The sequence below is a fragment of the Scardinius erythrophthalmus genome, assembly GCF_964197995.2.
Source record: "Scardinius erythrophthalmus genome assembly, chromosome: 25".
In the NCBI taxonomy this organism is placed as follows: Eukaryota; Metazoa; Chordata; class Actinopteri; order Cypriniformes; family Leuciscidae; genus Scardinius; species Scardinius erythrophthalmus.
Window position 1 is genome coordinate 5,197,860 of NC_138245.1, and position 71,884 is coordinate 5,269,743.

At 36.8% G+C, this 71,884-nt stretch overlaps 4 protein-coding genes across 12 annotated transcripts in view; 3 read left to right on the forward strand and 1 right to left on the reverse strand.

Moving 5' to 3' along the window:
• Window positions 1–10,953: 10,953 nt before the first annotated feature.
• On the forward strand, window positions 10,954–17,752 carry cnpy2 (canopy FGF signaling regulator 2). 4 transcript variants are annotated; one of them, XM_081357449.1, is made up of 6 exons: window positions 10,954–11,039; window positions 11,345–11,444; window positions 11,620–11,735; window positions 11,838–12,035; window positions 12,879–12,975; window positions 16,561–17,618. In XM_081357449.1, exons 2-6 carry the CDS (start codon window positions 11,351–11,353, stop codon window positions 16,602–16,604), a joined length of 549 nt encoding a protein of 182 aa, XP_081213575.1. In that variant the 5' UTR covers window positions 10,954–11,039; window positions 11,345–11,350; the 3' UTR covers window positions 16,605–17,618. The 4 variants fall into 4 exon arrangements, with proteins under 4 accessions (XP_081213575.1, XP_081213574.1, XP_081213576.1 ...); XM_081357448.1 differs by having other exon boundaries at window positions 11,034–11,124; window positions 16,561–17,752; XM_081357450.1 differs by lacking the exon at window positions 10,954–11,039 and adding an exon at window positions 11,142–11,226.
• A 545-nt stretch (window positions 17,753–18,297) lies between these two features.
• Window positions 18,298–53,336, forward strand: ankrd52b (ankyrin repeat domain 52b). 5 transcript variants are annotated; one of them, XM_081358620.1, is made up of 28 exons: window positions 18,298–18,518; window positions 19,051–19,134; window positions 19,324–19,402; window positions 20,137–20,207; window positions 20,283–20,483; window positions 28,366–28,453; window positions 28,543–28,685; window positions 30,141–30,353; window positions 30,433–30,511; window positions 31,214–31,328; window positions 32,525–32,607; window positions 32,793–32,856; window positions 32,961–33,029; window positions 33,425–33,565; window positions 34,968–35,030; window positions 35,122–35,233; window positions 37,145–37,216; window positions 38,395–38,596; window positions 39,618–39,705; window positions 42,654–42,771; window positions 44,464–44,683; window positions 45,116–45,203; window positions 47,857–47,940; window positions 49,227–49,372; window positions 49,495–49,577; window positions 49,993–50,075; window positions 50,163–50,254; window positions 52,327–53,336. In XM_081358620.1, the coding sequence occupies exons 1-28, from the start codon at window positions 18,492–18,494 to the stop codon at window positions 52,509–52,511; spliced, it is 3,093 nt and encodes a 1,030-aa protein (XP_081214746.1). In that variant the 5' UTR covers window positions 18,298–18,491; the 3' UTR covers window positions 52,512–53,336. The 5 variants fall into 5 exon arrangements, with proteins under 5 accessions (XP_081214746.1, XP_081214747.1, XP_081214750.1 ...); XM_081358621.1 differs by having other exon boundaries at window positions 34,971–35,030; XM_081358624.1 differs by having other exon boundaries at window positions 34,971–35,030; window positions 49,495–49,582; window positions 52,327–52,693.
• A 5,064-nt stretch (window positions 53,337–58,400) lies between these two features.
• Window positions 58,401–62,768, reverse strand: nabp2 (nucleic acid binding protein 2). 2 transcript variants are annotated; one of them, XM_081357222.1, is made up of 7 exons: window positions 62,376–62,768; window positions 62,066–62,177; window positions 61,130–61,268; window positions 60,841–60,912; window positions 60,543–60,618; window positions 59,520–59,568; window positions 58,401–59,111 (listed from the first exon to the last, which is right to left on the reverse strand). In XM_081357222.1, the coding sequence occupies exons 2-7, from the start codon at window positions 62,142–62,144 to the stop codon at window positions 58,936–58,938; spliced, it is 591 nt and encodes a 196-aa protein (XP_081213348.1). In that variant the 5' UTR covers window positions 62,145–62,177; window positions 62,376–62,768; the 3' UTR covers window positions 58,401–58,935. The 2 variants fall into 2 exon arrangements, with proteins under 2 accessions (XP_081213348.1, XP_081213349.1); XM_081357223.1 differs by lacking the exon at window positions 62,066–62,177 and having other exon boundaries at window positions 62,376–62,596.
• A 726-nt stretch (window positions 62,769–63,494) lies between these two features.
• Window positions 63,495–71,884, forward strand: part of dgkab (diacylglycerol kinase, alpha b) — a gene marked incomplete at both ends in the record, with an annotated part of 19,772 nt that continues 11,382 nt past the window's right edge. The window contains 11 exons of the mRNA XM_081357036.1: window positions 63,495–63,567; window positions 64,901–64,977; window positions 66,544–66,676; window positions 67,543–67,617; window positions 67,821–67,870; window positions 68,039–68,113; window positions 69,147–69,263; window positions 69,357–69,474; window positions 70,857–70,945; window positions 71,078–71,188; window positions 71,819–71,884. The exon at window positions 71,819–71,884 is cut by the window's right edge and continues 24 nt beyond it. Coding sequence (XP_081213162.1) covers window positions 63,495–63,567; window positions 64,901–64,977; window positions 66,544–66,676; window positions 67,543–67,617; window positions 67,821–67,870; window positions 68,039–68,113; window positions 69,147–69,263; window positions 69,357–69,474; window positions 70,857–70,945; window positions 71,078–71,188; window positions 71,819–71,884 — 984 coding nt within the window. The remainder of the gene's footprint in view (window positions 63,568–64,900; window positions 64,978–66,543; window positions 66,677–67,542; window positions 67,618–67,820; window positions 67,871–68,038; window positions 68,114–69,146; window positions 69,264–69,356; window positions 69,475–70,856; window positions 70,946–71,077; window positions 71,189–71,818) is intronic.

The window sequence follows — 71,884 nt, forward strand, 5'->3', positions numbered from 1 at the left end:
ATGTGTGTGTTGATTCATGTTTGGTATGTGTTAGTTTAGGGGAGCTATTCTGTCCCCATAGTGTGTATATTGTGTACGTGACCTCTGGAATGAGTTTTATCATTACAGATGGGTTAAGGCAAATGACAAATTTGAAAGAAGCAAAAATCTGATGAAAAGACAATAAAGAACACGGGGCAAGTTTTAAGTTGATTGGTCATCAACCTCTGTCTGGTAGTAATTACTTTAGTCATTTATGGTGTTGATTTGAATTACCTTCTAGATCAGGTTGAGTATTTATGTAAATGGGAATTGTGAAGTTGTAGATCGTCGTCCATCATGGGTTGATATAAACGAAAATGATTGAAAATGAATGAAGATTTGATGGAAAAAACAAAAGTGACACATTGGCTAAGTCAATATCAAATTATCCAGAGAGCCCCTCACATTTATGATTATTGTGAACAAAGGAGGAGAATGTTGTTTGACTGACACTGACGATTAAGTCTGTACACCACGACCTGACCTGATAGAAACACTTGATGACTTTGACACTGGAGGATGTTTGTAGATGACAGACTTAAGAGACTAAATAAAAGGCCTGAAAAACAGTGAGACTCAGGGCCAGTGCCCTTCAAATTATTAGATGATAAGATGAGATTGTTCCTTACGTAATGTTTTGTTTCAGAGGCAGAGAAAGGTGTCTGGGGGAAATTTGACTGAAGGACAACATTTGGGTTAGTGTTGAAAACTTTGTTTACCCAAACACCATTGTTAAATTGATGCATGAGTTGGATCATGCAATCAAAAGGGTGATTAGGCATGTCGTGAGCTTAGAATTATAAGGTATTATCTCCGTTTAGGGTAGTTCTGAGATATTGAGCATCAAAGTTTTTACATCCCAGCTGGCAAAACTGTTATGTAGTATAATCTACTATTATAGCTCAACAAGACCATCACCCTACAGGTACTTTGAGGAGAGAATATCAAAATCCTGGCACATTTGGAAATGGGATTTTTTAAGATGGCCCAAATGGAGATAGAACCTTATAATTCTGAGAGCTCTGATTCTGTTTGGAATTATAAGGTTCTATCTCCACTTTTACAAATAAAACACCACATTTCAAAGAATAAATGTATATAACTATTGATTTTAATCAATTTATATATTTATAATACAAGCACACAGCTTGTAGTATATAATATACTATATAATAGTATAGTATACATCAAAGCCAAGCAAGTTTGTAAGAAAAAACATTTATTTTTATTTTCAAAGAACATGGGCATGGAAAAATTACAGCTAAACAAAAAATGTTTTCTTCACATACTACACCCCACTCCTTTGTACTGTAAAAACATTTAGGAAGCATCTTGCATACATTAAAAACGGTTCATTTAGTAGATTAAAACATACAAAATATTATGTAACATCATGAAAGTTATGTTTTCATCCCTTTCCACCCCCACTCCCTCTGTGCTCTGAAACATTTTAAAAAATGAAAGATGGATTAGTTAGAAAGAAAGATAGATTAGTTAGAAAGATGGATTAGTTAGAAAGAAAGAAAGATGGATTAGTTAGAAAGAAAGATAGATTAGTTAGAAAGAAAGAAAGATGGATTAGTTAGAAAGAAAGAAAGATGGATTAGTTAGAAAGAAAGAAAGAAAAAAGAAAGAAAGAAAGAAAGATGGATTAGTTAGAAATAGATATATTAGAACGAAAGAAAGAAAGAAAGAAAGATTAGTTAGAAAGAAAGAAAGATGGATTAGTTAGAAAGAAAAAAAGAAATATGGATTAGTAAGAAAGAAAGAAAGAAAGAAAGATGGATTCGTTAGAAAGAAAGATGGATTAGTTAGAAGAAAGAAAGAAAGAAAGAAAGATGGATTAGTTAGAAGAAAGAAAAAAAGAAAGAAAGATGGATTAGTTAGAAAGAAAGAAAGAAAGATGGATGGATTAGTTAGAAAGAAAGATAGATTAGTTAGAAAGAAAGAAAGGAAGAAAGAAAGATGGATTAGTTAGAAATAAAGATATATTAGAAAGAAAGAAAGATAGATTAGTTAGAAAGATAGAAAGATGGATTAGTTAGAAAGAAAGATGGATTAGTTAGAAATAAAGATATATAAGAAAGAAAGATAGATAGATTAGTTAGAAAGAAAGAAATATGGATTAGTTTGAAAGAGATATATATTAGAAAGAAAGAAAGATAGATTAGTTAGAAAGAAAGATGGCTTAGTTTGAAAGAAAGATGGATTAGTTGGAAAGAAAGATGGATTACTTAGAAGAAAGAAAGAAGAAAGAAAGAAAGAAAGAAAGAAAGAAAGAAAGATGGATTAGTTAGAAAAAGAAAGAAAGAAAGATGGATTAGTTAGAAAGAAAGAAAGAAAGAAAGAAAGAAAGAAAGAAAGAGAAAGAAAGATGGATTAGTTAGAAAGAAAGATAGATTAGTTAGAAAGAAAGAAAGATGGATTAGTTAGAAAGAAAGAAAGAAAGAAAGATAGATTAGTTAGAAAGAAAGATATATTAGAAAGAAAGAAAGATAGATAGATTAGTTAGAAAGATAGAAAGATGGATTAGTTAGAAAGAAAGAAAGAAAGAAAGATGGATTAGTTAGAAATAAAGATATATAAGAAAGAAAGATAGATAGATTAGTTAGAAAGACAGAAAGATGGATTAGTTTGAAAGAAAGATATATTAGAAGGAAAGAAAGAAAGAAAGAAAGATAGATTAGTTAGAAAGAAAGAAAGATGGCTTAGTTTGAAAGAAAGATAGATTATTTAGAAAGAAAGAAATATTAGTTTGAAAGAAAGAAAGATGGATTAGTAAAAAAGAAAGAAAGATTAGATTGATTAGTTATTAAGGATAGATAGATAGATAGATAGATAGATAGATAGATAGATAGATAGATAGATAGATAGATAGATAGATAGATAGATAGGTTGGAAGATAGATAGATAGATAGATAGATAGATAGATAGATAGATAGATAGATAGATAGATAGATAGATAGATAGATAGGTAGATAGATAGATAGATAGATAGATAGATAGATAGATTAGTAAGAGAGAAAGAAAGAACGATTGATTCGTTATAAAAAAAAGATAGAAAGATGGAAATGCCACCTTTCGCCGGCTTCAAATGTCCAGGCTAATGTCCAGCCCTTAGCTGTGTCCAGGCTACAGAGCTAAGAGGTGGGTTTTGATTGGTCCGTCCGTGTTCATTCAGGGTTTTGATTGGATATTGAATCTACTGGAGATAGAACCTTATAATCCCAACTCGGTTTATGTTTTGTGAGATGGAACCTTTTTATTTTATTAATAACTACTAACAAAATATTTTTTTACAAAAATAACACCACACAGGCATTAATAAACACCTAATGGATCAGATTATGTCAAAAACTCAATTTCGACCAAAAGTGGAGATAGAACCTTATAATTCTAAGCTCACGATGTGCCGGTATCAAATTTTCATGCTGCGATTAATCGATTGAGCTTTTATCACGGTATACGGTATTATCACGATATTTTAATTGCTCTAGAGAAACGGATGGATTGGGAGGGGATGTAATAAAAAAAAATAAAAAAACTTGCATCACAATAGGTGTAATTGTGATTGTCAAAACATTTGGTAACTAAACAGAATTTTACACAATTTTCACGATTTCAATTCAATTCTTGGGATTTGATTTCAATCTTGATTCAATATTGACTCTTTGGATAAATATTAGGTAGGCTACAGTAGATAGCCTACATGTACATTTTTCTCAAGAAACAATATATCTCACATAATGCTGTAAACATACAGTGAGCCCTGTCAGCTGGTATTATAATAGGTTTTCATTATAATAACAATTATGACACAAGTAAAAATATAATACACATGTAATATAGTGCACATATTTAGCGAAATACTCCTCTCTATAGCTATTTTTTCTAGTCAACTAACGTGTTGGTCATTAAATGGCTTTCCTGAGGTAAATGTAACGTTCTGTGACATAATAGTTCACCTGCAGTCAGGGCCGGTTCTAGACATTTGGAGGCCCTAGGCAAAATTCATGTTGGAGGCCCCCCACCCCCAATAAAAAACACTTGAAACAAATATGATTCCTAACCTTTTTATTTATACAACATTTAATTTTAAATTTAGTATATTTTTACTTACACAGTACATAAGTTTGGACAAATTACTATTTTTAATGTTTTTGAAAGAAGTATCTTATGCTCATCAAGCCTGGATTTATTTGATCAAAAATACAGAAAAATAATATAGTGAAATATTATTACAATTTAAAATAATGGTTTTCTATTTTACTATACTTTAAAATATATTTCTGTGATGCAAAGCTGAATTTAGTGTCACATGATCCTTCAGAAAACTTTATAATATTCTGATTTATTATCAAATGTTAGAAATGGTGCTTAATATTTATTTTATAACGTGATACTTTTTTTCAGGATTTTTTGATTATTAAAAAGTTGTTTTAAAAAAGTCTTCACTATCACTTTTATATATTTAACACATCCTCGCTGAATATTCCTGTTTTATTCTGTATTTTTGATCAAATAAATGCAGGCTTGTAGAGCATAATAAGAAACTTCTTTCAAAAACATTAAAAATAGTAATGGGTCCAGACTTTTTACTGGTAGCCTACTACATCAAACTTTATCTAAGGTAATCTCTTTTTTGTTTAATGAAGATGTTATTGTTCTTGTTGTTATTTTGCTGTTTTATTCAGTTTATTCACAGTTCCAGAATACCACTTCAGTAGATGAACATGAACGTGCTTTTATAATTGTTTTAGCTGCGTTATGGGCAGTATTTTTCCCTCCCATTTAATCAATATTGACTGCAGATATTGTCATATTATTAATATCAGTAATATGATATTATGTATTGCATTGCTACCTTAAATATGCTATACACAAATCAAGTGGAAGAGAAAGATACGATCGCTACTGAGCAAGAAAAAAATTCTAAACTAATATTCGTATAGGCTATGATGTCAGGGTATCTAATCATCAGCATCAGAATATAGAAGATAGACCCATAGATATGAGATCCTTTATTTGAAACATTTAAAAATGTTGCAGTGTGTTGGTTTTTTAACTTTGAATACAAACGTCTTGTCTTTTACTTTTGTAGCTTTTTTACTAGTCAGCTCCCAACGCGATGTTATTCAGTGTACGCGCAAATTCAAAGCGTCGCGTCTGGGCACGTTAATGACGCTCGCGCTCTTTTAAACTCGTAGACTAACAAAGCGGTGAATGATTTTTCCAGAAATGACGCTGATCTACAGTAGCCCACAAGTTTATATTTAAAATACATTGCAATCACTCCAAAATCGATGACCTGCATTACGAGCTGTGCTTCTTTGCGTGCCTATTTAGGCTTTTGCTTCGCACTCGCTGCACCTGATGGATGCGTTCGTTGACCGCCTCTGACCGCCGCTGACGTCCCCTCGGACTTAACTGGCTGGCGCCTCTATACAGTCATGGGCTGGCGTTAATGTGACGTAATGTAACAGTCTATGGTTAAGATAAACATCGTCACTATTTTTAGTTAATTAATGCATTTTGAAATAAATTGTAGATTGGACATTTGCATTTTTTTTTTTTCCTCTGTCTGGGCCCCATCCCGCCAATCGGGCCCTAGGCACGTGCCTAGTTTGCCTTTGCGTTAATCCGGCTCTGCCTGCAGTTTTACTGACCTCTTTCCGTGGTTGAAAAACACTGATTGATCAATATTATGTATGAGGCATGAATACCTTTCTGTAAGTTGTACTGTATCTTTAAATAAAAAGTAACATGACCGGTTTGCTTGAACTGAGGCGCTACAGCGATCTGTCACGTCACATTTACAAGCGCCAAAACGGTATTTATTGTCTGAATTTCGTAATAAAATGGACAGAACCTGATAGCTGAGAATTTTTTTCATATCAGAAGTAGCCTGCTCTGCCTAGTCTGTCGGTGTCAGTGTCCTCTTTGCTCCATGATTTTGCTCTGCGTGAGAAAATGGATGTGTGGCGCGAGAGCGTGTGAGAAGTGTAAATTGCGTGAGTCTCACGCTGAATGCGTAGAGTTGGCAGCCCTGCTTTTAGAAGGGGGATAAATCCTTTATTTTACTGTCTATGGATAAATCGTCGGCAGTGTTCCTCCTTCCGCCATATTCTTCTCCTTGTGAGGATTGTTTACATTAGACTAGAGTGCGCACTGCGCCGCATGCACACAGTGCTTCATGTGGGGATTGTTTACATCAGAGTGCGCACGTGTTTCGCGCAGCATATACGCAGTGTTTGTTTAAGCGGATGATGGAAAATAAGCTAATGCGTGTTCTATAAATATAAATTCTGATCTATTGTTTTTCACGGTATTTTGAAGTGCCCGCGATAACAATATCGTACATATTCATTACCGCGATTTATCGCATTACCGAATACCGGCACATGTCTAAGGGGGATGGTAACAATTGCCATAACAAGAAGTTCAAATTTGATGAATGCAATCGCACAGGTGGGACAATACATTTTGGGAGGACACAGGGTTTAATTGGGGAAAAAGCCCTGCAAAAAGCCATTTTTCTACCTAACTACAGGGCAGATTCGGCAGCGAAGGACGCGGCAGCACAGCAGACAAAAGAAACTGTGTACTTAAATATCTGACAATAACCTCGACGTTTGTTTTTCTTTACAGAGGATGCAGACTTTTGATACAGGGCAGACTGTGCCCAGTTAAATAATGGCTATGGATGAACTTGGTTAGCTATCCTGGCCTGGGTTATTATTGTGGCAGAGAGGTGCCACACCTTGCACAGCGCATAACTTAAAACTTTCCTTTTGCAGAATGTCAGGATGGATTGTGTCGAACAGAACTGATTCTGTTCCAAATGTATAAATATTGTTTTGTTAACATGAGCAAAGTGGGTTGAGTGGGTTTTTTTTCAGGTTTTTCAGTGCCATTCAGTGAGCAAAATTATCTGGTGACAATATGTTTTAGGCTGTTGACTCCACAGGTCACACCAAAAGGGACGACCAGCTAGACAAGCGGTCAATAACAAAATAGCTAGGGTCTGCATTCACAGGTGACGGCGGGCAGGAAATGGTTCATTCCAGTGGAGGTGCGGTCGGGATCTAAGGGAAGATCTTGTAAGGATCGGAGAGTGTGACACCTGGGTCCACGCCTCTCACCTTAGACTACACCAACCAACCTCAGCAACGCACGCACCGACGCGGAGGGAAGTAGGGGATAAAGGGACGTGCTGGTAACGTACCCTCCCTTGCCGACGGGGAAAATCCTCTCTACGGCACGCAAAGTGTCATATTGGTGAAGACGGAATGTCCATGGGGCGAACGAGATGATCAATACACCTTGAGGAAGATGTGGACCAACTAATGGTTGAGTTTAGCAGAATAATTTGTTTTGTGATTATGTTGATGATTTTTTTTGATTAAATCAAACTGGGGCTTAGTATTGATATAGATCTAATGATTTGATTGGTGCAAATGTTTTTAGGAAAAGTATAAAATCTATTCAATGATGTGAAGTACGGTCATAAACAAAAAAAGACAGTCAGTCTGTAATGGAAAAGTAAGAGTTAAATTTTAGCAATCACATTGGATAAAATGGATAAAATCATAAAACTCTTCTGGTTAGATTTGATTAAATAGGGTATTAAATAGAGCTTACTAAGTAAAACCATTGCTCGATTGAATTAAAAGTAAACAAAATATGGTTAGGAAATATGTAGATGGGTGTGGATTAATGGAAAAGGCTGAATGTATAAGAGTTATGATTGTATGTGTTATTCTGATAATTGTGTTATTCATGGGTGAATACGAGTACTGGAATGTCTGTTCAATTGGCGAAAATGACAGCCTATGCCAAGGATGAACAAAATTAGGCAGACGGTGGAAGTAGCGGAAGCTACAGTAACGTGGTAAAATGGGGGGTGTTTTTCAATTTCTTATTTTCTTACTTTCTTATTCTTTCTTTGATACGATGATAAAGAGGGTTGTAAAGAGGGTTAAACGATGTAAAGAGGGTTAAAAGCAGCAGCGATCCGTGTCACGAGGTGGCGTACAAGGACAGGGTTTGAAATGAAAGATTTTATTTTACTTTTATCCTTTGAAGTGCTATAGCTTGTGTTTTGTTTTCCTACTAACTATAACCTACTCTATTTCTTGTTTAGACTGAGGGTCCGACCAATAGTGTTGGGGGTGCGATAACAGTGCTTATCCATCTAGCCCGGCTTCAGAATAAACCTTTACTTGCTTGCTATAAAATTAAGGACCTATCCTTAGAAAAAACAGCCTAAGCTTATTTCATTTTAATCTTTTCTTTTCCTACAAGTTTAAAGAAGGGATAGACTTTGTGTGATAAATGCACTTTTATGATGGATAGATGCACTTTTATGATGGATAGATGAACTCTTTAATGATGGACAGATGCACTTTTATGATGGACAGATGCACTTTTATGATGGACAGATGCACTTTTATGATGGATAGATGCACTTTTATGATGGACAGATGCACTTTTATGATGGACAGATGTACTTTTATGATGGATAGATGCACTTTTATGATGGACAGATGTACTTTTATGATGGATAGATACACTTTTATGATGGACAGATGCACTTTTATGATGGATAGATGCACTTTTATCATGGATAGATGCACTTTTATGATGGATAGATACACTTTTATAATGGACAGATGAACTTTTATGATGGATAAATGCACTTTTATGATGGATAAATGCACTTTTATCATGGATAGATGCACTTTTATGATGGATAAATGCACTTTTATGATGGATAGAGGCACTTTGAAGAAAAATATACCCATTGACGTCATTATAAAGCTTGGAAGAGCCAGGACACTTTTTAATATAACTCTGATTGTATTCTTCTGAAAGAAGAAAGTCATACACACCTATGATGACGTCAGGGTGAGTAAATGATGGGCTAATTTTCATTTTTGGGTGAACTATCCTTAGGACCATAGACATAAAATACAAATAGGACTACCAAATTGCCTGTCACAGTTTTTGGCAAGTAAATCACGTGATGTGACACATCCTATTGACCCTATTCACATTTCTGGGTTTCTCGGAAGTGGAAGGCATCATAGTTGGGTTAACTTCTATAGCAGTGAATGAAAGACTACATTAAATATTTTTTTTGTGTGTTCCAATTTGCTCAAATAGCAAAAGAAAAACGCCACAACAGCGTTTTCACAACTTTCAAAAAGAGTAAAAAAATAGATAATGGCAGTCGGAAGAGAGAAAGTTGTCAACTTTGTCACAGCCGCGCTATTAGAAACACCCTCACAGCAGCATTAACTACTTTTTGTGTAATACAAATATAGTGTTATATGCGTAATTATCTTTTATTATGACAGTATGTGGCAACATGTACGTTAAAAGCGCATCTTCTGCACTAAATGATGATATTGCAATATTCTAGACTTACATGTATCTAATGCCACACTTACACTACAGAAGAGAAGACTGTAAAAAAAAAATATTTTTGCATTTTCAAATTACAAATTACTTGTATTTTAATTAAATGCTTTTTTCACAGCAGTATTTTGTATTTTATTTAAATACATTTGATGAGCAAGTATTTCTAATTAAATACTTTTTGATGTATTTGTGCCCATTTCTGGTTAAAGGTTGTAGAAGAACTGCTCCATGCTACATAGGATGCCGTTGCCAGGGGTTGGCAACCAAATGTAGTAGGATACAGCATGCTGAAACACTAGAGAGCAGCGACAGCAGCAGTGACTCCGAAAACAGCTAAACAAATAATATAAACATTATTACAGAAATTAGTTATCACCCTGAATTGTAAAATCTGTTTGTCTGTTTCATTAATCGTTTTTTTTTTTTTTTTTTGGTACAACTTGCTACTTAATGTAACAGTTTTAATCAGTAAATACTTTTTAACCTACTCCACACATGACTCCTGTGTGTTTTAGTCTTTCAACATTTAGTTGTCAGTACCTTTGTCTCACACTCCAAACACCTGGATTGAACAGTAACCAGCCTAACCCAAAATCCTCAAATCCTTTTTTTTAATTTCGATAGAATAAGTAAAGCTATCCCACTTGTGAAAGAATATTAGAAATACTAGACATTGCAATACAAATAATAGATAATATGCAAACGATATACTGTACATACAGAAACAGAGCATACAATTAACATCATTAATGGTAAACTTCTTTCTTGGATCTTGTTTGAATTGACAGGCTATTATAGGCTTGAAATTGAATTCCCTCTAAATGTGTTATGGGCCATGAGGACTGTCTGGTTAGTGAAAATGATCAAAATATGATTTCATCTAGTAAAAGTTAACTTCACATGGTAATTTGTTTATTTGAACAACAACAAAGGGAAAAGAATGCTACCGATTACAAATGGAATGTTCCATATTTTGTTCTTTTTTTTGCCTACCTATGAATTAAGAGGCATTGTTAACTCTTACATTCTAATTACATGTACAACCAAGGCATCAGATGAAAGCTTATCTTCCACTCTTTTGAAAGGTGTGCTCAGTTTGTTTCTAGCATAAAGTATCAGGGAGATATGCCTCAGGATTCATGAATATAATTAAACCTTTTTAGCATGTTTGGGTGATTCCGGGGAGTTAAAGCAGAATTTGAGGTAGCATTGTTTTGACCCTAATTACAAGTTTCCAGCAGCTTGTTGACCGGGTTGTCCACCCAGGTTGTGATCCTCAGACATCATAGATTTCATTTTTATATGACAACCTTTTACATCAGCCCATGTCTGCTAAACCCCCTTTGCCCCCTGGGTAAAAACATCTTGATCATGAGTAAATAATGACTGAATTTTTCTAATTTTGACCACAAGTGTGTATTTGAAAAGCAAAATAATGATTGTTTTACTTTTTAATGTAATGTTAGGTAAGGCTTCGAAAGAAAAGCAAAGTTTGTATTTCGCTCCAGTTCGGTTGATGGCGGTAATGCGCCAAACAGCCACTGTCAACAGCCAATACCACTCAAGAAGAAAAACTAAACTGTGGCAGATCTCAGGTCAGCCGCTGAGCCACAATTATCCCTGTGTGCACGTCATCAGTTCACGTACGCGTGTGTGTGTGCGGTGCGTTTAAAGAAAACGGTATGAATGTTCTCGAAACGCTGTCAAATATACGTGTGATGCTGTGCGATTATTGTATACACACAATGTTGGATTTTATTGTTCGCTTGTGTTTTGTGAAAAGTAATTCTTGTGTACCTGGCATTCGGAGAGTTATCCCAACTATCCACGTTTGCAGTGAAATATAATTGTATGAAATTACCTGTATTTATTTGACATTTTTATTTATTTGTTTTCTTAGGTGGGGATGGAAAGTCATTTTCACGTGGTTATTTTCTGTGCATTGATCTCTTTGCACCTAATGTTGGTCCAAGGAGCCAGACAAGACATCAAATGTGGAGGTATTGCCACCTTTTTCAACCTTTGCATGAGCACATGAATATTTTCTTATACATGGACAGTCATTGTGGGTTGATTGCAATAAAACTTGCTCTGTTACATACCTTCATAATTGCATCTTTGAAATGTTTTAAGGATTATTTCTGAAACGCATCATGCTTATTATTTCCCCCCCAGCATGCAGGGCATTAGTTGATGAAATGGACTGGGCTATATCACAAGTAGATCCCAAGAAAATGATCCAGACTGGATCATTTAGGATTAATCCTGATGGCAGTCAGTCAGTAAGAGAGGTGACATATTTTTCTTTCATAATGACCCTGGCTCTGAGTTGTTGTTTTTTTTACACCAACTTTGAGATTTTCATCTTCATGTATTTGTTTTAATGTCCTCAGGTTCCCTTTTCTCGCTCTGAGGGTCATCTTCTTGAACTGATGGAAGAGGTTTGTGAGAAGATGAATGATTACGGCGAACATGTTGACCCTGTCACCAATCGAAAGACATACGTGAGACACGCGTCCCGCGACGGCACTGCCATGGACCTTTCAGATGTGGCCTTTGACTCCAGAGTCACCTCCAGTTTAAAGTTTGCTGTAAGCTCCATTCTTTCATTTATTCACGCATTCACTTTTAGGTTAAGACAAGACAAACCTTAAAGGGATAGTTCACCCAAAAATTGAAATTATCCCATAATGAACTCACCCTAAAGCCATAGGTGTTTATGACTTTCTTCTTTTAGCCAAACACAATATCTTGGCTCTTCCAAGCTTTATAATGGCAGTGATTGGTACCTTAGATTTTGAAGCCCAAAAAAGTGCATCCATCCATCATAAAAGTAATCCATACGACTCTTATTAAAGGCCTTCTGAAGCGAAGTGTTGCGTTTGTGTAAGAAAAATATCCAAATTTATAACTTTATAAACTATAATCACTGGCTTCCAGCAACGGCCGTACACGAGTCGGGTCAGAGGTCACTCTTCCGCCAGAACTAGACTTGCGTACGTTACCGGAAGCCAGTGATTATAGTTTATTAAGTTATTAATGTGGATATTTTTCTTACAAAAACGCATTGCTTCATTTCAGAAGGCCTTTAATAACCCCTGGAGCCATATGGATTACTTTTATGATGGGTGAATGCGCTTTTTTGGGCTTCAAAATCTAAGGTGCCATTCACTCTCATTATAAAGCTTAGAAGAGCCAGGATATTTTTTAATAGGCTATAACTCTGATTGTGTTTGGCTGAAAGAAGAAACTCATGTACTGTACATCTGGGGTGGCTTGAGGTTGAGTAAATGATGGGATAGTTCTCATTCTTGGGTGACCTATCCCTTGAAAACACAAATTATTTTGATATTTAGTGCAAATTGGATGCACTTTTCTGTTGACTGATGCATTTCCTTATCAGTTTTAGAAACATCTCTCATGTGTCTTCACAGTGTGAAACGATCGTTGAGCAGCATGAGGATGAACTTATTGAATTCTTTTCTCACGAGACAGACAATGTTAAAGACAAGCTCTGCAGTAAGAGGACAGGTAAGGCTGTAAATATGGAGACATGATTCAGTATTCTTTTATTTCAAACCATTATATAAAATTCACATATCTGTCTTAAGCTATTTTATTGCAACATGGTCACATAACTTATCCCCACCCCCCACATGCATCTCTTTTACCTGTTACATATATTTTCAAGCAAATTTAAAGGGATAGTTCACCCAAAAATGAAGATTCTGCCAGGAATGACTATTGGTCATCTTTTTAATGAAATTTGATTTCGTTTCGATTTCTGTCCGTTCACCTAAAGCTATAACGTTTCAAAACGTTCATAAAGAGATCATAAAATAAATCCATATGAATCAAGTGGTTTAATCCAAGTCTTCAGAAGAGACTTGATCACTTTATGTAAAGAACAGATTTGGGGTACATTTACATGATAACGATGTACTATAAATGGAAAGGTTTTTCCTTTTGTGTTTTTGAAAAGTTTCGCGTACAGACGACAACGTTGTCAAAACGATTCCCGTACACACGGATTCGCGAAAACCACTAAAAACGCTGTATTCTGCTGCCAGGCCAGTAGTTGGCGATGTGAATTTGAAACTATTCGTCTTTGTAGTTTACACGGAGATGATAATGATATTGTTTTCAAAAACTTGGACTTTGAAACCCGTTTTTTTAATACCTGAACCTGAAACCTGAAATTAGATATCCTTGATGACATACATACGCTGCCGACAAATGTGACCTCCGGAGGATACAGAGATTGATCAGCGAACATCAACAAAAGCTCAACCGCACTTGCTTGATGCCTGAGGTTCATTCTCATGTTACGCAGCACGTTTGAGCTTCTGTTCATGTTTGCTGATCAATGTTTATATGTGAATAAGAGCCTAAATTAAATCTGTTCATCATATTGAGTCTCTTCAGAAAACTTGAATTAAAACTGCTAGATTCATAGGGATTTATTATATGATCTCTTAATGAACGTTTTGAAGAGTCAGAGTTTTGGGTGAATATAGACTTTCAATGGAGGTGCAGATTTCATTCAAAATATCTTTATTTTGGGTTCCAAAGACGAATGGGTTTGGAGTGAAACGTATGGAAGTAAAATAATGTCAAATGTTTTTGAAATAAAAAGCCTGTTGAATTGCACTACTTGAAAAAAAATAGGCATTGCATTAACCATGCTTGCATTTTAATGCATTGTATTTTTAGGGCTTGCATTTTTATGGGCTGAAATTCAACATGGTTGAATATTTAAGCTGTGAATATTTCAATTAAAAACATTTCAAACACATTTTCATTATTAAAAATTCAATAATCCATATTCACCTTTCATATTTCACTTCCAAAATATTCAAACTGTTTAAAAATACAACCTATAATATTCAACAGGCGATTTTCGGTCCATTTTATTTCGCTTTGCAAAATTCGCTTCCACAAATTCAGTGGTTCAAATTCAACAGTAAATTCAACGGAACTGCAGGAAAAGCAATAGATTACCGAGATACTCTCCATCTGCTGTTAGTCAACCTCACCAGCAGGAGGTGCAAAAGCGCTTGTTGTTGACGAAGACCAGCAACAGTTAGAGCAAGCCATTCATTCATAAAATGAAAATGAGCTGTGTCAGTATATATGCGGAAAAGATGATAAAGACACAACAGCTGTGTTTATGTTTCATTCAATAACTTCATTGTTACTTTCCCTGTGTAGCCTACATGTCATCAGCTTTCTCTACATGAACAGGATTATAATCGGTTTCCCTCAATACCTCACACTCGAGCATTCCCCTTCTGTCGGGGCAAAACGCTTAATGTAGTTTATGGACTAATACAGTGATATAAAAGACCAAACTCGCACCTTATTGGGGATGTAGGCTACTATATAGGCTACAGGCAAGCAGATGGACTAAGAATATGAACGTAACGCGCAAAGTTTCATGCTGAGCGTTTCGTGATATAGGCTACTGGCATAAAATCAACACTTGATCAATACTAACACTTTCTCTTTTCTCTTCTCTTTTCTCTCTCTCTCTCTCTCTCTCTCTCTCTCTCTCTACAGTATATAAATAGTAGCCTATAGTATAGTAGGCTATGCCTACGTGTATTGCATTAGCTTAAACTGGGAAGAGTCATAGCACTTGCATATTGTTGTCCTCCTATTGTTAGTTTAACTGTAAATCGCTTTGGATAAAAGCGTCTGCTAAATAAATGACTAAATGTAGCCTAATAAATGTAAAATTGGCTTGACATTGGACATTCGCACATTTAGGGACCGTCTCAAAAGTTGCATACAACATTGGCATACACGTTTCTAACTTCAATAGCAAACTTTAATTTATTTGAATAAATATCAAAAATCCAAAGGATGCGCATTATGCCTGACACTACATGAACACTTTACAGTTGGTTTTATGACTGTAAGTCGTTCTATTCAAATGCTATTGAAGTTAGAAACATGTATACCAAAGTAGTATACACTTTAGAGACGGTCCCTAAATGTGCGAATGTCCAACGTCAATGCCAGTCTATCACTGGGGAAACGCTCAGCATTAAACTTTGTGCGTTATTCTGAGTCAATCTGCTTGCCTGCGAGTTTGGTCTTTTATATCACTGTAATTAGTCCATTAAGCTATACGTTAAGCGTTTTATATGTCCAGCTGGGGAATCCTTAAGTATTGAGGGAAACCCTAATAGCTTGCATGCAGCACATCGCCACAATATAAAGTTAAGGCAACTAAACAACCAAGAGAAATATATGTCAACCTCAAAAATGTAATATTGGATCTGTATATCCGCATCGGGGAATAACATTATAATCTTGTTCACGGTAGAGAAAGATGCTTGTAGGCTACACAGGGAAAGTAACCGTGAAGACACTGAATTTAACATAAAACCGCCGTCATAATAATCACAAATACACTTGCATTGCTGTTAAATGAGTTTTATGAATGAATGGCTTGCTCTAACTGTTGCTGGTCTTCGTCAACAACAAGCGCTTTTGCACCCCCTGCTGGTGAGGTTGACTAACAGCAGATGGAGAGTATCTCGGTAATCTATTGCTTTTCCTGCAGTTCCGTTGAATTTACTGTCGAATTTGAACCACTGAATTTGTGGAAGCGAATTTTGCAAAGCGAAATAAAATGGACCGAAAATCGCCTGTTGAATATTATAGGTTGTATTTTTAAACAGTTTGAATATTTTGGAAGTGAAATATGAAAGGTGAATATGGATTATTGAATTTTTAATAATGAAAATGTGTTTGAAATGTTTTTAATTGAAATATTCACAGCTTAAATATTCAACCATGTTGAATTTCAGCCCATAAAAATGCAAGCCCTAAAAATACAATGCATTAAAATGCAAGCATGGTTAATGCAATGCCTATTTTTTTTAAGTAGTGCAATTCAACAGGCTTTTTGTTTCAAAAACATTTGACATTTACTTCCATAGAAACGAGGGTTAGTAAATAATGACAGAATTTCCATGTTTAGTTAAATTTAATAAAATGTGTACAATATTGTGTAACATATTGAAAAGGACATCTTGATCATCCCGTATCATCAATACAGTTTGCATATTGCACTTATGTGATAGTTTTTTGTAACTCTTCCCACAGATCTTTGTGACCACGCTCTGAAGATACCACATGACGAGTTATGAGACGGGCAGCTTTACCAATGTGTTCACCCGATAACCTTCAGTAAACAGACTGATTCTCTTACTTGTTGAGGACACTGAACATGCTAAGATCTACATTATGTGATGTACTTGACCCTATGGGTTAACTGTTGACCTGTTCAACTGTATTAATGGCGTTACCATCAAAACTGTTCATTGTCATTTATTAAATCTGACTTTCTACAGCTAAAATGAGATCTCTTTATGAGTCTCTCCAATGGTATACTTTTATATTTAACACTATTTGAACGCACTTAGTTTTTAGTTTAGAAGATAATTTGCAGTATATTTATTATAAGCACAGATTGAGGGCTGCTGGAGTGGTGTTTCTTTCTTCAGGTCACGAATCTGAGCAGATTACTAGTTATTAAGTCTTAAACTATTAGGCTGCCATCACTTTATATGGAGAAATATATGCAGTTTACCATCTTTTGTGTTTTTATTTGTTTTCTACCCAAATATAATTTGATTGGTAGTTTCTTCTGTATTTTATCAACATTTGTTGTGTTTGTATCCAGTATCCATTCTGCTATATGGATACCACCATGTTATATATATTTTTTTTAATAATTCAGAAATCCATATGGTCACACACACGTGAATAATTAGAACAATCTTGTTTTTTTTAAGCTCACAATTTATTGTTACTCTAGTATGGAGCCATGGTGTTTTAATATTTAGCAGCACAAAGCGGTCTCAATTGTCCTAAACACATTTTCCTAAAGCTTCTGGAGGTTTTAATCACAATGTGTTTTGCAACTCTGGAACTTGAGCTGAATTTTGCTACGTTTTTAGGAGTGAAACTTCCAGCATTAAGATGTACGACACAAGAACGACAAAGAAATATACAACTGTACTTGCTACTAAATGTGGTCCTACCTCAGGAGGGTGAAAAATTAAAAATGTGTTTTACAATATCTTTTATAGTCATTTATTGGTGAGTGTCAAAATACTAATATCAATAAATCAAATCATTGCAGGAAAAATTGTGCTTTTAAATCAGCTGCCATGTTTTTTTTTTTTTTTTTTAAAGGACATGCACATTGATTAACATTTCTGTAAATGTGCCGATATTGGCAAATAGCCTTTTTTCCAACTGTAGTTCTTAATCCAGATGTTAAAAGGACCATAAAACATTAACATTTACGAACATAAATACAGAAAAAACTTTACAGACAAAAAGTAAAAAAAGAAAAGATGGGAAAGACCATCTGGCAGCGGGCATCATACATCAAATACACACATATATATATATATATATATATATATATATATATATATATATATATATATATATATACATATACATATATAAATATATATATATTTATTTATTTCACATTTCTGATCGTTCAAAAGCCTAGCCTTTAAACGGCGAGTAAAGATTTGTCTTTAAATTGAGGTTCTTTACTGAAAAAATTATAATAATTGCCATTTAGTTCAGCCATGTATCTTTTTTTAAACTGAACTTCATCAAAACAGAAATGGTCAAAGTAGCCTGCAGTAAGTTCTACAATAATATAAAAGAAAAGCATACAGCCAGAGGTATGCGAATCATAATGTACAGTTATCCATCCACGGTAATGTTGACAAAGTAAGGATAGGCTTTCTTTGTTTAGAAATTCATTAGGTTGTATCTTTTATCTTGAAAATGTGACATCAAGCGAACACACACGAGCCTTCTGGCGTGTAATACCCCTGTTCTACCGTAGATGGCGCTGTAAACCAGCAGCTTCATGTTACAGCGCAGTTGTTTAACTAGACGAGTGGATCCGCTCACTGGTCGCCGTTCAAAACAAACTTTATTTCATTTATACACGTATTATCAGATTCCTAATGAATAAACTCCGACCTGACTAATCTGAGGAGATGGGAATATTAAACATAGAAGAGCAGGTAAGAGTTTTTCGCTTTAGTTTTCTTCAGAAGCATGGTCAGGACAAGTTTAGTTTGTTCTGTGGCATTGTTTCAGTTGGACTTTTTAATATACTTACTCTGGTGATATAGACAGCTAGATAAAAACTGAGTGTCTCTGTTAAACTAGTTATATCAATCTGTTCTCTTAATAGTGGTCTTTTACGCTGTCGAGTGAAAACCCACATGTCGTCAACAGTATGAAGCCTCTTCTCTGTATTCATAGTTATAGTTCATATTCATACCTTTTTTTTTTTTTAAATAATACACAATTTTCTTAAAAATAAGTTGGATTTAAACCAATAATGATGTGCACAGATAAATCATTTATTTAAATACTCCAGCATTTCATAAATGATAGGATATGTCAATTTCATGTTGACTTTAAAAATGACAATAAACCTTACTTTGAATATGAAAAAGATGACTCTAAACCATTTGGACACTAACCCTGTATTCATAATAATTTCCTCTCCAAACTTCACTGATCCTTCTAATCCGTCTCTCTCTCTAGTCGCTCCTGGTTCAGGCAGTTTTCAGCCAGAATGCTGAAATGGTGGAATTTTTGTTGGAACAAATGGAAGAAGTGGATGAATTGGTATAGTTTTGTCTTATGATATTTGAAGAAACATCCTGATTCTGACAAATTATGTTACTCATTTTACATGTTTGTAAGAATGCATAATTGCACATATCTGATGACTAGAACGCTGAAATATTGCATTTTAAAATTATAGAGTGAGTGAGCACACATTTTTCTTGGTAATAAAACTATTTGTTGTTTCAGGACCAAGAGTGCCGCACCGCCCTTCATGCTGCAGCGTATGTGGGTGGAGTTCACATCATGGAGATCCTCATCAGTTCAGGTGCCATCAGTCTGCAAATCAGCATATTAAAATGATTTCTGAAGGATCACGTGACGCTGAAGACTGGAATAATGATCAAAGGAATAAATTAAACATTACAATATATTCACATAGAAAACTGTTCCCCTGTAAAGTCCCCCTGTAGTCAATAATTGTATCCCTTAAAACTAATCTTTGATCACCAAAATGACATAATTAAATGTTTTTTCTAAAAAAAAAAAAAAAATCTTCATGCCTTAAAATATCTTGAATGTAACTCGACACCTCATTTAGTATACGCGGTTCTATGAATATGCAAATGAGCCCCGCCTCCACTCAGCTCAGAGATCCACCCGTTGACGATCACACGTTGATCTGATTGGTTACAAGGTAGTTTGTGAGGTCAGAAACACCAGCGATTTCAAAGCGTGTTTTTGAGACTGTCTTTGGTTCACTGCAGTTTTAAGGAGAAAATACTCAGCAATGCTGTCGACTTATGAATTTACACATGGTTTGTCTTAAAGCACATTAAAAACACCACATAGACATATAAACAATATTAAAAGCTGGATTTTCCCCACAAGGGGACACATTGTAATAATATTTAAGAATATGACTGTAATTTGAAGGCTTGGTGAGGATAAGATACTTTTTGACCGGTGGTGTATACATTGTAGTTGAAGTTAATCTTAAACTAAATAGAACATGTTGTCTTTCTGTTTTTGTCTTTGATGGCCTGTGATCTTGTGTTTTAGGTGCTAATGTTAATGCTAAAGACCAGGAGTGGTTGACTCCTCTGCATCGGGCCGCTGCCTCTCAGAACGAAGTATGAGAGGACTTTAAAACATCATTTTGCTGTTCATTGTGTTTTCTTTTCTCATGTTGTGCTGTTGTGATGCAGGGCTCTGTTGTGCTTCTGCTGAGGAAGGGAGCAGAAGTGAACACACAGGACAGGTTCTGTCAGACGCCACTACATGTAGCTGCAGCCAACAGAGCCGTGAAGTGTGTGGATGTTCTGCTTCCCCACATGAGCTGTATGAATGTAGCCGATCGGTTTGGGAGAACGGCTTTACATCACGCCGTCCACAGTGGACATGCAGAGGTATGGCAAGAGCTGACACTGAATCTCGAGGACGATTCATTGAGGATTTATATGAAACTCTATGGCTACGTCTACATTAATCAGGATAAGTTTAAAAGTGGTATTTTCGTTTCAAAACGCTCTCCGTCCACACTTGCATTTTCCAAAAGTTTCTCGTTCACACTGAAAGTCACCATGAAATCAATTCTTTTTTTTAAATGCAGTATCGCAGTATTTATTCTAAATGATTTATCTGTGCACATCATTAGTTTTTTTTAATTCATGTGCCTCATAATCTTGAATCAGAATAACTTCCCCTTCCTCTTGAAGCATCTCTTCTTATCTGATGACGAGGGCGGGGCAACCTGTCACTCACATGAGATCCACCAATAGCAAACCACAACCATCCAATCAATTCCACACAGACAAAATCAAGCCCCGCCCTACATTTGATGTTGTTACAGAAGCCTTGGATATAAAATAGGGAAGAAAAGACTATTGCAACTTCCGTTTCATACCGACTTTAAACATCGAAAAACACTTAAACTAAGGAACATTTTTTACCTTAAAGGGGTCATATAATGGTACATGCACTTTTACAAGTTGATTGCACTGAAATGACTGTTGGCAGTGCCTGTACACAACCATCCTATCATGATAAAAATCCATCCAGTGGTTTTGTTTTAATCTCCTTATATGTTTGACCCTGTCTCAAATCAAGCCGTTCGATATTGTGACGTCATAATATCCAACGCCCCTCCCGCGATTGTTGAGTGACAGCAGTGTTTCAACACAAGACCCGCCCTGAGCGAGCTGTGACTGCTGTCGTCATAGTAGTCCGCTATTGTTGATATGCTGGAGCAGAATGGCGTCTAAGCGATTGTTGTGTTCTGTTCTTAGATGTAATAAGGAACACAGCAGTCATTTTACTGTTCCGAAATCCGACCCGCTGAAGACGCAGTGGCTGAGTTTTGTTTTTGAAGGAAATATTCCCAACGATCAATCTAAATGCCATTATGTTTGCGCTAACGTTAATCATTTCTCACCAGACTGCTTTTTAAACGAGTGTCAGTATAAAGCTGGGTTTGCTAAGAGGTTGCTACTGAAAAACGAATCTGTACCAACTATTCGTGTGCCTGCTGCAGTTCCAGAAGAAGTAAGTATAACGTTTTATTAACCTGTATATTAATCTTTGCAAATCGCTTGCACTTTATGATGAATGTGGCTAATGTTTACACTCATTACTGCATTGTAGGATACATTACGGCATGTTTTCTATGTAACGACGTTCTCAAAACAACTCATAATCCTATACTGTATAATAATGAACAACGCGTTATGGTTAATGTGTTATAAAAACTGTGTACAACAAATTATTAGGTATCTTTCAACTACTGCTAGAAACAGTCAACACAGAGATAACGTTACGCAATACGCATCATTGAGAAGCCATCATTTACAAAAATAGTTTTTCAGCATCAATCTGTCAACGAACTAACCTATACATAAGTAAAGCTAAACACATAGCGTTTGTATCTCACTATTCTACCGTGCCAGTACATACAAAAATAGATCAAAATGACATTACGTTAACCAACCATTCAGAAACGTCCTGTCCGAGCCGTAATGGTCGAACTTTTTCGGGGCCGTCATCTTGTTCAGAGTCCAAATCAGGTTCAAATTGGTATGGTTGCAAAGACGTATCCCCAGAAACTCCCGTTGCCATTATTGTTCCAAAATATAACCTCAAATGTTGTCAAGGCAACGGTCCACGTGCGTTGTTTCAGAACGCCTCACAGAACAGAGGGGCGGGGTGAGCAAAGCTCATTATCATTTAAAGACACATGCACTGAAACAGCGTGCTGAAAACAGCTGTTTTTGACCAGGTAAAATTAGTGTTTTCTTACAATACTAATGAGAATTTTTAATTAAAGTATATTACAAACTTTTTATTTAGACCCTAAAGAAACATATTAGCTTGTACTAAAATGGCATTATATGACCCCTTTAAAATAATGTTTCCAAAATCGTATCAGTGGTTCATCAAGTCGTAACAGGGTGAAAGGCACTTCTGCATTCGCTTTGCGGCCCTATATCAGCTATAACCACACTATGCAAGTTTGTCAATCCGGGTCGCGTTAATTACAAATTGACTTGCTTTATGTCAAGCTCTACAATAGTCATTATTTAGTTTTTCTTCGTTTCTGATGTTGCAATACATCATACTTTCATTAAATCATGCAACATACTCTACCCTGTCTGTGGACATCGTTCATTCCAAAGCCGGTGCTGGATAAACAGAGCGTGTGTGCGACAGTAGGCTGCGGGCGGCGAAATTATTTACGACAGCAGTAATGGACAATTCCGTTTTCAACCTGTAGGGGGGCCGCAGAGGAAAAGTTCCTTAGTGTTGCTTTAAATCTTGCTACGCTTGTGTAAATCGTAATCGGATGATACCGGGAGACCAGACATAATAAATTTCTCACTTAAGTTCTTCTTTTGGTACGATCACTTTATCAGCAAAATATCTCACCACTTACTGGTGGCCAAAACTGATGTCCAGAGAGGACGTTAGTGTTTAATGACCCTACGAGTTTGATTAAAACATCAAAATATGAGGAAAATATTTTATTTTTGTTACATATTTTAAATTTGAGGGAAGAACATAACACTAAACTTGGTTGAAGTATTTATCTGACAAAATTGTTTGGCAAAAACTACAGTTACCAAAAACGGCATAGAAAAAAAACAAAAAGCTCTCAAGAAAAAAACATACAGTACAATGACTATAATTGACATAATCAGTTATTACTATTTTGTTGGTTCTCTTTTGTTTTTTGCATTATTCATAATTTCTTTGTATGACAGCCTGGCCAAAAATGATTTGACGTTTCATTGCATTATTATCACAAATAAAACAATTGACACAAGCACAACTACGCAATATGCTTACAAAATCTTTAGCAACTTTTTTATAATATTTGAATAAAGGGTGAAGATATCAATTTTCCTAGGCTGGACATTACTTTTGGCCACCACTGTACTGTAAAAAACACAATTGCCCCAGGATGGCAATTGTGAGAAACATTTCTGTAATCTTTGCAGGAATGTATTATAAAGATTGTAGAAAGTAACATTTAGCAACACTGAATGTTAATAAGCAGGCTCAACAGTGCCAAAATAGCACAATTTGCATTATCATTTTCGAATACCACCATCCACACTACAATGCGAATCCACTTTAGAGAGCGTCTTCATAAAAAGATCAACACAAAAACAGCGTCTCACTGTGGACAGAAAGCGTATTTCACATATATCCATATTCATGCAGATGTAGCCTTCTATATCTCTTAAAGTCCCCCTGTGGTGGAAATCAAGCTTTTAAAGCTAGGGTAGGTAATCCTGTTCAGAAACACTTTTTTTATACTGGGTGAAATGGTCCTTCCATCCTGAGAGTAGTCAATACATTATGTGTTCAGAAAAAGGAATGAAAACAATCAGACCTCTGTAGCAGCTGCAGGACAGTAAAAACTCTGACCAATCACTGCCTCTCGGTCCGAGTGTAAAGAACCAATCAGATTCCTTCAGAGCCAGGAGGAGTGTCTTAGCAGTGTCAATCAAGTTCGCGTACGCGCTGATCGCCCCCTCTTGCACAGCGCGTACCGTCATTCAAAATCAAGATTGCCGGTGTGCCGAGCAGCTGTGCTAATGGATGACAAACAACCAAAACTACCAATTTCTGGAGTGGAACCTGCTCATACAACAAAGACAGGTAAACGGAAAAAGACCGATGACGATAAACAAGCCCGTCGGAGCCCATTGACTCAGTGTTAAAACTCTAGCCGCATAACATACAGATAAAATGTCACGCACTGTGCAAAGCAACAATTGAAACCTGCTAATTCACTGGCTTGTCATGTTGCTAAAATAATGTACTAGCAAACCTTATTTAGCATTACATATCGCTAGAATAATTATTTACATAGCCTACTGCAGCGTTAGTTACCGTTATATTATCTTACTAGCTATTTATAACTCATAGAAAGAGTGCAACATTATAAAGTTACATTACATGTATTGCATAATACGTAATGATTTGAGGACCAAGTTTGTAGTCAAAGTATGGGCAGGCCAGTCAATGTAAAGCATTTCGTCCCTACCAGTGAATGTGCCATAACTGTTTATCCGTCGTCATCGGTGACCCTGCATGTTTACTGCCCTGCGCGTTCACGGCAGGCTCCGCTGTGGGGGGAACTTTACATAACAAAATACATGTTTAACAGCTAGTAGGCCTAACATTATATGTTATGAATCTTACACGAAATTCATCTTCATCACAGTGCAACTAATGGAAATGGAAAAACGTGTATCAATGCAACCTGTTTTTAGCTTTGCCTTATAGTTATAACTAGCTCGTTAGCGAATCAAAAAATATATATTTTAAACTTTACCAATATCGATATGATAGCTTGATAGTGAGTAGGCTACTAAAATACATCTTATTTGTTTATATTCATAATGATAAAGTTAGATTTTTTTATTACATGTGATTCTGACATGATGCTACATGCACTGCGCTCCTTCCTCTCCGCTTGTCTCAGGTAAATAATGCGTCTTCCAGCTCAGCTGTCGGAGTCGCGCGTTCATGTGTTTTGGGGGCGTGGCTTTAGAAGGACCCCAGAATGGAGAGGGGGTGGACTGAATGGAAATAATGAGCTGTCTTTAAAACAGTCGTTAGAGGTCTACATACACTCGATTTTTATACTTTCTTTTTCAGAATACTTACATTTTAATTATGTATTGATATATACATAAAGTTTAAACAAATTTGAAAAATAAGTTTTTTAGACCATTCTTACCTACCCCAGCTTTAATGTTGTTTATATGTCTGTGTGGTGTTTTTAATACGCTTTAAAGGGCACCTATTATGACTCTTTTCACAAGATGTAAAATAAGTCTCTGATGTCCCCAGAGTATGTATGTGAAGTTTTAGCTCAAAATACCCAACAGATAATTTTTCACAGCATGTTTAAATTGTCATTTTTTGGGGCTCAGAAAAACATACTGTTTTAGTGTGTATCCCTTTAAATGCGAATGAACTGCTGCTGCTGACACAGGGGGCGGAGCCTCACGAGCTCGCGCTCAGAGCCAGGACAATCTCATCTGAAAATATCAGAACAGAAACTCTCAGTTGCGGTGTTCATTTCGACTCGGAGTCGGACAATAATGCCCACAGAGCCAGAGACTATATATGCTGTATGGAGATAGAACAGGTATAGTTTAGTTTAATTATGGTTATAACTTAATTGTCATCTGCTTTTATCCACTATTAATACAAGCCTGCTGTAGCAGACTCTGTCCAAAGGATGACCAAAATATACTGATATACTGAAATATACTAAGTTCAGTGAAGTTTATTGTACATCACACAAAAGATGCAGTGTTAGTTTTACTCCAGAGAATCACAGTAAGAGCTGAATAAACAGTATAAGAAGTGCGCATTAAAGTCTTATCCATAAACTCTCTCTCTCACCCTTTCATTATCAACAACATACACAGCGAAGTACACAAAAAACTCATTACAACTAACAGTAAACAAATTTATACACACCTTTTCAGTGGGCGCTTAATAAACTGGTAAACCTTATATCCGTAAAATGACTCGATGAGCTGTGATAAAAAGCACGCTCTCACTTTCATTTCTGCCATGGTCAGTAATGTTAGGCCTGTTGCTCCGGAGACCGTAAGCTGGATCACAAACAGTTGTACTGATCCATCCTCGAGTAACTACGAGAGTAAATGAAGACTGCTATGTTTATTCTTACATCCAACAACAAAACACCTCAATCGCTTAGGAGACATTCTTGTCTACAGCTGCTCAAGCGTCGAAACAATGGCGGACTCTGTGTCCAGCTCACTCAAGGTGGGTCTATGCTCAAACTGCAGTGTCAATCAACAGTCGTGGGCGGGGCCTGTGCAAAGCGACGTCACATTGCCCCGAATCTGAGAACAGCTCGTTCTGAGACGGTGCTTATGATTTATGGGGATTATAAAAAAAGCACTGGATGGATTTTTATCATTATAGGGTGGTTGTGTACACACACTGCCAACACACATTTATGTTCAAACACCATGTAAAAGTGAATTTTGCATAATAGGTGCCCTTTAATAGCCTGGCTAACGTCAGACCAAGTCTCATTTGAGACTTGATCTGGGAACCACATGTTCATTTTCTCGTATTTGAGGCGTGGTTTACGAATGCACAGAGCCGTTTATTGGGCGCTATGAATGTCTATCAAATGTGCCTGTACATAGCTCATAGCCAATCGCTTCAATTATACCAGATGACGTATGTAGAGTGACAGTAATTCGACGAGGAAAAAGACGATGGGTCAAAGATTTATTTGTACATGATGGCGTTTAGCGAATATTACCGTTTTTGCAAGATAAACATGAGGGTAGAAGGTAACGTCGAATCTGATGACATGTTGGATCCATAGATATAAACAAACTGCTTCGGTGTCGTCATCGTCTTGCTGCTCCCTCCCCGTTCTGTGATTGGTTCCCTTTTTCAGGGGAAAATTTGGTCCATGGTGTCCAGACTGCCTAGCAGCGTGAATAAAATCGCGCTGCAAGCAAGGCAGTATGGGGAAACCCAGGCTAGCCCTTTAAAGGATCACGCCGACTTTTTGGGACTTGAGCTTATTCACGTATCCCCCAGAGTTAGATAAGTCCATACATACCCTTCTCATCTCTGTGCGTGCCGGAACTCTGTCTGACGCACCCACCGCTAGCCTAGCTTAGCACAAAGACTGGAGGTAAACGGCTCCAGCTAGCATACTGCTCCCTATAAATGACAAAATAACGCCAACATTTTCCTATTTACATGTTGTGATTTGTATTCAAATAACAAGGTCACATGAGAGACAGCCATCTTCTAACCGTAGACGTACTAGGAACTATATTCTCAGAAGGCGAAGCACTGCTACTTCTGCGGAGTGATTTACTCCAACTCTGAGTGAACTCTCTGCTCCTCACCACGGGGTAAGTCCAAGGAGGCTTCCATGTCGTTCCGCCATTTTGAAAAACTATAATAGCAGAGAGGGACAGAAAGCACTAGCCTACCTCAACGTGTTACCACAACGCGTTTTCGTTCAGAGCCAGTGTCACGTGACACTGAAGCGGACAAGGAGATCAGTGAGAGGCGCTTGTCACTGTCCCGTTTAATCTGAAAGCCAGGCACTGCACGGTACTTCATAATGCAGGATCATACTTATGCCGAGCCACAGGAGAAGGAATCCTCGTCACCAAAAAAGCGAAACGTGACCGGCGAAACCTCATCACCCGAAATAAAACTCGATGAAGTGCTATTGGAAGACATGTTGTCATAGCTTCTTGGTACATAACGGCTACCGTAGTTGCAACACGCATTTGAAAAAGCGAGGCTCTAGAGAGCACTATTCGTTTGAATGCAAAATACAATTTCACCGCTAGATGGGAGAAATTGCTACACAGTGTACCTTTAAAACTGCAGTGAACCAAAGACAGTCTCAAAAACACGGTTTGAAATCGCTGGTGTTTCTGACGTCGCAAACTACGTCTACCTCGTAACCAATCAGATCAACGTGTGATCGTCAACGAGTGGATCTCTGAGCTGCTGTGAGTGAGTGGAGACGGGGCTCATTTGTATATTCATAGGAGGCAAGGGTGTAGAGTTACATTCAAGCTATTTTAAGGCATGACAAATTTTTTCAAGGATAAATCGTTTAAATATGGATTTTTGGTGATCAAAGATGAGTTTTAAGGGATACAATTATTGACTACAGGGGGACTTTAAACATTACTGATGAGGTCTTGATGTTATGTAACACTTTTCTTAAACACTAATCAATAATGTCCTTAGACAGTGGCCATGCTTCTAAACAAAGGGGCCAACCTGAGTGCCAGAGACATAAAGGACAGGCAGCCCATCCATCTGGCTGCTCATCAAGGTATCTGGTCCTCTGAAGAAGCATGTGTATTAATATAGTGCTCAGAATATTGTGTTATCTTACAGAGACTGATTGTATCTGCCGATCAGGGCATCTGGATGTGGTGGAGCTCTTAGTAGCGCACAGTGCTGATGTATCCTGCAGGGATAAGCAGGGATTTACACCTCTACATGCAGCGGCTCTTAGTGGACACGCTGAAGTGGTCAAACACCTCCTGAAACATGGAGCACAGGTGAGGAATCATATATAGACATTAGTCGGCATTTCTACATGTGACACCTACAAGTTTTGTCTGAAGGCATATTAAAAATATATAGATATTTTGAACTTCTACTCGTACTTTAGAACAATTGCTTCTCAATATATATTTTTTTATTATATTTTCTATTTAAAATTACATTCATATTTTCAATGCTTTTAACTTCCATACCATTTAGTATTTCATATTGATTTGATGGGGGTGGAACATGTTAGGTTATGATATTATTGGTTAATAATGTTTTCTGCCCATGTAGTTTTAAAGGGCCCCATTATGCTTTTTGTGATGTTACCTTTCATGAGGTGTTTAATATGCTGTAGCTGTTTATGACCTGCAAAGTTTCAAATATCAAAGTGCAGATAAATTGAGTTTTTATCTCCTAAAAGAAAGAAGTGAAGTCATCAGTATTTCCAGTCTCACTTCCTGCTGAATCTGCGTAGATTTGTAACAGATTTGCATAATGCCAGTCTATGTTCTTCATTGGCTGCCGTGAACAACGTCTACTTTGAGCCTCAAACTCTGTAGTTGTATGTGAGACTGGAAGAGTTTGGTTCGTGTTATTCGTGTGGAGAAGATGCTGTTTTCTGCTGACAAAGCAAATCCACTTTGATGAGATTGATACGGCAAAACCGACGCCATCGTTACTGTTCGTATCACTGAGTATCAAGAGCTGAGGAATATCCAGAGCTGAAATTCAGATATGCTAATAAGTGTTTTTTTTTCCTGACACGGTCGACCAATCACAACAGACTGGGCCGTCTGACCAATCAGAGCAGAGCAGCTCTCAGAAAGACGGGGTTTAGAGAGACCGAATCCTTGATCGAACCGTTTCAGACACTGAGAGAAAAGAGCTGATGCTGCAGTGGAGATTATGAGGAAATTAAAGAGTTTTTGATCTTGGATGCATGTAAACCTGTTGTAGGAGACTCCAAAACAAAATCAGTAATCTTTAAAGAAGCATAATAGAGGCATTTTAATTGCATCACTGGAGCAAGTTGTTTCAAAATGGCAGAGTAGGTTATTCTGTTGGGATTAAATATTATTCAAGGTGTCATATCATGAGAAATCTAAATTTAATTACAGGAATAGTTAACCAATTAAAAATAAATATTGTCTCATTATTTACTTACTCTAATCTTGTTCCAAACCCGTAAGTCTTTTTTTCCCACTAAACTGCAAAAGAAGATATTTTAAAGAATTAAAAAACAAAAAATTACTAAAGTAGGTGGGTTCTAATAATTAGTTTCACAGAAGAAATAAATCCATACAGGTTTGTAATTACATGAGTGCGTGTGAGTAAGTGATTTCATTACTATCATTCTTTTTTACAGTAAGCTGCAAAAATGGTTCTTAATTCTGAATTGTGCGCTAGATAAACTAAATAGAATAAAATTTGATTTCAGTTTTCTCTCTCATTTGGTGTGTTAGATTGATGAAGCAGATGGTTCTGGTAACAGTGCACTCCACATGGTTTGTTATGCTGGGGAAGAGGTTATAGCAAGTCAGCTGGTTAACTGTGGTGCCAATGTTAACCACTCGAACACCCGAGGCTGCACAGCGCTTCATCTGTCTGCCGTCTCCAGCGACGGAGCCCTGTGTCTGGAGCTGCTGGTGAATAACGGGGCGGACGTTAACATCACGGTCAGGACACATGAACCCAAAATCGGCAGATGGATATTACAGTTTTTTTTTTCTCTGATCTTTCTTGTTTTGATTTCAGAATAAAGATGGGAAGAGTCCTTTGCATATGGCCGCCGCTCAGGGACACTTCACTCGTTCCCAGATACTCATTCAGAATGGTAAAGCCAAGCTCAAACCATAAACTTTAAGACTGTAAAGTCAGCATGAAGTTGCGAATCAGTCTTTTCTTCCCTAATGTGACGTATATTCAAGTGAAACGCTTCTGTAACAAGAACAAATGTAGGGCGGGGCTTGATTTTGTCTGTGAGGAATTGATTGGATGGGTGTGGTTTGCTATTGGCTGATCTCATGTGAGTGACAGGTTGCCCCGCCCTCGTCATCAGAGAAGAGATGCTGCAAGAGGGAGGTGAAGTTATTCTGATTCAATATTATGAGGCACATTAATAAATAAAAAAAACTTTTATATGTACAACAAACTATTAATGTACATAATTATAGTCACAAAGAAAGCAAATTTACTCTGGTGCTTTTTGGTCCATGTTCGTTTGCTTTTAGACCATTTATATGCTTGTACAGATCAGCAGAGATGCATTTAAAATTCACAGTCATTCTCTTCTTGGAAAACAGACCAGAAATGTTGATCATGTGTCTTGCTTTCAGGGGAATATCAAAAAATGTGTCCAAAATGGGAATGTCCCACTTATACCACCTGCCTGCCAAAGTCTGTGCTGCTGAAAAGCAACAGAAAAACGACCATCATGCTTTCTGGCCTGTAGTTTATTTGTGACAAACTTAACATTGATCTTTGTAGGATGTAGAATGATCAATCTTGTAATATAATTCTTGTTTTTCTGTTGTAGGTGCTAAGGTGGAGTGTGTTGATAAATGTGGTAATACTCCTCTTCACGCTGCTGCTAAACATGGTCACGAGCAGCTCGTCGGTTTACTCTTGAATAACGGTGCAGATGTGGCCAGGTGTGTCTTCACACACCATATAAACACACAGACTACTCGAGTAGAACAGACACTTTAGAGTTCGTATCTCCCCGCCTGGGAATAACCAAACGCAGCTGGTGCGGTTCACAACTCAAAGACAGACCAAAATTTGATACATCACGGCTGGAGTAGATTTAAAACGTACCATTTTACAACATTCATTATCAGAGTGTTTTTCATAAAGGGGGTGGAGGGATTACGTTACAAGTCAATATATTAAAATTGATAGTATTTCTAATGCCTAATTGCCAACAACAGTATACGCCAACACCAGTGACTAAAATATGTCCCATGATTTCTTTAAATCAATGTAAAATCAACGTGAATTCCATTTAGCTGGCATGGATGTGTTGTGGATTCAAAAAGTTAACGGTTCGGTCAGTATTTTAAGTATTGTAAAATGTAAACGTTTCTATAGAATAATTTGGAATGAATTTAAAGGGGTCATATAATGCCATTTTTGTACAAGTTATTATGATTCTTTAGGGTCTAAATAAAAAGTTTGTAATACACTTTAATTAAAAATTCTCATTAGTATTGTAAGAAAACACTAATTTTACCTGGTCAAAAACAGCTCTGTTTTCAGCACGCCGTTTAAGTGCATGTGTCTTTAAATGATAATGAGCTTTGCTCACCCCGCCCCTCTGTTCTGTGCGTACACCGTTTGTAATAACACAATAACCATAACGCGTTGTTCATTATAAACTTGGGATTATGAATTATATTGAGAATGTTGTACATAGAAAACATGCCGTAATGTACCCTTAGTGTAAATAGCTGCATTCATCGTGAAGCGCAAAGATTAATATTAAGGTTAATAAAACGTTACACTCACTTCAGTTCTTCTGGAGGTGCAGCAGGAACACGAATAGTTGGTACCGATCCTTTTTTCAGGAGCAGCTTCTTAGTAAAACCAGCTTTATACTGACCCTCCTTTATAAAGCAGTCTGGTGAGAAATGATTTGCGCTAACATGAAAGCATTGACGTTGAAAACAAAACTCAGCCACTGCGTCTTCAGCGGTTCGGATTTAGGAACATCAAAATGACTGCTGTGTTCCTTATTGCACCCAAGAACACAACACCACAATCGCTTCACACCACAATCGGTTATCTTGAGAATATGTTTAAAAAGTATTTAAATGCTAATCTAATAACATTTACAATAACTGTACAGGCGAGGCATTGATGGGATGACTCCATTGCACTTGGCGGTGTTTTACGGATTTTCAGACTGTTGTCGAAAGTTACTCTCCTCAGGTAAAAGTCATACACATGCACAGTGTCTAGTAGGGGACATTTACATGATTAATTTTGCAGATGCTTGAATCCAAAATTATGTAAATGCATAATCATTATCCCATTGCTTTGATATTAAACCAGATGTACTGTATGTCAACTGTCTAGTATTGAATGTTTGTCTAACAAACATTTACTGTCAGCAGGGTTTGACATAAACACACTGGACAGCCTGGGAAGGACAAGTTTGCATATTGCTGCTTCAGGCGGGTACGCTATACGGTTACCATTTATGTGTTTTTCATAGTGTGTATGTCGTAATTTTTAATATAGTATTTTGGTATTCACCCCTTCTTCAATTTGTTCACTGACAGAAATGTTGAATGTCTTAAATTGCTGTTGAACAGTGGTGCTGATTTGAGTAAAAAGGACAACTTAGGAAGGTAAAATCTTTATTTGTAAATAATAATAATTATATTATACATTCACATTGTGAATCTTGTGTACATATTAGGCGATCTTGAGTGTCCAGAAAGGCGCCAAATAAATAAAATGTATTATTATTATTATTATTATTATTATTATTATATTCACAAGTATGAAACCACTAGTGAAAATGCTTCTGTTAATTATACCATTACAAATTATATTTTTGTAATGGCTACATGCACTAAAATTGGCATGTTCAAAACCTGTTGATTGGCATTATCCCAGCATGGTTTAAGTATATTTTAGAGTGATTATGTACTTAAATACAAACCAGGGAATATGATCTTTTTAAAATGGTCAATGTCATAAATTAGAAAGATTGCAGATTTTTTCATTTAATTCTTTGCAGGTCTCCATTGCACTACACATCAGTGAATGGCTCGTATCTGTGTACAGTGGCTCTGGTGAAAGCTGGAGCTGATGTTAATGAACTGGATGTGAATGGATGCAGTCCTCTGCACTACGCAGCTGCTGCCCAAACCTCACACAGGTTTAACACTTATAACTCTGCCAGACCCTTGCATTTTTTCACTTTTTGTTATGTTGCCTTGCAGTCTTATGCTAAAATGCTTAATTTTTTTGCATTGTCACCATTACGTTTAGTTATCACTTTAAAGGGTAACTCTCACCAAAATGCAACCTAGGCTCTTTTTGTTAATCTACCCGAGGCAAACTTTCATTTAAAAGCATAATTAGAATGGAAACGCCACTTTTAAGTTTGACCGTATTTTTGTTTTAGGTTAAATTGCCTTTTGAATGGGAGTGCTTGGGGCACTTCTATGATAGCATCAAAAATCGCTATTTTTAAAACACTAAGAAGGCTCGACACAACATGAAACTTTGCTGGAAGTATCACCAGGGGCTCTACTGATCAAGGTCAATATTGATTTTCACTAACGAGAAAACAACAAATTATCCATGAATTTATATTGAACTAATAAGCTCTGAACTAATTACTCTCCTCCCTGTTACGTTGCATTCGGAGATTGACTATTTTTGACTGTCAAAATGCCGGCGGACGGAAACACAGTGAGTTGTTCAAAATCTTTCTTTTCAGTAAACTCTGTGTACACAAACAATGTTGTCAATGCTGGAGTTCATGTGTAGAGCCTCTGGTGATACTTCCAGCCAAAAGTTTCATGTTGTGTCGAGCCTTCTTTGTGTTTTAAAAATAGCGATTTTTGATGCTATCATAGAAGAGCCCCAAGCACTGCCATTCAAAAGGCAATTTGACCGAAAATGAAAATACGGTCAAACTTAAAAGTTGCGTTTCCATTCTAATTATGCTTTTAAACGTTTTTTGAACGTCTTTTAAACGTTTTTAAACAAAAGTTTGCCTCGGGTAGATTAACAAAAAGACCCTAGGTTGCATTTTGGCGAGAGTTACCCTTTAAGTTTGCATTCACCAGTTTCTATCTCCCTTTGTTCATTTTCCCACCTCTCCTTGGTTGTCATGGTTTCTGTCATTATGAGTTTTTTTGTATCAGATGTGTATCATTAATTACCTTGTTCGAGGTCCTATTTAAGGGTATAGGACCTCGCGTAGGCGACACCATTGTCAAAACGATCCCCATTCACACGGATCCGGAAAAGGACTACAAACGCCATATTCTGCTGCCAGGCCATTAGATGGTGATGAAACACTATAGATTGAACATGTAATACACATGTGCAGGATGTCATCATTTTCAGAGATTTGCGTTTTTGTTGTTTACACGGAGACTGTTTTCAAAAACGTGCGCATTGAAACCCGTTTTCAAAAGTTTGCGTTTTCAGCCACCCAAAACGCTGTTGTTGTATAAATGAACGTGTGAGTTATATATATACCAATAGCAATTGATATTTATTTATTCGACTAATTTCAGAAATGACTTGCCTTTGTTTTCTCCCAGTAGATTTGAGCAGAACTGTCCTGACAAAGAACCCAGCAGTGATAGTGATGAGGAGGCTCTGTGGTAAAGCACCCATTTGGATTTGAAACTAAAATGACTGACTGTAAATAAGCCTAATACTACCTGACCCTTTATGTGTTGTGTGTTCGTACAGGTGTTTGGAGTTTCTTTTGCATAGCGGCGCTGATCCAACACTGCGTGACAGTAAAGGCTTCAGTCCAGTCCACTACGCAGCGGCCCGTGGCGACAAACACAACCTGAAATTGGTAAGTCACAAATGTTAAAGCAACAACATGGAACTTTTCCTCTGCGGTCGCCCTACAGGTTGGAAGCGGAATTGTCCATTACCGCTGTCGTAAAATGATTTACGGTTACTGTATATGAAGCATGCAGGTTTTTTTTTTTCATATGGGCAGTGATAATATTATTAATCTTCCCCCTTTCATAATTTATACATGTTTAGTAGACTAAACATTTTAACTCAAACATTTGCGATTTGCATGTCGATTGCAATGCTCAAATCTGAACGAGAATAATAGCGATAGCATCCTAACCCTCTAAAACTACCATGTTAGTGTTTACTAGCTACCAGATTGATAATTCGCTCATCTACTAGCTGATTCATGAAGATAAATAAATGGAGGACCAGATAGTTTCCATAACGTAGCCAGGCAGACAACAGATTAGAAAAACTAAAGATAGTATGCAAGCATTTTACAGTTACTTACTAGTTCAACAGCATGACGGCCAAGTCAGCATCGGTCTGGTAACTCTCCTCCTCCATAAGCTAACGCCAGCGAGCAAACGCTCGACCAATATTGATCCTCGTCCTGCCTTTCAGTTTATCACTCTCCCTTTTCCTCTTTCGACTCTACTCCGACAAAACCTTGGACTTCTTACGTTTCGCTGCTGCTTCAGCCATGACGAAAACAGACGTACGAAAACAAACGCGCTGGTTGGCCACATTTGAGGAAGTGGTGGGCAAAGTGACGTATGCCGTAAAGCAGTCGAATTTTGTAGTTCTTTTTGAGCGCTGGTTACTACCCGCACCCCGAAGTTACATAGTGCCAGTAAAAGCGATACAGACCCCGTCAGGCTCTGGCAGACGTCTCATTCAACCTATTATAAGTCGATGTACTATCACAAGGGTCTTGGAAATATATTATGAAGGTTGAAAAGTTACATGTTGTTGCTTTAAGACTCATATCGTGTCATATATATTATGGGACATGTGAGTAGAATCTGTATTTCAGTTGGATTAAGTTTGATGTTTTTACTCCTGCTAATTCTGTCTAGTGGAAAACAACTGAATTATATTACTCATATCAAAATATATATACTAACAACTGAATATAAACAACTGAATTATATTATTCATATCAAAATATATATACTAACAACTGAATATAAACAACTGAATTATATTCATATATATTCTGAGTAATATAATTCAGTTGTTTATATTCGTACACATAAGCCATTGAATGGCATTGCATTATATAACAAATAAACTAAACATGCATTTAGATAATAGATTTTAATATTCAGCGGCATTTATTTTAAATAAATATGGCGCAAACACATTTTCAGGCTAACCATTTCACAAAAAATTGAAATGATAAAAATAGATATGGTGTTAAAATGTTGAAAGTAAACAAGTATTGTTTCTTTAAACACAAAAAATATTGAGATGCATTGTTGTCAAACTTGAGGAGAACTGACTGGCTTGACTTGTTTGGAATTTTAAAGTTTGTTCTGAGAAAATCTCTTGCATCATTTGTTTGCTGATGTCACTTTATTTAGAATTTTGTTATATAATGCATTAACATTCACAAATAGTCAATTAAGCACCCAAAATACTTTTTGAGGAAATGTTGTGGTATCTTATACTGTATGTAGAATAGCGTTAAGTTAAACTTTATTTTAAGGTGTCATTGTTACAGTGTAATTATTTAAGTACTGTGGAATATTAATTTACAACATAGAGGGTTAGGGTTAGGATTAGGGTTTGTTTGAGGGTTAGTTGCATGTAATTATGCATAATTTATTGTTATTATTGCATAAAGTACATGTAACATTTGTAACAAGGACACTAGTGTTACCGAATAGCCCACTCTTTACTTTTATCTTGTATGGCACTTTGAGTGAACTAGCTTTGTATATATTTTTTTTATTAGCTAATAGAAATGTCTTTCAAATGTGTGGAAGATCTGGAGAGTTGCATTCCTGTGAGCCCTTTACACTTGGCGGTGAGTATTCTCTCTCTCTCTCTCTCTCTCTCTCTCTCTCTCTCTCTCTCTCTCTCTCTCTCTCTCTCTCTCTCTCTCTCTCTCTCTCTCTCTCTCTCTCTCTCTCTCTCTCTCTCTCTCTCTCTCTCTCTCTCTCTCTCTCTAATGAAGTCAGTATTACAATTTGAATGTGAAATTCATATAACTGCTACAAGTGTATTTGTTTTTTAAAGGGATAGTTCACTTTGAAATTAAATTTTGGTATGTTTTAGCTTACCTCAAGGGCATCCAATATGTAGATGTCTTTTTTTCCGCAGTTGTTTCAATTTTGATATTTTTAGGTCAAACCGTTCTTGTCTCAGTCATATAATGCAGGTCTATGGTCACTGTCTCAAAGAGCATGCACAGAGTCCAAATTAAAACAATTCCCCATCGTCCAAATTAAACAATTCCCCATCGTAAGTACACATTGATGGCCTAAGACACGAAACGAGTGGTTTGTGTGAGAAAACGAACAGTATTTATATCGTTTTTACCTCTTATACACAGCCACGTCCAAGTGATCTGAGGGCGCGCGCGCATCCTGGTGTGTGACGTGTACGCAGACTGGTGCATAGAAATATACACTAGATGTCGCCTTAAAGACATTCGTTCCAATGAACTGCCGTAGACAAGGCAACATCTAGTGTATATTTCTATGCACCAGTCTGCGCACACGTCACACACCAGGATGCGCGCGCGCCCTCAGATCACTTGGACGTGGCTGTGTATAAGAGGTAAAAACGATAGAAATACTGTTCGTTTTCTCACACAAACCGCTCGTTTCGTGTCTTAGGCCATCAATGTGTACTTACGATGGGGAATTGTTTAATTTGGACGATGGGGAATTGTTTTAATTTGGACTCTGTGCATGCTCTTTGAGACAGTGACCATAGACCTGCATTGTACAACTGAAAGACAAGAACGGTTTGACCTAAAAATATCAAAATTGAAACTACTGCGGAAAAAAAGACACCTACATCTTGGATGCCCTTGAGGTAAGCTAAAACATACCAAAATTTTATTTCAAAGTGAACTATCCCTTTAACTAGAAAAGGTAAGTTTGGCAAAACCTCCTTTGAAAGTTGCCAGTGTTTGAGAAAATGATCCCCATTGCCTGTTAAGTTATGAATGTTGCCCTGGTCATTTGTTTCTGTCAGGCGTATAACGGTCACACTGAAGCTCTTCAGGTGCTCTCGGAAACACTGGTGAATGTGGACTTGCAAGATTCGAGGGGTCATACGGCTGTGTATTTGGCGGCTCTGAGAGGTCACGACCCCTGTGTGGAGCTGCTGCTGCTTCAGGGCGCCTCATACGCCATCAGGGAGAACATCCACAGGTGGACACCCCTACATGCTTCAGGTGTGTACGCATATTAACATGAAGAATTCGTTCAATGCTTGGTTTAAGATGATTTAGGCCTAAGTAATTGATGTGGTGGGATAGGTTCAAACTATAAATTTGTACAAAAAAACATTAAGTAAGGAAGAATTGATGACGGGCCGTTAAATTATTAGAAAAATAATGCACACCTGAGGTGGTAATGTGGCAACGACGGAGAAACGGAGTTACACCTCGGGTGTGCATTATTTTTCGAATAATCCAACGGCCCGGAGTCAATTATTCTGCTTATACTTTGGTTACCTCACCTCAAGACATTGTTCAGATGATGTATTTCAAGACATTTGTCAGGTTTTTGTCCTAAAAATGATTTTGTGTGTGGGACTAATTTCTTACGCATCTCATCCCAAGCGTTCGTTGCAAATTCCAAAACATAATTTTAGAGCTTGTAAAGGAGGCTTGAGCCATTGATAGCAGACTAATGTAGTTATTAATGCAGTTATCAGAGAGAAAGAGAGAGAGAGAGAGAGAGAGAGAGAGAGAGAGCGTGTGTGAATTACCTGAGTCTGTGTGTCTCTCAACTGTGTTCGGCACCAGCGTCATGTAGTTTCTTAACTATTTTACTGATAAAATCGTCATAGCAGCGCTGGAAACACGTGAGTGTGCGTTTGAGTGTGAGAGAGAGAACATGTGCTTTTCCATAATAACTAATAAATGCATAATACGTAATACAGCGTAATTTTGTGGTAAAAAACTTGGAAATAATTTGTCGTTTTTATCCTATTGTTTACAATACTTATTTGCTCGGTCAGTGTCGTTGTGTGGTTTGGCTCTGTAGGCTGTAAAGACCTTTGAAATAACTGAAATCATTCTGCGAAGTGATATGAAACTCTAATGCGGTCCAGACCTGCCTGGAACTACTTCAGCCGTGCGTTTCCCTGAAAATATTTGCACACCTTAGAGCGTTCGTCAACCAATCAGATTCAAGCATTCAACAGCCCTGTAGTATAACTAGATTTAATCTATTGATTTATTTTCATAGCTGCCAATGGCCAAGCTGACTGCCTGCTCATGCTGTTGAAAAGAGCTGAAAAAACAGACATAATTGACGTCATGGACATACATGGACAGTAAGTGCCATTTCAACATTCATGTCAATGGTATAACATTATTATACAATGCATTTACATGTTTTAGAATTCAGCAGAGAGTCTGTCAAGGCTGTTCACAAGTTCAATAGAAAATTGCCTAAATAGTTCTGTATATCAGCGGCCTCTTTCTCACTATACCCCATTTAATGCAGCCATGTTTCGGCGAAAACAAAAAGCACAGCAGTCACTAAATTCACGCTGTTTCCCCATGTGAAGCCTGAGAAAGTCCACAACATCCAACTTGGACTGTGGCACCACCAGAAGGTCAACATTTTTACCTCAGCAGTTCATTTGCCACATATTTCTGCTGACACAGCTCAGAGTGTTAGTGGGTTGATTCATCTTCCTCAGCCATTGCTCCTCTTCCTCTTCAAGACCCACAGTTCAGTGTTATTTTCATAGACTCAGTCTTTATAGTGATGCGCTTGAAAGGCTTTTGCTGGTCTGTCTTGGGGAACTTGTCACACACAGTGTCAAACTCTGGCGTGTTCCTCTCAATAATAATGGGTTAGAGTTAGGTTTTAGGGTAAGGGTTGGGTTACAGTTACTGGTACAGTTAAAGGGTTAGTTCACCCAAAAATGAAAATTCTGTCAGTAATCACTCACCCTCATGTTGTTCCTACCCCGTAAGTCTTTCGTTCATCTTCAGAACACAAATTAAGATATTTTTGATGAAATCTGAGAGCTGGCTCACTCCTTCATAGGCTTCTAAGCATCGAAACTTGCCGGCCCAGAAAAGTTATTAAAGACATCGTTAAAATAGTCCAAGTGACTACAGTGGCTCAACCACAAGTTTATCAAGCGACTATAATACTTTTTGTGTGCAAAAAAAAAACAAAAATAGTGACTTTATTCAACTATTAATTTGCGCTGTTACACTATATGTGATTTTCGATCCCTTAGAAGCCTATGGAGAAGTGATCCAGCTCTCAGATTTCATCAAAAATATCTTAATTTGTGTTCCGAAGATGAACGAAAGTCTTACGGGGTTGGAACAACATGAGGGTGAGTAATTACTGACAGAATTTTCATTTTTGGGTGAACTAACCCTTTAACAGTGAAACTACAAATGTTAATTAAATGCAAGTACTTTAACCCTTTATGGTAACTTACCATATGGCAACAATTAATTTCTACTCATTTTCTTGTTATTCAGAAAAAAATAAAATATTTTGCACTATGGGAATTAAAAGGCATAAAATCAACTTTGTCTAACATAGTTTTACTGTAAATTGAGAAAATATACATGTTTCCATATGGCAATGCTGTACCACAGTGGAATTGCAGTAATGCATTTCCCCATTGGGATTGTTTATAGATAGTAGCATTGACAATATGATTGCAGTTATTTATTTGTTAAAGCTCCAATATGTAAAAATTTTGACCACAAGAGGGCGCAGTTTCCAACAATAACAAAGGCGAAGCTTTATGACGCTATGAAGGAGGTGACGATGGGAGATGTCGTTTTTAATGCGTTTTCACCATCTAGCGATGTATCTAAATGGAATTAATGAATCATGATCATGGATGAGGTAATTTATTCGTTTTTGTATTACCTGTATGTCTGATCGTATTATTTTATGTCATCATAATTAATGAACTGCAAGGAACGTGAAATGTTATGCTGTATTATCCCGTTACAACTTACAGCTATTTGTCATTAATTCATATCTATTAAAATCATCTTTACTGTAACTATTACTTTACTTGTACAATAAAAAAAAAAATTATTTGCTTACCTGTCTATCAATACACTCGCGAGAGCAGAGTCTCTGTCAAGTCCAAGATTGTTGTGCAGCTCTCTCCATCTCGAAAACGCCTGGCCGATATTTATCCGGGTTTTATTCCTCCGTTTGTCACACAGTCTGCGTGTATCCGAATATGGACGCTTTCGTTTTGTTGGCACTTCAATACTCGCCAAAGAGAAATCGTGAGCCATAACAGCTATAACCATACAGTCTATGGCAATAACGCTATAACCACCACTTCCGCATTTGACCATGTGATGTTCCGGTGTGGTGGAATATCACATGGTCCACACCGGAAAAAAAGGATAGTGCGGACATTGCATCACTGAGAAGCGACATTTCTTTTCCGGGACAGACAGTTATTTAAAATCGGAATTTCTCTGAAATAAAAAATCTTTGGAGACTTTTGAGATATTGTAAGTACACAACTGGAGGAAATATATCACACTGTGCAAGTTATTTTTGGAAATTTTATTACAAAATTGTTACATATTGGAGCTTTAAGTGTTTATTGGTTTATAGTATTATAGTTGTATTTATGTATAAATAACAAAATGATTTCTTCTTTTTAGGAAATTAATACAGCAATATTTTACAGAAAGAGCAATAGGAAGAGTGCAGAGTTAGCTCTTCCATGTGATGAGAGTAAGGACGAGTTAGCCAAATTATAGGCATCTATTTATTTTTGTTCTATCAATTTCTAAAAGAAATATGCATTTAAATAGAAAAGAAAATCATTATTGTATAGAAATTTTTTTTTCCATTGTGGTATAGCATTGCCATAAAGCAGCGTTTCCCTAAGTACCCCCCCAAAAAAACATATTTTTTTTAATTTGTTAAAAGCTATTTCATGTAATAAAATGCATAACATTGAGGGTTACATGTAATTACAATGCACCAGTATGTATGTACAAAATAAGTAAATTGTGTCATATGGTTAAGTACCCAAATGAAGTGACCCAAATTACAATTACAGTGCTGTAAATACTGCATTGCACATTTAAGCTCATTCTTCTCTATGATGACAAAGTTCGATAATGTGCCTGATCAGAATGTGGTGGGACTTTAGACGCATTAATATGTTATATTGTTTCCCTCCATCTTTCTCTTTCTCTCTGTTTCCTTTTTTGCATTGTTTAAAGTATTGCTATTGTAAGCATAGTTTGGTGGTATCTGTAGGACTCCACTGATGTTGGCTACACTGGGCGGTCACGTTGACTGTGTCCACATGCTGCTTGAGAGAGGAAGTAAACCAGACACTGGAGACAGAAGAAGCCGCACTGCTTTACATCGCGCAGTAAGTTTATCTAATGTGTGTATGTATGCATGCATGTGTTTGGTTTGTTTATCTGAATATTTCGCCCCTCCTTCTGAAAAGCACACTGTGCTCTGATTGGTCGGCTGGATCAGTGTGTTGTGATTGGTCAAGCGCTTTGACTGTGTTTGGGAAATGTCCCGCCCCTTACCATAACCGTCAGTTTCAACACACTACTAAATAACTCAACCAGGCCCCGCCCCTTTATTCTGCATATTCATTATTTAAATGAGAAAATGTATATTGTGACGTGTTCGTTCCCGGGAGAAAACTCAAGACTACAATGAAATTCAGAAACAGTGACACTGATATAGAGAATAACTCCCGCTGTAGGGACTTTGGAGCAACATTGCATTGTACAAAAGGATAATAGGTCCTTTTAAGGAGTGTTGGCAGAGCACCTGATTCTGCAAAAGGGAATCATATTTCTTGGTCTTTACACAGCCCTGCAAACCAATCATTGCAACTAACTAATCCTACGAGATACCCTTTCCATTTCAGAACTTCTGTTTCACATTTGGCAAACATACATTGCGGGTTGAAATCATCTCCGAAATTAGCTTAGCAAGACGCTTGGGCTTAAATAAATGTGGTGAAGATGCCAGCAGATCTAAGCTCTTTAGTGAGGATGGTTCAACACATGTGGCCTAATTATAGGAGTCATTGGCTGTGCAAAGGCTCCCTTTACACCTGTGTTTTCTGTGATCGGATTTACTATCGAATCTCACTTGAGATTCACACAGTAAGTGGCTGTGAACAGATCACTTAATGCCCATTCACAGGTGTTCTGGGATGGATTTAATGAAGGCATATTTGCAGAGCCTTTTCGTTATTCAGATTCAGCTGTGAATGAAATGAGGTTTTATTCTGCTCTCACAATGTGAAGGAGAACAGATGTGCTTCTGCAATTTACACACCTGCTTCAATCCACAATATCTGAATATCAATCAAATTATTTCACTTGGAATCTTGTTTCTCACATTTCTCTTTCCACACAGAGCAACTTTTTAAATTCATGAATATATGAGATTAAAAAAAAAACACAATCACTTTGTTCCACTAAAATGTGTTTTGCCTTGTTGCTTGAATTCACAGCAGAAGCAGTTATTTTAACTTTTTGCTTTTTGGACAGGATTTTGTAGGGCAGGACAAATGAGGAATTGATTGGATGGCTCTCTAACCCAGAAAGCATGTGGCTACTGAGTGGACAGCTGTCACTGAGTGTTACATTACATTTTGGTCCACACTTGGGGGTGAAAAAAAAACAATTCATGTCCTGGGACATATTTTATCTTCTCTATGTGTGTGTGTGTGTAAATGTAAAATTTTCGTTATCAAATTACATCAGCATTTTGTTGACCAAATGTTCATAATGGGTGAAATGCTCAATTTAAATGGCAGCTCAGATAACTTTTGCATTCATTATGGGCAAAATCTGGAGTTTCTTTTAGTGCTACACTGAAGAAAAAAAAAATGGTTGAAACAAATTTCACTCAGAAATGTTAGTTATTTAACAATTAAATGCTGTTTTCTTGTAAAACATACTTTTTTTTTAGTTTTGAATTTTTTTTATAGTGTAGTACAAAATGAAACTAAGAATACCAAAAGCTCTTGAAAATGATTATGCGATGCGAGTTAAGCAAACTTAATTTCAGTGTGCTCTGTGTGTTTCAGGCAGTAGTTGGGAATGAAGAGTGTGTGTCAGCATTGCTGGTGCATGGAGCCTTCACTCTGTGCCGGGACGTTCATGGCAGAAGCCCTTTGCATTTGGCTTCCTCTTGTGGCCATGCAGGACTATTGCGGCCCTTACTGGATGCAGCGTCACTTTCAGACCCCCTTGACTCTCTGCTAGACTACAGTGCCTACACACCCACTCACTGCGCTGCTTACCATGGTAAAATCCCATTCTATAACCTTTAATAAATGCTAGAGCAATGGAGAAACTTCAGTTGAGATTTATATCAATGAATGACAATTCTTTCATTTTCTACCTAAAATTAAAGTAGGGCGGGGCTTGATTTTGTCTGTGAGGAATTGATTGGATGGTTGTTTGCTATTGGTGGATCTCATCTGAGTGACAGGTTGCCCCGCCCTCGTCATCAGAGAAGAGATGCTGCAAGAGGGAGGGGAAGTTATTTTAATCAAAGATTATGAAGGCACATGAATTTAAAAATAACAATAATGATGTGCACGGATAAATCATTAATAATAATAATTACTGCAATATTCCATAAAAAACAAGAATTGTCTAATTTGATTTCATGGTGAGTTTAAAGAAGCATACTGTATTTACAAGTCATGTAAAAGTTTTTTTTTTTACACACAGGGCACAATGATTGTCTTGAAGTTTTACTTGAATATAGACCATCAAGCTTCCAGGAAGGAAATGCCTTTACACCACTGCACTGTGCACTGTGAGTGAACCTCTCCTGTCTCCATCTTTAAAATGTTTCTGTACAAAACACACATTTTTCATGACGAGAACTAGGGCTGCACGATATTGGAAAAAAAATTACAGAATTTTCAGAATTCGGTGAAAGTTCTACGCAATCCAACGTGGCGGCGCTCTTAACCGATGCCTGTTGTTCATTAGGCTATAATTCCTTAAAATAAGTAAAAAAAAATATATTCTCTCTCTCTCTCTCTCTCTCTCTCTCTCTCTCTCTCTCTCTCTCTCTCTCTCTCTCTCTCTCTCTCTCTCTCTCTCTCTCTCTCTCTCTCTCTCTCTCTCTCTCTCTCTCTCTCTCTCTCTCTCTCTCTCTCTCTCTCTCTCTCTCTCTCTCTCTCTCTCTCTCTCTCTCTCTCTCTCTCTCTCTCTCTCGTTCATGTAAACGGCACCTAAAAGCTGTCACAAAGAACCAGCAAAAGTAATGATTATTATATGTAAAATATTACAGTGAGACAGTTTGTTTATTAATAAACAAGTGTTTTCTGTAAAGATGAAGTTGACAATACTGACTCGCGATCTTCGCAGGCTAGTGATCGCACAGGAGAGAAATGCACTTTTTATACGGATTACATAGTTTTATTTTGTTTTGAATGGTTCTGTTTAAAAGTAGAGATTTCTGTAGATAATAGATATATTTCGCCTCTGTGTCGTGATTATGTCTGCTATATTTACTTTTTATTTATTAAATCCAGGAAATTGGATAATGAAACACTGATTAAAATTAAGATACAATTAATACAAGACGAAATTCGCTTTAAAGAAAGCCTTTGTGCTTTCTGTTTGAGGTCTCTGTGAAAGTTTTAAAGCAGTCTTTTAGTGCCGCTTTCATAACGGTCGCGTCCTTAATTAACTGTCACGTAACATTGTTTTTTACCTCATAAATGCGAACACGAAAAATAATGACTTTTTAAAAAAGACAACCATCAACTTTATAACACTCCAGCAAAGTACCTCTTTTTGGTCAACATCCTCCTTTTTGTAGACGAAATAGTCCCAAATAGCTGATTTTGATATATATATATTTTTTTTTTTTTTACATTTTTTTTTTTTAATTTTATTTTTATTTTTTATTTTTTTGGCGGATCCTCTTCGTCGCCCATTTGTGAATGTTGGCTGTGAGCGGTGAGCTGCGGCACAGCGAACCAATCACTGTGCAGGCACGCGTAACGTGTAGGCCTATGTCACCCCAGCAAAAAGCCATACAATAAACTCGTGTTTACTGTGTGCTACCGTTCTCTTAATACACTATGGGTGCTACTACCCTTCACATCGCTTGTTCTGGCGATGTGACTATCGCTCATTCGCACATCGCGATGTCGATGTTAAAACAGAATATCGTTCAGTACGGTGGCCGAGAAGGGTCACAACACAAACAAACGCCACAACAACTACATATTCAGAAAACACCTCCAAATTCAGAAAACACATACAAACGCCACAACAACTACATATTCAGAAAACACATACAAACGCCACAACAACTACATATTCAGAAAACACATACAAACGCCACAACAACTACATATTCAGAAAACACATACAAACGCCACAACAACTACATATTCAGAAAACACATACAAACGCCACAACAACTACATATTCAGAAAACACATACAAACGCCACAACAACTACATATTCAGAAAACAACTTCGGCGATTTCACATCACGTACACTGCAAATATTCACTGCACGAGCAAATAGGGAAACAAACTGCAAACTGCAAAGACACAACGGAAATGTTTCCAGGGGGGCCATAATCAGTGACGGCTACAAGAGGTAAGTGTTTCCAGAGCCCGTCTACGGCCTTATTAGACATTCTCTGGTGTTTCTCTTTTATTATGACAGACTTGTCGATGTGCTCTGATACCGAAGTGGTTTGCAGCACAAAACGGACAGAACATTTAAATCTGAAAAATAAATAAATAGTTCAGATATCAGGACAGCAATGTACAAACGCCGGTAATGCATCTATTTAGTGACCAGAAGCGAGCTAGCCAGCTAGTTTCCAGCTAACAACGTTGGCAGAACGTTTAACAATTATCTGCGTGGACTAATACGTTATGGGGACAATAACTTAATATGTTGAAAACACACAAAACCACTTCGGTATCAGAGCACATCGACAAGTCTGTCATAATAAAAGAGAAACACTTACCTCTTGTAGCCGTCACTGATTATGGCCCCCCTGAAAACATTTCCGTTGTGTCTTTGCAGTTTGCAGTTCGTTTCCCTATTTGCTTGTGCAGTGAATATTTGCAGCGTACGTGATGTGAAATCGCCGAAGATGTTTTCTGAATATGTAGTTGTTGTGGCGTTTGTTTGTGTTTTCTGAATTTGGAGGTGTTTTCTGAATATGTAGTTGTTGTGGCGTTTGTATGTGTTTTCTGAATTTGGAGGTGTTTTCTGAATATGTAGTTGTTGTGGCGTTTCTTTGTGTTTTCTGAATTTGGAGGTGTTTTCTGAATATGTAGTTGTTGTGGCGGCATTTGCATGTGTTTTCTGAATTTGGAGGTGTTTTCTGCATATGTAGTTGTTGTGGCGTTTGTTTGTGTTGTGACCCTTCTCGGCCACCGTAGTTCAGCCCTAACGAGAACCTTTCCTGTTTCTTCCTCCACAGAATCACTGGTCACGATGGTGCCGCTCAACTGCTTGTTGAAACTATAGGAACAAAGATTATGAACCTCAGAGATGCCAAAGGAAGGTGTGTGTGTCTGTTCCCCACTTAAAAATATTTAAAGGTGCATTAAGCAACTTTTCATGTTAAAAATACCCGTTTTTCTAACCCATACATGCTTAAACAATTGCCTGATGGGCTGAATGAGCCCTTCTATGATCTCTGCGATTGCCTCTATAATCCTGTACAGTAAAATAAATAAGAGGGATTCGGGATGGAATCGGCTGGGCGTGACGTCATGCGCGTTCACGCTCACCTGGCTATGTCTGGCAGGTTTGTGTATTCGCCGCATCAGCGAAGACAACTCAAGCGACTTTGGCAAAAGTAGAAGATGGATTCAAAGAGACCGGCTTCTAGTTCATTCCAAACCCCAACGCAAACTCCACGTAACCGCGTGCACAACTCTGGTTGCAGTTTCGCGTGTTGCCAGAAGGGGGCATAGTTCTGCAAAAACTCAGAGACTTGCGCAATGCACCTTTAAGTTTAGTTAATATAGTTAGAGAGCGAAACAGAGAAACTTGAATGGTTTACAGTAGGTCACCAACCACTTTGGATGAACAAGAGGGTCTCTTTTTAAAAGCTAATGTCAAAAAGCCACCGATATTTCAGAAAGATTATTATTATTACCATTACCATTTAGTTTTAATTTTTTTCAGATATTACCTTTCATGTTATGTGTAATATAGCTGTTTGTGACTGTAAGGTCTGAAAAGTTCTGCACAGAACAAATCAAGTTTTTGTCTCCCGAAAGAAAGATGTGAATCTGAACTGAAACGAGACAGTATTTCCAGTCTCACTTCCTGCTGAATCTGCGTAGGTTTGTAACAGATTTGCATAATGTCAGTCTATGTTCTTCATTGGGTGCCGTGAACAACGTCTACTTTGAGCCTCAAACACTGTAGTTGTATGTGAGACTGGAAGAGTTTGGTTCGTGTTGTTCATGTGGAGAAGAGGCTGTTTTCTGCTGACAAAGCAAATCCACTTTGATGAGATTGATACGGTAAAGCCGACGCCATCGTTACTGTTCGTATCACTGAGGAAGATCCGGAGCTGAAATTCAGATATGATAATGAGCGTTTAGTTTCTGACACGGTCGACCAATCACAACAGACTGGGTCATCTGACCAATCAGAGCAGAGCAGCTCTCAGAGAGGCAGGGTTTAGAGAGACTGAATCCTTGATCGAACCGTTTCAGACACTGAGAGAAAAGAGCTGATGCTGCAGTGAATATTATGAGAAAGTGTTTTTATTTTATTTTATTTTTTTATATATAATAGGGGCACTTTAATATTCTCAGTGTGTCTTGTCTACAGGACTCCACTACATGCATCTGCACATGCAGGAAATATGGCAGCACTGCATCTGGCGTTGACCTGCGGTTCAGATGTAAACTCAGTCGAGAACACCGGACGCTCTGCATTAATGGTTGCTGCTGAAAATGGGCACACGTCTGCTGTCGGTTTGTATTGTTTTTATTGTCTAGTACTTTCTATTAACGCGTGTGGTTGTGTGTTCCATTGATTTTAAAAGATGTTTTCTTTAGTAGTCTTATTGATTGGCTCTAACCTTATTTGGTTGTAGACATCTTGCTTCATCAGTCCAGAGCGAACCTCTCACTGCTGGACATCAACAGGAACTCGGCACTTCACCTGGCTTGTAGAAGAGTAATGTACCCTAGCTCTCATAGTGTCCTAAATTACACAACACGTTTACATGCAACCAAATAATCCGTTAGTAATCGGATTGATGACTCAGTCGGACTGAAAAGCCTTCATGTAAACGCCTTTATCGATCGGATTGAGCTCGATCCGAATGAAATTTCGATCAGATTGAAAGGGGTGGTTTATTCCTTTTCTAATCCGATCGAGAGAACATGTAAACACTTGATCGGATTGAAAACCGAAACTTAAAGGACTGCGCATGTGCAATGACGTCGCAGTGTGCGCACGTCGAAAAATGATTCCGATTTGAAGATTGTGACATATAAACGTGCACATTAACCCGCACATTCATCAAATTGCAAAACAAAAGTTGTGCAAGTAAACATAGCCAATGATCATCACGTGTTTAACTCAACAGGGTCATGAAATGTGTGCTCTTCTCATTCTGGCTGAGATTGACGACCCCTCGCTCATCAATGCCACAAATAGTGCACTTCAAACGTGAGCATTCCCATATTATAAGTGTATGTGTGTGTTGATTGTTTGGTTATTTTCACAGCTGAAGTTTCTCTGTCTACACACCACTAGGCCTCTGCATATTGCAGCGAGAAATGGTCTTGCCACCGTGGTTGAGGTCCTGCTTACTCGAGGTGCAGCGCTTCTGGCCCTAGATGAAGATGGTGAGTTTCTCCATTGCTAAGCTAGAGCCAACAGAGTTAACTTCACCAATAGTCATTAGTATTGACTGATAGATTTTGTGTTTGAAGAGACTAGTTGCTCACAAATCGCTAGTTTAATTATCTTTTCTGGTTCACCATTTCTTTACATGGTGTGCCGTTACATAGTGACAAGTACTAAATCTTCTTGCATGTTAATGTTAGTTTTTGTCTCGATCATGACGAGCGACTTGTCATTCTGTCGTTCTGTCAAACTTGGTTTGTATTTCCATTTGAAGTCGGGTTGCCCGTCCAACAGAGGAATCTCATTTAAATCCCAAAATCCTGCTCAACACCGCTGATTTTTTCATGTCATGCAGCATGTTTGCTTTTAAAAAAAAAGTTTTCTTGATGCTTAAACTCATCACGTTGCCTGGTTAGGACATAACTCTATGTGCATACGAAAAATAATGTGCATTTTTTTTCTGTCTACTTTAAATTCAGTAGTTGTTATGGAGAAACTAATTCAAAGTAGCAACCATACTAACTTAATTTAAAAAATTCAGCCATAACTCAGCTGTTTTTAAAACAAAAAAAGCCAATATATTGTGAAAAAAGCTATATTGTACATTTCCAGCTAAAAGGGAACATTTTTCTTGCAAAGATGTGAACAAATGTTCCTTCTCTAACAATAATAGAATGTTCATTCAAAGTTATCATGTCTTTAATAATGTTCTTAAAGCCTTTGCACAAAAACATTGGTAACACTTTAATTTAGGGTTCAATTGACCTATGGCTAAGCCACGCCCCCAAACGCGATGAGCCAATCACAGTGCGCATAGCTAACCCAATACACTCGGACATTCTCTGCTTCCACGTCCATTGAAATGCATTGCAGTTAGTCAGTTTTCATTCGTTTTTATATGTTTTTTCTTGTCATTTTAAGTTTAAAATGGTCAAACAGTGTGCATGGGGTACATGCAACTCCGACACTAGGTATCCCGAGAGGCTGGGTGACGGTGTGTATTTTTTACCCTTTCCCAAGCCACATCTCCACCGAGATAAGTGTCTGCTCTGGATTAAGTTATGTGGTAGAAAAGCCTAAAAAGTTAGCCTAGTATATTACAAAACGCTGCTTTAGTCACATCAAGTTAGATTAATAAATTGAAAGTAAATCACACTTCTTACCCTGCAGTGCATGAACAATGCTGATCCTCTATCTTGTTGTCTGAGATGGTGATGGCAATGAGATGCGGTTTATCACGTTTACACTGTGACCTGTAAATTTTTGCCTGGAGCTGAAGCTTTTCATCGACCTTCTCAACAATAAAATTATTAATATAACCCTCCAATGCATAGTTAAGGCCCTTTTGGTGACTTCGAGATGATATATAATCTTTCTGTCTCCAAAAATCATCAATTGCCTCCTGTGAAATGTATCCTACTGTGACAGCTGCCATAGCGCCTGTCACCGAATGTTGACTGTTTGTCCGAGTGAGTGGAGGAGGCGTGGCTTAGCCATAGGTCAATTCTCACTATTAACTAGTTGCACATATTAATGCTTTATTCTGCATGACCATATTCTACATCCCTTAATCCACCCAATACCTAAACTTGACAACTACTGTACCTTACTAACTGTTAATAAGCAGTAATTAGTAGTTTACTGAGTTTACCATAAACTAAAGTGTGACCAAAACATCTCTACCTCATTCATGGAATGCTTTTTATGAAACAGTTAGTTGGGCTTTTGTCCAAAATTGATAAATGTTACTACTTGTTTCGGAACGTTCAGAGAACATTCAAAAGTAACAGTCCCATAATGTTTTCAAAATAATAAAATAGGAATGTTCCTTTAAAAGTAAACACTAAAGAAGATATTCTGAAGAATATGGGTTACCAAACAGTTGATGGCAAAAGTAAAATAATGGCCATTTTGAAATATATTTTATAACGTTAGCAAAAAACACTTTATGATTCATACATTAAATAATTTTTGTCAATAATTGACATGCTAGGATAACTTATCCTTACACAATCCTTGTTTGAAATGTTTTCATAAGTATTTGCACACATTAATTGTGCCATGTTTTTAGGTCATACTCCAGCGTTGGCATGCGCTCCAAATAAAGATGTGGCGGACTGCTTGGCTCTCATCATTTCCACCATGAAGCCCTTTTCTGCTGGCACCAGCTGTGGCGTCAGTCTGATGAAGCACTGTGGCACTGCTGTTTCCCATCAGCCCTTGTCCAACATACAACTGATTACAGAGGAACCGTAGGACTGAGTGAATACCAAACTATATACCTTTAACAAACTGCACCGCTCCTTCCTGTCCAGACAGAAGGTATTGGAATGTACTGTCTATTATACAACACTATACAACGCTACTCTTCTAGCATCATGCGGTATATACAGTAACATATTCATTTGTAGTGCAATAAATCTTTAACAAATGCCACCATTCCATTATTTGCTGAATTCCTCCTTAATAACCAGCCATAGAAAGTCGACATGTGCTGGTTTAAGCAGGGGAACCTTCCGTGCCATGCATGATTTCAAACCATGACGTCTTAGTGTATTACCAACAGTAACCTTGGAAACGGTGGTCCCAGCTCTTTTCAGGTCATTGACCAGCTCCTCCCGTGTAGTTCTGGGCTGATTTCTCACCTTTCTTAGGATCATTGAGACCCCACGAGGTGAGATCTTGCATGGAGCCCCAGTCCGAGGGAGATTGACAGTCATGTTTAGCTTCTTCCATTTTCTAATGAATGCTCCAACAGTGGACCTTTTTTCACCAAGCTGCTTGACAATTTCCCCGTAGCCCTTTCCAGCCTTGTGGAGGTGTACAATTTTGTCTCTAGTGTCTTTGGACAGCTCTTTGGTCTTGGCCATGTTAGTAGTTGGATTCTTACTGATTGTATGGGGTGGACAGGTGTCTTTATGTAGCTAACGACCTCAAACAGGCGCATCTAATTTAGGATAATAAATGGAGTGGAGGTGGACATTTTAAAGGCAGACTAACAGGTCTTTGAGGGTCAGAATTCTAGCTGATAGACAGGTGTTCAAATACTTATTTGCAGCTGTATCATACAAATAAATAGTTAAAAAATCATATATTATGATTTCTGGATTTTTTTTTTTAGATTATGTCTCTCACAGTGGACATGCACCTACGATGACAATTTCAGACCCCTCCATGATTTCCAAGTGGGAGAACTTGCAAAATAGCAAGGTGTTCAAATACTTATTTTCCTCACTGTAAATGTATTCATTTGTGGTTGCATGACATTTTTTACAGTGCCGTCAGTATTATCTTAGCCTATTACTAAGATTTCCCATCTTTCTTTGGACACTCTTTATGCATTTGTGAAGAGGAAACGTGTGAAAAATGAATTAGAAATAACAATAGTTAGCCACCCTACCTAATCGTGACATGCCCCACAAAACACCATCACGTCAAAATAAAAGTCTCTCACTCACAGATTATGTATACTTATCCTATTTTACAGGCATAAATACTGTAATTCAAAACACCTTTAGCACTTCAATTACCTAAACATTACAATCTTAATTTACACACATAGTATCACTATTGCCATTCATGTTTTAGCTGTAACACAACATTTTATTTGTCAAGGTTGCACTGTGCTTTTATTTGTTTATTTATTTCAATTATCATTTATTGTTAGTAAACAGCTTTAGTTGACTTTATCATTTGATACTGTTAACTACAGTAGATTAGCACAATATGTTTTAAATTAAAACTAAAGAAAAAATAAAGTATTCTGATATACAGAAGTCTCTGATCTGAATTCTGATCGAAAAATAATTATTTGCAATATTTTATTGTTTGCGTGTCATAAGAAATTACTTTTTTTTTTTAAATGTCAGCATATCTTTTTTCCTCAACTTTTTCTTATCTACTCTGCTATTTTATGATAGTAATAGGACTGATCTGATTTGCCGCTTTTAATTTAACAACTCATCTTAGTGAAGTTCAGTAGATTTGTCAACTGAACAAAAGTAAATTAAAAAGTAAATCTCCTTTTAATACTAAATATAAACTGGAAATGCATTACAATTACGCAACACAGTTGTATGTTAATCATGATGGGATTTGCACTATGTAACCAATAACCATAGGGGTCTTACAGAACAGATCGTTCCAGTCCTGGGGCCTGTTTCAAAAAGGAGGTTAAGTGAAAATTCTGAGTATGTTAACCCTGAAATGAGGGAAACTCTGGGTTTTCTGTTTCAGAATGGGAGGTATGTCAAACCCGACAAAGCAGAGTAAGTCAAGTCCGTTTCTGAAAGAGAGGTAACTTACTCTGTGAACCTAACCTGGTCGGGAGCAGGTTTTCTAATGTAAACCCAGAGTTTTTCTTTTAGTAAATGCATCTTGAGTTAAGAATCTTTAGACATTTTGACTGGAAACAAGAAGACAAAAATGCTAAGTATGAAAAGCATTTTTTGCAGTGCAGTACATTCATTCATTGCACATTTTTCTATATAACATCGGAGAGGGCACATTAATAAGGCTGCTGTATCAGAGCGGGAAGGAAAGTGTGCCTCGCTCTCAAGCTCTTCCTGAGAGTTTTTGTGTTATTTCCTGGACACAAACCCATGAGATCCATCAAAGAGAAGTTTTAAAAAGGTTTAAATGAGGCTAATCTGATGAATGAAATTCATGTGATAACATCTCGCTGAAAGTATCCTCATAATTAGGATTTCCTTTAGGATTTCCAATGTGGTTGGATGTATTGATGACACACATAATCCCATCATCACACCTAATGAAAATGAAACAGATTACTGTATAGAAGGATGCCAGATGGACGGATAGTCCGAGATATATGCTGTAACCACCACAGCTGTTAAATAAACACTAATTATTCACAATTTATCTGGTCATCTTTATTTCCTACAAATACAAAAGCAACAGTTATTCTTTTTCCTGTTGGATTTTAATATTCTTCCAGTATTGTGTATCTCCTCTTCATCTATCAGTGGTGGGCATTAGAGCATTATACTATGTGGAAACTGAATTATATTTATTTAATGTCAAATGTTTGTAAAGTCATGTAGCCTACAGCCATGAGCCTTTTATGCTTCAAGATTTAATTGATTGAATTATGAATTTATTGTTCATTTTTAGTTGCTGTCATTTATTATAATTTGTTTGCCTGTGGGATACCATGAAAATGAGTATTAGTTCAATAACTTACCTTTCTGTCAGTTTTCACCTGATAATATAACAGTGATTATGAATTATACTTGTGTATTGACTGCAGACGTCTTTTTGTCGAGTTTCGTAGTTTTTTCGAATCGTAGTTTCGGAGCTCCATTGATCATGGCTTTTCATAGTCATGGTGCACGTGTTTAACTCAGAGTGATTAAACTAACTCAATTCAGCTCTTCTGAAACCGAAAACTCAGAGTTTCCCATCTCAGGGTAAATCAACTCAGAGTTCAAGTTTTAACTCAGAGTTGGTTGAACCTCCTTATTGAAACAAGCCCCTGGTTACTGGATTGGTCAAAACTGCGTTGTAGCCATGAATAAAAAAATCACAATATATTAATAGGTATGATGCAAAACACATGTTCACTATATCACTGAGCAGCCCAGTTGATGTAACCATTTCATATAAGCAAAAAGGCTCTCAATTCTGTGCTGTATTATGAATATAAACATGGTCAATGACGCACTTTTGACTATATTGACCTTGTTACTTATATTGCATAGATGTTGAAGTTCTTATCTAGTCATCATACGGTTTGAGGTTCAAACTAGGGGCATGTGGCATAAATTATGAGGATTTTTTTTTAATAACATTTTTATAAATGTAAAAGTTTCCAGGTCAAAGACATTGGTGAAATTCCTTATTGAGCAGATTCCCAGTGAATTTAGCCACAAGATTTCTCAGAGCAAAGGTAAATGTGAACGTGCCTATTACACAGTCTCAAAATTGAGAGCATTAATGAGTAAACCAGAACAATTTTTTGTATGTGTATATTAAAACTGTCACAAAAATGTTTCATGTACAATAATACAGTGACATACGGAGCCCGAAAGGGGATATGGTGATGAAAAAAAAAGAGATGCGAGGAAAAACAGTGTTTGCTTGCAAGTCTTTTGCGAGAGACTTTGCATTCGCTTGCAAAACTTTTGTGAGAAACTTTTCATTTAAAATATTTAAAAAATATAAATTAATAAGTTTAATTAGTAGTGTCATAAAAAACAAACATCCCCTCCAGACATCACTTTTGGCCAGTACTATTTATTAAATAAATAAATAAAAATCCTCTCATGCACAAGGCACAAGGTAGGCCGCGCCATTAGTCCATCCATTTCTCCACTTTGACCCATTCAGGCTGATTTGCTGAGCGATTGTGAATATGATGGATTATCATTATCACATTAGCTACTGTAGAGGCATTGCCTCTCACATGACTTTAATGAAATGGGCTCAGAATAGGCTCTCAATCAGTGTTGAAAAAGTTTTAATGGTTGCATGTTCATAATGGTTTAGGAGTTTTTACAGCTTCTTTTTATTTGGCTTTTCTGGTACAAAACCCTGCGCGACTGACATTGATTACAATGGTAAGCACAATATACTGCACATGAAGTTAAAATGGGTCTCATGGAGTGAAACTTTCCCAAATCAAATCATGATCTCAGTTTTCCATTTCTGGCTGGAAAAAATGCAGCTTGCTAAAAAATGTCATGGGTTTAGGAACACCTACTTTTCTAACTCATCCTAGGACACTCATCTAATCTTCACGAAAATTTTCAGGCTTGTCCAATATTTTTTTAATAATAATAATATTATGTTTTATTTATATAGCGCCTTTCAAGTATCCAAGGACACTTACAAGAAAATACAGAAGTACAAGCAAAGTATTGTACAGCAGTCAAACATGTAAACATACAGCATGGCAGATAATGAAGTATTGAAATATCAGAAAGGGGAACCAATCAGTTGCAAAACTGTGATTAAATTAGTTTTTAAGGTCTGTCGTGATGAGACGGATGAGATTCTGAATGCCCAAAAGTTGACCGTTTTAACTTTGGTAAAACAAGCAGGTTGTCTGAACTAGATCTAAGAGTATGGGCAGGAGCGTAAGGCTGAATTAAGTCTTGAAGCTGAGGGTAGATATGAAGGTGCTAAACCATGACAGGCCTTATAAAGTAAGACAAGTAGTTGGAACTGAATGCAGTAGTTCAGTGTAGGTGGTGAAGGATTGGAGTGATGTGAGCAGATGTAAGGGCGTGAGCAGCAGAGTTTTGTAGCATTTGCAGGCGATTAAGGGCTTTAGCTGGAAGGCCACTAAATGACAATTTAATGATCTGGCCAAGAGGAAGCATATAAATTAAAAATAGTAGTGGACCAAGTACCGAACCTTGAGGTACACCACGGGAGATTGTGAAGAAGCAAGATTTGTGTTTGTTAATGCAAATGAATTGTCTATCCGAGAGATATGAAGTTAACCACTGAAGGAAAAAGGAGTGTTGAATGGCAGATCCAGGAGAACCAAGAGGCTGATGTCCATTGTCAGATCCCAGGAGAAGGTTCATGCAGGTTATGTTTATCCAAGTGAGACTGCAATTGTGTGACAACCATCTTTTAAGTACTTAAACTAAGAAGTTTTTGAGTAAATGAGTTGGAATTGGGTCATGTTGACAGGAAGAGGAGTTAGATTTAGGAATCAAATGTATTAGTATTTAAGGTTGAGAGCGGGTGGACAGACTGAGAAGGAGAAAAATCTGTAGGAACAGATGGGGGGAAAAGCTGGGTAGATATTGTCAATGTGATGTAGGAAAAAAGTTTCACAAGGCTCAATAGAGCCAATAATTATAAAAGATGATGGTTTGACAAGTTTGTTATTCTCAGAGAAAAGAGTCCTGGGTTTACACTTTGCTTCATTAATAACACTGAAAGGTAGTTAGAGCGTGTGAATAAGCAATAGCAAGTCGTTCAGTTCGCCTACCCTTAGCTTTATTGCTCTAAGTTCAGGGGTGAATCATGGGGAGGAATGATTTGAGGAGACAGTTCTTGTTTTTAATGGGGCAAGTTTCTCCAAGGCATTAGATATAGTGTCATTATATATTGAAATAATCTCATCGGGACAAGAGAGATTGAGAGAGAATGGCAGAGAGGAAGCAACAATAACAGTAGAGAATTTATAATTTTAATTTATAGATGTGCAATTTTTTCTGAGAAACCTGGAAAACATTAAATTTGATGAAGTTCTAGTCTTAGAGGGCACAATAACTTACAAATCTTGACAATTGTCCTCACTTTATCCACATTTTCCATCCGCTTGGAACCTGCTTGTTTTTGTCTCCGTTTATCAGACATATTTCCGCTAACAAAATTGCCATTTTAAAAATGACTGAATAAGATGAATGTTGAAACTGATAATCAAAAGTTGACTAACAATCAGAAGTTGGGTTAAAAACTATAATAGTTTAGTGTGTCCATTCTGAGACGGTGAAACAAGTTGAGAAACTTATTCACTAATTGAGAAATACATCATAAAATATGTGACTTTACAAGACTGGACAATCTATAGAGTTAAACCAACATACATGAAAGCATGAAGTTCAAAGTTTATCAATACATGTCTTCAGATGAGACATGACAAATAGCTGCTCGCCAAAACCATTTTGCAATGATTATGTTGCTCCATTACTAAACTAAATCATCTTTTGAGTGTTCGCCGCGTCTCCTTGCCGTTGCTTACAGAAGTTCCCCCCACACCAGGACTTGGTGTCGACCGGTTCCCATTTCCGCCACCCGCTCGTCCAGCCGGCTGTGGATTAGTGGAGTTTCCAGAGCTTTGAGAATTCACCCCATTTCCATTGGGAGTGTCATTACCTTCAAAGAATCAAGTCAAGAATATTGAATGAATATTTGAATACATTACATGAATATTTGGTAACATTTTAGTTTAGGGTCCAATTCTCACTATTAACTAGTTGCTTATTAGCATGCATATTACTAGGACATTGGCTGTTTACTAGTACTTATAAAGCACATATTAATGCCTTATTCTGCATGACCATATTCTACATCCCTTAATCCACCCAATACCTAAACTTTACAACTACCTTACTAACTGTTAAGCAGTAATTAGGAGTGTATTGAGGCAAAAGTCATAGTTAGTAGTCAATACTGAGAACTGGACCCAACTAGGATCCCGAAATGTGCTTTAATTCTTACAAAGGAAAAAAATCAAGGTAGTGGTTCACTGCAAAAAGCACTTTCCACACTATATAATTATACCTGCATTGGCTCCAGTGCTGCTGTTCAGGTTGCTCTGGTCATTCAGTCCCTGACCGGTAACAAGAAGAAAGTCAATTACCATGACCAGTGGTTAATTGTTTTTTTGCTTTTGTTTTTAATAGTGAATAGGTTCATTTTTTAAAAGGTCATATGATGCTTTTTAACGTTTTCCTTTCCCTTGTAAGATGTGGGGCACCATTGACTTCCATAGTATTTTCTTTTTTTAATGGTGCCCACAAATGTTTAGTTAGAAACACTGAGGCCTAAAACGCCTCGATCAAAGTCCAGATATTACTTCTGCAGATGTCTATATCACAGTGTGAAATATTAGCATAATGCCCGCCCAAAGGCATACGCAAAGAAAGGCGTCGAGGTTTCAGTGAATTGAAGTGTTTGGATGCAAAAGCGCTTTTGCTTTCAGAAGTTAATCAGAGGTTTAGATTTACTCATAAAATTCCAGAGCAATACAACCCAAAAGTTTGCTTGTGCACTGTGCATTTTACAGCGGACAGCTTTCTGAACCTCGAAGTCGTACTCTTGTCGTGCTTGCAAGTTCTGATTGATCGTCTTGATCATCCGCATTTCGAACTGATACGTTAAAACCGACACCATTTTTTTTAAACTGTGTTCATAATTGCTTTAGAAGCCTTGGAAGCTGGAGTTCGCGATTATGGTATTGCACCAATGCTACATTTTTCTATGTGAAAAGCGTTATACAAATAAATGTGAACAATTGAATTGAATGGTCAGGGGCATTACATTTCCGAAACTCGCTTCAGATGACCAATCACAATGCATTAGGTCAGCTGGCCAATCAGAGCACTTTTCGGAACACAATCAGTGAACTTCAGACAGACTGGAAACAGAATTGCTGCAAAAATGTACAGTATGTGAAAAATAATGTGTTGTTTGTTTTTTAACATTACAAGTACAAGTACATTCTAGTACACCCAATAAACAAATTAATATATTTTAAAACAGCATCATATGGCAAATCCACCGAAATAAATCTAGAAGACGTACCGTTTTATTCATCTGGGACAGATACTCTGGATTTGGCTCACTAAAGTTTGGCACCTCAGAATACACCATGCAGAATCTTACAAATTGGATACAAACACATTAATTTATTCACAATGATATATAATTTTTTTTTAATGCAATACAAACATTTTTTTTAAACCTTTTACCATGTCTTGGAGTATTGCAATAATATCATATTGTGAGTTTAGTATCGTGGTATGTATCGTATCGTTACACCCATCGCGCTGGAAAAAAATATTAATGATTAAATAAAATGAAATGGTTGATTAAAACTTACTCTCCAATCTTCTGTAGTTCACCTCCTCTTCCAGTGTACAGTGTCAAACAGCCTTTAAAAACTGAGGCGTAACTGCAGCAAAATACAAATATAGACAGTTCTGTAGACTGTAAAACATTTATGCTGGTATATGAAGAGTGATCTTTTACTGTACAATCAAGTATTTTGCACTATAATTGACTGTTCATTTGAGGTAGAACGACTGTCTTTTGAGCTTAGTCAGCATGTTAAAATGTCTGTTAAAAAGATGACTTTCTATGTGCATCACTGATATTAAACGCAGTCTCACCCTTTGGTAAGTCTGATGATGTCCCCAGCCTGAATGAGTCCACCGACTTCATCCCAAACCGAGATGCTGATGCTGCCCGTCTTGTCGGCCACTTTACACGTGCGCACCTCATGACCGTCTTTGGTCTTCGTCACTCGCCCTTGAAGAAGAGAAGATTCAGAGTTCAGATACTTTAGACTATTATTATAGCTGATAAATATGTATTATAGAAGGCCCGAACGGTGTATCGTAATAAACAACCGTTGGGGTTTAAGTGATAGAACACACTCCACCGCCCCTGTTTGTTTCATGTTCTTGTTTGTGGAAATTCATGAGCATACAATATTAAAGGTCCAATAAAGAGAAGCGTCTTTGCCTTCAGTTAGTGTTAATGCAACCTCATCGTTTTATAAGGTATTTTAATAAGCCCTATTTTATATAAGTGTATACAATACATATTTTAAAATGTTATCGCAAAATTGGTGCTGCCATAAAAATGGCCCATTTCAAAAATCACTACAACCTTTATTTTCTTCTTAACAGCTCCTAGTCATAGTGAAGCATTGACAATATTATTTTTGTAAAGTTTCTAGCATTTCAGAAAAAAAAACCCATTAAATATTTACCATCTGAATAACTGTTTTTTTTCTGTTTATTACAGTAAAGCTATAATCTGTATTGCATAACGTACAGTATCAAAGTATCATTACTTTGGTGTCAGTTAACTTACTTAAAAAAAACACATATTTGGGTTTTGGAAACAGTCAGTCAAGTGTGTCGAAACTTTTATATGACCGTATTTTGAATATGATAATAACACAGCACTAAAACTAGTATTGTTGGCTCCAGTATTATCAATTGTTTGTGGTTTTCCTGAAATGTGAAAGGTTAACGCAGAGTTAAATGATTGTGTGTTATGTTGTTTCACTGGCAGCATGTGATGTGTTGTTTGGACACCTGTTTCCAGCACGATGAAGATGACATTGAGATTCTTGAGTCCAGGTTTAATGTCCTTCACATGAGTCTCTGTGCTCATGATCAGTCTGCTTCTGCGCAAATCCTGCAAAACCTGATGCACACAACATGCCAGTCCACATCTGATGCATTTTACACTCAGTGTTTCATATCACATGCAAGACAATTATAATTAAAGATGCATGCATGCAAAGAACTTTTTGGCACACTAACTGTGATGAAGCATGCACGTGCGACACTGACAGCTGATCAACAATATTAAACACACCAGGAAACTAATGAAAACACTTACTGGTTAGCATTGAGCTACGGTTGCACGGACTCTTAAAGGTAGCCTACTGTTTCTCGTCATCTGCTACGCTTTGTGTGAACAATCCGGAATAGACTCCGGAATAGGCTCGTAATATGAATTAAGACGCTGAATGTTCTGACAGCTGTCAATCATCACAGTTTCTCTGGACAGTCAACTACCGTTTACAGAGGGGTTTTTTTTTTTAAACGTCATGACGCAATGCTTTCCGTACGTTATGACGTAGTTATCCGCACGTATTTATCCGACCTGCACAGAACAGAACATGAAAGTTGAATTATCTGGAATAGTTCAATGAAAATGGGTCAAAATTATGTGGAAATATTCAGCGTAATCCGGGACACAGCTGGTTTGTCCTTCTAGTAAACTATATGTAATGCGCATGCGTGTTAATCCACGTAATATAGATAATTATTTTGAATTTGACGCGTTGAAGGGTGTGATTTAATCCCATAACTTACATTTCTTAGCCGAGAGAATTTTCGACTTTTTAAAGGTAAGATTCATTCAAATAAATGTGTTGGATGCCTTTTAAAATAGTTGTTAGATGCATTCCCACACTGTCACACAATAAAGAGACCCTTTAAATTGTTGGAAAATTCAGATTGTGAATTAGATTTCTAATTAGAAGTGTCTTTAGTAACGAACGCCTCGGCGTTTATTTATTCATTTAAAAGATAATTGAAGTCTTCTTTAAATTAGTTTATTAAACGCATTCTTTGTTTTGATGTGGGCTGAATTTGAGATTAGCATTTGTTCAGTACTCAATTCTCACATAACTCTTAACAAAATATGTATGCTATTAAATCCATTTTTATTTGCTTGTTTTGGTCATCTACCGTGGCTGAACAGTAACTTTCAGTCTGTTATAAATACTATAGCTCATAATCACTCACTTGTGGAAATAATGATAGTTTTTCAGCACTATAATCAAACACATTTTTTATAAATAAACATGCACCTGGTTTCTAATTAGGGGCACATTTATCAAATTATTTCTACAGTATCTTTATAGGTATGTACATCCATATATTCATCATGCATTTTGACCTCTCTCTCCGTCCTCATTTCTCAGGTTAAGAGAGACGTAGGACAAACAAAATGGCCACAGAATCTGATTTAGTAAATGAGATTAACCCTGTTGACTTCATTCAGCTACTGGAGTGCTTAGAATGTAAGTGTCTTTCATAAACATTATGGGACTCAATCTTCATTTCCTTTATTGACTCACAAATGACAGAATAATAACAACCCTAGTGGGAAAAAAAGTATACTACAAAGCCATTAACATTGATATTTACTGACAAATCGCTTGACCCTTAAAATTTGACATCTGTGCACACAATGCACATTTCTTAAAGGAGAACTCCGGTCAATTTTAACATTGAGCTCATTTTTTTGTAAATTTGGAGTGCTGTCAGTACAGAGAACAACGTCAAAAATCGGTGTTGCCTACACTGTGTTATCCTCTTTTTAAAATTTGCACCCTGTTGACTTCAATGGGGCAAGTTTTAAACCTGATTTTAGCCTCTTAACATCCTTTATGTGTCATTACAAGTGCCCAGCTAATGTGAGTGATTCCTTCAGAGTGATCACGGGTCAATCTGACTGCAGTAGATGTGAAAGATATGAATAAAAATGATGTTATTTCAGCCAGCGCACATACCTGTGTTTTCTTCCTGTTTTCGGTCGAAGTCCATAGTAATCGATTGTCGAGTTCACACGCATAGGTTTAGTTACCTATGATCACGCGCGTGAACTCGACAATCGATTACTATGGACTTCGACCGAAAACAGGATGTAAACACAGGTATTTGCGCTGGCTTAAATAACATCATTTTTATTCATATCTTTCACATCTACTGCAGTCAGATTCACCCGTGTTCACTCTGAAGGAATCACTCACATTAGCTGGGCACTTGTAATGACACAACAAGGATGTTAAGAGGCTAAAAGCAGGTTTAAAACGTGCCCCATTGAAGTCAACAGGGTGCAACTTTTAAAAAGAGGATAACACGGTGTAGGCAACACCGATTTTTGTCCTTGTTCTCTGTATTGACAGCACTCCAAATTTACAAAAAAATGAGCTCAATGTTAAAATTGACCGGAGTTCTCCTTTAATATTAAGTCTAAAATCTGCTTTAATATCACTATTAGTGAAAATAGTACAATCTCTGTATAGGCTAATATCTTTAAATGCAAGATATTTAAAGTGTACCTAAAGTATACTTCAAATATAAAAAGCACAATCAAATATACTTAAGTAAATTTTTAGTTGGACTATTTCCAGATAACTAAAGTGCATTAAGTACAAAATTAGTTGTTCCAATTTAGCAGACTTTTAAGTACATAAATATATAAATCTATTAAATGTTTTTCAAATTAGTTTTGGTATATTTATTTTTCACTAGGGAAGATAAATCATGGAACAGAATATTATAAGTTAAATGTCTGAGAAAAGGTTTACATTTTTACAGTTTGAAATCTTTTTGTTTTAAATTTCCTAGATAGCAGGATAAAGGCGAAAGATGCGATGAAGGATTTTCATGCCGGTGGAAAGCTGGTCCATCACAGGTTTGGAGATGTAAGCTGAACTCTTTCTACTGGCTCCTACCGTAGTTCATTTCTCCATAAATGATGGAATCATCTCAGTTTCAAAAATATTATGTGAAATGTCAAGGTGACTTTTTTATGTGTTGGTTACATTTATAACTTAGAAACTGTGTTCATGGGATAGTTCAGCCAAAAATAATGTCATCATTAAAGGGTTAGTTCACCAACTTCACCCAAAAATGTAAATTCTGTCATTAATTACTCACCCTCATGTCGTTCCAAACCCGTAAGACTTTCGTTCATCTTCAGAACACAAATGAAGATCTTTTTGAGGAAATCTGAGAGATTTCTGTCCTTCCATTGATAGCAACGCAACTACCACTTTAACACTTCAAAAAGTTCATAAAGAGATCGTAAAACCAATCCATTATGAATTTAACAGTTTAGCCCAAAATTTCTGAAGAGACACAATCATTTTATATGATGAACAGGTATATATGGCTTATGGGTTAGTAGAATAAGTTGACATGTAGGTGTAAAGTTACTTATAGTTGTACGGCCTGCTCAATCGGTCCAACGACAGTTTCCGATAAATAACCGTTACTAAACTGAGCGTAAACTTATGGTGTTATGGACTTAACGTAATCTACTAGAATCAGTAATTTCAGAGCAAGTCAGAATGAATCCAAATGTAACAATTTATTATTAGTCAGGTAAATGTATCAATTACATAATCAATTCAAAGATAATCAATACAATAACATCAAATGCTCAGAGATAAAGAATGAAAGATGTACCTGACTCAGGAAATACATAATGCTGAGTGTCTGAACGACACTCAGCGTTATGGGCTGATCTCTGAAGACATTTCTTTATATACTCAGCTCAGACCAAGACCAAACGTTCCCCAATGTGAGGAATGAACTTACAATAGGAATTTGCATTGACTAGAGTTCTAGACACAGGGAGTTCACACCTTGTCGAGGAACAGGAGGTAGTTTGGAGGAAGGACCCTGGGAAAAGTGCACACCCAATATGCAAAGTAGCTCTAAACCCTTAATACCATTTGCTTTACTTCTGTGGAGATGAGACCGTTGTACCAGTCGCACTGAGACATTTTAAATGATACCAAACATGGCTGTTAATTCACTTATATTGACATAGAACATTATAATTTTTATATAATCTTTCTAAGTGAAGAGAAGAACGTGTAAAGGGAATGAAGTATGGGGTTAGAATTGTTGCATTATTCCAAATAAATAGATTGAGATTCACAAACAAATGATCAAATTCACAAATAAATAGATTGAGATCCACAAATAAATGTAAAGAGTTTCACAAAAATGTATAAAACTCACAAATAAATAAAATGAGATTTGCAAAAAAAAAAAATATATATATATATATATTTACAAATGTGTTTTATGTCACAAACACAACTCTGCCTGGCATTTATTTGTGAACCGCTTTCTGTGCATTTGTAAATCCCCTCACGCATCTGTGGATTTTGAAACACTTCTAGCATCGACATGCAGAAAAATCCACAAATAAGTGGATTTTTTTTTATCACATTCTATCTTTGTTTTCCCCACTGAAGCACATAGATGCAACAGGATTTTCTCTATTCCTCAAGAATTATCTCGAGGTTGATGATTTTCCAGCTGATATCTGCCAGCGTCTCTACTGGTATTTCCAAAGATCTGAGCGGTCTGGTCCTGACAGCAAAGATGGTGAGCTGCTGATTCATTTTTCAGAAGTCATTCTACAGAACTTCAGTAAACGTTTCAAAACACACTTGTCTGTTGTCTCTCCGACCTGTTCGCATACAATCCATGTGAGAGATCAAACACAGTGTTTATATTTATGTGATAAATGCACAAGATTTAATGAAAGTTTTTACAGGTTTAATGTTAGTATTAATCTAAACTACCATATAAATAAAGAATAGAATGTATAACGACATTCCACATAATGCCTGATTTAGGCCTACATTATTTTACTTCATATGCACTTTTTAATATTTGGAGTGAATGTAATCACTGACAGTGTTATTTTAAATAGAAAAAATTGCAAAAACAGTATTACAACATGGGAAATATTATAATTGTTAAACATTAGTTAAAAACAATAGTATTTTCCATTTAAAATGTACAATATATAATCAGTGCAAGCATCTCACAAACTCAATTCTGTATTTTCAGCGAAGCAGAATTGCCTTGTGCATGGACTGCGATTAATTTCAGTATTTATGGACAAAAATATTTACAGTTATTGTACTGCTACTGTCACTAACATTAAATTGCACAAGTACATAATGACTTTTTGTGGGTTTTCACTGCAAAACAACACACAAATGCCACAAATATCAACAGTTTTTTTTTTAAAGCTGCAGGAATATAGTCATTTTTGAGCTATTAATAATCAGAAATCCTGTGAAAAATCCTGGTGGGACTGTTAAAGGCTGTATAATAAAATGTAACTAACCACACACTAATGTATTAACTTTAACTGTAAGTATTAAAATGCACACTGGCTATTACTGGCTATTACTATAGCATTACATTGATATTCAGTGTTATTTGTTCTGCTCTTTCAGGTGGTGTCTCTCTTAAAGCTGTATTGTGTTACTTTTCCATATTGGAGGATGGAAATCCACGAGACAAACTAGAGTGTAAGACATTCATCGAATTTATAGTGATCTCTAGCAGATAATATCACTAATACTATGTACTAATACTATATAAAGTGCGAAATGGTTTTAATATTTTTTTAAATATTTTGAATGATGATTTAAACTTGCCATTTGTTTTTAAGTGTAATTAAATGCAGTGTATATGCTAAGTACTTATCAATTATATGATACTTTTTTGGCAGACACCTTCAAATTGTATGATAAAGATGACAATGGACTTCTTGATAGCAAGGTAACAACGGGAGTACATGAGATTTTGACATTTCCTTCATTTAATGCTACCCTCTTGTCTTGAGTGTGATGTATTTCCTGTTGTAGCTTACTTAGGTTAAAATTAGCCTGTTAAAATAAAATATGTTTATTTAATTCTTGTTTTCTTGTTTTTTTTTTTGTTGAATAGGAAGTTGACAAAATTGTTACACAGATGATGCAAGCTGCCGAATACCTCGGATGGGATGTGACAGAACTAAAGCCGGTGAGTTCATATGTACAAATAACTCTTTCAGAAGGTATAATTGGAGAAATTACATTTGCTTTTTCCAAGTTAGCATGGAAGCTTGTTGCTGACACAGGATAAAAAAAAAACATTAAAAAGGTAATAGTGACTTTTTATCTCACAATTCAGACTTTAATCTTGCAACTGAGTTAATATCTCACAAATCTGAGAAATATAGAGATATAAAGAGATATGAACTCGCAATTCTGACTATTTCTCACAATGCCACGTTTATTACTCGCAATTCAGATTTTTTTTCTCAGAATTATGAGATATAAACTCACAATTGCAAGTTTATGTTTGAAAAAGTTTGAATTGTGAGATTAGAAGTCGGAAACAAGCTTCCATAAGTTTGTATTAAAAATATTTTTCAACAGGCACAGATTTTCTGCTTTTAAAGGACCACTGAAGTAGGAGTGTTCGATTCAGTCGACTCCGACTCCCGACTCCATTTACTTACACAAATAATACAAGATGGCAGTCGTTACACACTTAATCCATTTATTTTTTCCCCGACACAAAGCCTTAAAATCCCCTGACTAACACAACACACTTTTTAGTGTGACTGTCCAATTTAGTGATGACTTGATGAGTAGCTATCAACGTTGCTACCTAGCTGTTGCTGATACCTAATTTTTACAGCAGGAAAAGTCACGAAAAACAGCAGTCAAATATACTGACAGAATAAAATCTTTAATTCATCTTATTATAATGATCAGGTGATGGCGCTAAACGCACATCAGGGATGGTCTGCAGTGCCTCTTCTGAGCCGCTGTTTGCACACATTAAATTGAGGATGAAAGAAAGTGAGGTTTTGTAGTACTTCTTCAAAATGAAAATCCGTACTCGTTCAGGTCAAAGGTGAGGCTGAGTGAGGTTAGTAGCCCTACATATAAGCCTCATTATTTCCTAGCCAGGCTTATAACCATAGATGGGTAAGATGGGCTAGAACTAATACATGGCAGTATATTTTAGGCTAATGAAAATACAAGTACATTGTTCCTTTTTCTAGGTACTTCAAGACATGCTGAAAGCCATGGACGTGGACGGCAGTGGCACTGTAACCCTCCGAGAGTGGATACAAGGGGGCTTGAACAACATTCCTCTACTGGTTCTGCTTGGATTAAAGGTAAACAGCCTTTGTCAGAATGTACATGTAATCATCAGGAAGGTCATTTGGTGTGGAATTGATTACATGAGATGTTTTTAACACTATCTACAGGTAGCTGAAAAGGACGGCCAGCATGTCTGGCGACTGAAGAACTTCAACAGGCCCACATATTGCTTTGTCTGTCAGAAGATGATGTTGGGTCTGCGAAAACAGGGCTTGTCTTGCAATTGTGAGTTTCTCAATGATAACCTTTTTTAATTCATGGGCAAGCTTTATACCTATTCTTGTCTCTTTAAACATACATTTAGGGCAAGATTTACTAAACAGGGCAAATTAGCGTGAGAGAGAGAAACTCTGATCTACTGACGACACACAAATGAAAGAACACAGACGCAGCCGGATCATTTCCATAATGAGCAACACAATCTACTAGATGCACAAATTAGCATCTAGTTTAAAACATGATTTTTTAGACAGTAAATAATAGTGCAAATACTAGTAAATTAACGAGCACAATCCTTAGTAAATCACCTTACATGATTAATTCAAATACTCTCCTCCCATAAATTTAGCGTCTGAAAGCGAAACTCCTACAAATGCATATGCGATAAGGTCAGCCACAACAATAACCCTGTCCACGAATTTTCAGCGCTAATTTTTCACTGCGTGTCTTTAGTAAATCCTGACAGTAGTTTTTAACGGCAAAAGAGGGTTTGTGTTGACGCAAGCTGTTAGTAAATCCGGCCCTTAGTATTCAGCGGATAGATGCTTGAATACCCTTGTGAAAAAGAAGTGTGCTTAACTGTATTGAATGTTGTGTATGTCAGATTTATTAGTATGTAGTATATTTAAAAAAACTGTACTCGCAGATAATATAATATTAATAAAACAAAAGGCCACTTAAGTGTACTGAAAGAGAATTTAACTTTTATGACTGTTTATTAATCTTAGCACAATTAAGTACACTTTAAAAAGTGCGCTTTGTAATAATGTCAAATTTTAAAGTACATTTTGAATCATGTTTTAATTTTTTTAACACTAGTGTGTTATTCAGTATTACATTTTAAATTTACATATTTTAAATGTACTAAATTGCAACTTCATTAAAAATGTGTAAATAAAAAAAACTTAAATAGATGACATTCAAGTTCAATAATGACATTCATGTATATTTTAGTTAACCACAAATGCTTGTCAGTAAATTCAGTAGTGCATTTTAATTTCTTAATTTCCATATCTCAAAGACAATAGAAGTCATTACGAAAATACATGTAATTATGTCCTACTTAAGTTGGTCAAAAAACACTTTCAAGTTCAGCTAAATTAATTTAAAATGTAAGCCAACAATTTAAACTAAACTACGTTTTTATTTAATTCCAAATAACATGCAATTAAATGTCCATTACATTCAGTTCACGTTCAAGTATGTTATGTCTTTAATAAGAACTCCTAAAGTGTACTTCTTTTTCATTACACTGAATATGTACAGCCTTAAATATTCAGAATAGGTACACCCGGATTTCTAGCGTTTTTGTAAATGCTCTTGCCTGTGGGTATTTTGTAATATAATGACATTGTCAGTGTTTCCCCTCTTCTTTTATTGATTTCTAGTTTGCAAGTACACCGTCCACAGCAGCTGCGCCAACAAAAACCACACACCATGCGTCAGGACCTTTGTCAGGTCCAAAACAGAGATAGGGGTGAGAGATGATTCATTTACCATTGATTTACCATTACATTATGTTCTGCTTTAAGAAACATTAACTTTCTGCTTTAAGTAACATTTAACACAATGCTTGGCCTGTGAATTACTGTTTTCCCCCCTTTGCCAGTGTTCAGTTCATGACTGGATCAGTGCTGACTGTGAGTCCAACAAATGTGAGATTTGCCACAAAAAGATCAAGATACTCACAGGAAAGAGTTGTGCATGGTGTCACCGCATGGTGAGCGCTGATTTCTTTATCCACATACATTTACATTTAATCGTTTAGCAGGTCTTTTATCCAAAGCGACTTACAATACAAGCAATCAAACCAACAAGTGCCGTGACAAGTCCCAGTTAGTCTAGCACACAGTACAATTATTATTATTATTAATAATAATATATACAATGATACGAACATGTCACAATATTCCTCATTTAAATAATTAATACGCAGAATAAAGGGGCGGGGCCTGGTTGAGTTAGTTAGTAGTGTGTTAAACTGACGGTTATGGTAAGGGGCGGGACATTTCCCAAACACACTCGAAGCGCTCGACCAATCACAACACACTGCTCCAGCCGACCAATCAGAGCACAGTGTGCTTTTCAGAAGGAGGAGCTTCATAGAGATAGGAACTAAACAGAGCGTTACTGACAGACTGGGAAGAGAGGAGCCGCAACAATGGAGAATATGGGGGAAATAATCAACATTTAAGCAGGAAAACCTGTTCTAGTAGAGCACAAAACAACATCAAGAGTTTGAAAAAGGGCATAATATGACTTTAATTTATTTAGCTGGTTGTTTTATTTAGACAGATCTGTTCCTGTATATGCTAATGTTTTCTGTTTTTGCTGCTGATGATGAACGTAGCGCCACAGTGACTGTGCTCCTCTGGGCTCGTCTCACTGTGACTGTGAGCAATTACAGCATCACATC

What these genes read in the sequence shown, in the direction of transcription:
- nabp2 (XM_081357222.1), bottom strand. Translation starts at nt 62,144, where the DNA reads ATGAGCACAGAGACTCATGTGAAGGACATTAAACCTGGACTCAAGAAT. An exon ending in GAACTACAGAAGATTGGAGA is followed by an intron (nt 60,619 to 60,840) that starts GTAAGTTTTAAT and finishes CCAATTTGTAAG; the next exon opens with ATTCTGCATGGTGTATTCTG. An exon ending in TGTCCCAGATGAATAAAACG is followed by an intron (nt 59,569 to 60,542) that starts GTACGTCTTCTA and finishes GTTACCGGTCAG; the next exon opens with GGACTGAATGACCAGAGCAA.
- cnpy2 (XM_081357447.1), top strand. Translation starts at nt 11,163, where the DNA reads ATGCTGTGCGATTATTGTATACACACAATGTTGGATTTTATTGTTCGC. An exon ending in GTGTACCTGGCATTCGGAGA is followed by an intron (nt 11,256 to 11,344) that starts GTTATCCCAACT and finishes TTGTTTTCTTAG; the next exon opens with GTGGGGATGGAAAGTCATTT. An exon ending in GCTCTGCAGTAAGAGGACAG is followed by an intron (nt 12,976 to 16,560) that starts GTAAGGCTGTAA and finishes CTCTTCCCACAG; the next exon opens with ATCTTTGTGACCACGCTCTG.
- ankrd52b (XM_081358620.1), top strand. Translation starts at nt 18,492, where the DNA reads ATGGGAATATTAAACATAGAAGAGCAG. An exon ending in TCCTGAAACATGGAGCACAG is followed by an intron (nt 28,686 to 30,140) that starts GTGAGGAATCAT and finishes TTGGTGTGTTAG; the next exon opens with ATTGATGAAGCAGATGGTTC. An exon ending in GCTGCCCAAACCTCACACAG is followed by an intron (nt 33,566 to 34,967) that starts GTTTAACACTTA and finishes GTTTTCTCCCAG; the next exon opens with TAGATTTGAGCAGAACTGTC.